A 68,548-nucleotide genomic window follows, 5' to 3' on the forward strand; every position below is an offset into this window, starting at 1 on the left:
CTGGTAACACAAAAGACATTTTTTGGGGGCTGCACATATGTATGCAAGAACAAGGGCAATATTACTGAGCCAGGCTTTCATTTTTAACATGAAAGTTTTTCATCACATACATATTTACTGTGGTATGACCTTTGCGGGGCCAGGGTTTAATGAAATCGGCCAGATTTCTAGAAATAAGAGCTGCTCCATCCAAAGTGGGATGGATGCCGTCTCTCCTAACAAGACCAGGTTTTCCCCACAAACTTTGCCAATTATCTATGAAGCCCACGTCATTTTTTTGGACACCACTCAGACAGCCAGCGATTCATGGAGAACATGCGGCCAGAGCCAATAATAACCAGAGGATGTTATGTAGTTTTTCCAGGTGATTTTGGTGCTGCCAGTTACCAGGTCAAGTTATACAACACACCACTGTGTGTTGTAATGGGAGAGAGCCAATCAAGTGAGAGCTCCACCAAGCCAAAAACATGCGTGGGCGTACGTTGAATGGTGATTCTAAAATTGACCGTAGGTGTGAATGGTTTTCTGTCTCCATATGTCAGCTTTGCAAAAGATTGCAGCTCTAAATTGGATAAGTGGATGGATAGATGAACCTTGCATCAAAAAGGAGAATTTTTTTTAACTAGATGTATCATTCTAAAGATGGCAGTATTACAGTTTAGTATTAGTATTACCAAAAAACAATGTAAACCTTCCCGTCTTTTTTAGTTGTAGAGGTAACACATTACAAAGCTTACACACAGTTCATGTAAACTCATACTGGTTGTACTGCTTCAGCTTCTCAGGCAGGGTGGGGCAGCATCAGGAGTGGTGGGGGAGGCAGGTGGGGTCAGCCGGAACAGAGACAGTTGACTCTGGCATGGGCCAATAGAAGACTTCCGGGCAACTGAGCTACAAAAGTGAAAATAGAAAGTCAGCTGGTATACAGATACTGAAAATTTCCACATTCATTTCTTCCATACGCCCGATTTCTAAATTTATTTTCTTATTTAGTTCAAAGATTTACTTTTTGTTGCATCTATGACTTAAAGTTTTTGCATAATGAAAAATTATAATATAAATTGTAATTCTGGAACTGGTTATTTGTGAGTTGGGTTGCGGTCGATTGCAGAGGCTCTGGTGGTCCAATTCCATCCATTTTCCTATGCTTGTCCGGGGCTGGGTCGCGGGGGCAGCAGCCTAAGCAGAGATGTCCAGACTTCTCTCTCCCCAGCCACCTCCACCAGCTCATCTGGAGATCCCAAGGCCTTCCCAGGCCAGCTGAGAGATATAATCTCTCCAGCATGTCCCGGGACTCCTCCCAGTAGGACATGTCCGGAACACCTCACACAAGAGGTGCCCAGGAGGCATCCTAGCCAGATGCCCGAACCACCTCAACTGGCTCCTTTCAATGTGGAGGAGCAGTGGCTCTACTTTGAGCCCCTCCCAAATGGCTGCACTCCTCACCCTTGTGGCTGTAGCTCAGGAAGTAGTAGTAGTAGGTAACCTACTAATCGGAAGGTTGGCGGTTCAATTCTTGGCTGTATGCTGTATGCTAAAGTAACCTTGGGCAAGATACTGAACCCCAAGTTGCTCTCCAACGCAGTGTGTGTGTGAATGTTAGACAATAAGCACTTAGCTTAGTTACATATGGAAGTCCTTGTATGAATGGGGTGCGAAAGCAAAGATGTATAAGCACCTTGAGTGCTCGGGCAATGTAGAAAAGTGCTATATAAGAACTAGTCCATTTACCATGTCTAAGGGAGAGGCCAGCCACCTTTCAGAGGAAGCTCATTTCTGCCGCTTGTATTCGTGATCTTATTCTTTCGGTCACTACCCAAAGCTTGTGACCATAGGTGAGGGCAGGAACATAGATTGACTGGTAAATTGACAGCTTAGCTTTAAGCTCAGCTCCCTCTTCACCACGACAGACCAGTGCAGCGTCCGCATCACTGCAGATGCAGCCCCGATCCATCTGTCGATCTCCCGTCACTTGTGAACAAGACCCCAAGATACTTGAACTCCTCCACCTGGGCAGCAACTCGTCCCTGAGCCGGAGTGGGCACTTTACCCTTTTCCAGCTTAGGACCATTGCCTCGGACTTAGAGGTGCTGATTCTCATGCCAGCCACTTCACACTCAGCTGTGAACTGTTCCACCGCGAGCTGGAGGCCACTACTTGATGAAGCCAACAGGACCGCATCATCCGCAAAGAGCAGAGATGAGATTCTGAGGCCACCAAGGTGGAAGCCTTCTGCCACATGGCTACGCCTAGAAATTCTGTCCATAAAAATTATGAACAGAATTGGTGACAAGGGCAGCCCTACCCCAAGGGTAACCACCTCAGTGTCCCCACCCCGAGTGATGGGCGAGTCATCCTCCTCACCCCCTGACTCTGCTTCCACTACAGAAGGTGTGTCAGTGGGCCTCCCTTTGTTACAATTCCGTTAATAATTTTTAGAGAGAGAATTGCTAGGTGTAACCAAGTGGCAAAAGGTCTCCATATTGGTGCTTGTCTATGCCTTTCGTAGATATGATTCTGGCGGCTTCAGTTGTGTCATAGTCCTGGCCCATCATACCCCCTGCTGCCTCAGAGCCAACTCTTCCACCCACATCTGCCAGTGCCGATCCTCAGTATGAACCAACCTTCCCCATGCCTAAACTTGATTCCTTGAGGCGACTGTTTGTTGTGATTTGGCATTATAATAAATAAAATTGAACTGAATTCTTTGTCGAGTGTTTTTCCCAAGTCTGCCAATGCTGAGTCTGGGTCATCTGTGTGTGGAATTTCAAAATCTGAGCTAATGAACCTTAAGACGGAATTTTCTGTGGCTTCCCAACCTGAAAGTGATCTTTGTGTTTATAGGCTATTTAGTTTGCCTGATAATTTTTGTGTTTTTGAGGCACCCGAGGAAACGACTTTTTTCTCCTTTTGAACTGGCTAACTTAAGGTTATAGGACAATTTGATTCTGAACTTGAGCCTGCTGGTGTGAAGTTTAAGTGTGTTTCTGAACTGGAAGAAACTAAGACTAGTTTTTTGAGCTGTCCATATCTGAAACAGCTTATGTCAGTATCTACTAACTGTGTTCAGGTTTTCCATTTCAGTAAGTTTGTAGCTTGTATTCTTCATTTTGTGTTTTATGTTTTGCCCTTTTGAACTCCGGTCATTCAGCCAACATATCCACGTATCTGAGAGTCTGCGTTTGGGTCCTCATCTCCGCAACATATGCTAACAAGTTAGTGATACAGCTCACACTGTGGTGGTTCATTGCCAAGTGTGAAGCGGCAGGGATGAGAATCAGCACTTCCTTTGGCCATTATTCTCAGACAGAAAAGGGTGGAGTGCCTTTTCCAGGTCAGGGGCAAGTTGCTGCCCCAAGTGGAGTAATTCAAGTATCTTGGGATCTGTTCACAAGTAAGGGAAGAGTGAAAACTGACAGACAGGTTGGTGTGGTGACAGCAGTGATGCAGACGCTGTACCAGGATGTTTGGGCTTCTCTGCTTAGACTGCTGCCCTCACAACTCAGACTCTGATAAGTTGGAGTGGATGGATGGATGGATGGATGGATGGACATTATGCTCCTTACCCCTCTTCCTTGTACTCCTGCTGCTCTCCAGCCACAGAGCTCTCTATGATGTGATCAACACTTCTGTTGTCATCCTCCTCTTCCTCCACACTGTTGCTCATTGGACGTCCCAAAGGCCAGCACAACTCCCCACTTTCCTGTTCACTGGGGTCTGTGGGCTCCACGACAATAGAGGGGAGACGCTCCCTCCTATAAACAAAGTCTTCAGGATAATCTGACTCCTCACTCACGTTGGCTTCTGGAAAGATCTGGATCAGGAAGGAGATTCATAATGCTCTTCAAAAATGTAAATTGATAATAAGTCATGTGCTGAATAAACAACACAAACATGAGGTTTTGAAATAAGTGTGGATGGGTATCAAATTAACAAATTAAAAAATAGATGAAAGGAAAACCAAAAAGAATTAAGATGCAATCCAGGCATGGTCTGCAGCACATATAAAAAATGCTGATCATTACAAGTTGATTTCGATATGTATCAAAATGAAGAGGGGAAACGCACTAAATGACTTTGAAAAGGGTTTCAATACAGAAAGCAGCAATGTCAGTGAGAGATTGCTCAACTTGTACTTCAGTGGGAACAGTGACTGCAGGGACATCTGGATTCAGATGCTCGAGCATTAGTGTGGTACAGTTGGGTCTAAGAAATTGGACAGTGATACAGTTTTTTTTTTTTTAATTCTACCTCTGTACAGAATCAAACAATCAAGATGGGACTGAACCACTGACTTTGAGCTTTAATTCTAGGCATTTAACAAAAATGATGCGTTAACTGTATAGGAATTACAGATATTTTTAAACAGTCTCCCATTTTCAGAGGCTCAAAAGTTATAGTTCAAGGTAAAAATGTTAAATATAAGGATTGTTTTTAATACTTGGACAAAAATCCTTTACAGTCAATGACTACCTGAAGTCCATGGACCCATGGACATCACCAAATGGTGTATTTCCTCCTCTGAGATGCTCTGCCAGGCTTTTACTGCAGCCACCTTCAGTTGCTGCTTGTTTGCAGGTCTCTCAGGCATCAAGATTGTTTTTCTTCAGTAAATGAAAAGCATGCACTGTTGGCTTGAGATCAAGTGACTAAATTGGCTACTTGTCCATTGAAGAATATAACATTTCTTTGCCCTGAAAAACTCTTGGGTTGCTTTCAGGTATATTATATTTAACAAAAACAAACGAAATAACAAAAACTGAAATTGAAAAAACATTTGTGTTAACTGAAATATATAAAACCTATAATTAAAAGGAAAAATGATAACTACCTAAAACTGAGTTTTAGTTTTGTAAACTCACAATAAACTGAAATTATACATAAAATGACCTTTGTTTTTTAGTTATCTTATTTAAAAGCATTGTGGATTGATATGAAATCATTTTTTTCCCACTCCACGAGTTTAAGCTGGGAGCGCCATCGGGCAACTGTGTGTGTGTGTGTGTGTGTGTGTGTGTGTGTGTGTGTGTGTGTGTGTGCGCGCGCGCGCTCACCGCGCGGATCTGCAAAATGAGGGCAGCGGTCTGCTGAGAAAGCAGCAGAGTCCCATACGGAGCTTCTCTGAGTACGACAGCACAGATAGAAGCGAGTGTGTTGTTGTGAATGATGAAAAATGTACGAAACACTTCTCAGTCAGGAAAAAACCACCAACATCAACGTCCACCTGACAAGCGCCCAACGGCTACAGTCACATCGCTGGAGAAATGTGACTACTCGTCAGGTCCACTCAACACAACGTTGTGATTAACCTGTTCAGTCCTTGTGCGTTTCCGGCTACTTTTCGCCAAGTAAATAACGATCAGGAATAATAATAAAAGCATCAATATAAGGACTCACAAATGTCAGAAAATTCCTGGAGGGAGACTGCTAAAACTGTCGGAATGGACGTGAAGGAATGAAAAAAGTGAAAAAACAGGGACAAATATGTTTGCAGCCAAAAAACTGAGCTCAAAGAGCGAGGACCAAAAAAGTCCCAGCCAGCACCACATAAACACCAGCACACGACCGTAAGGTAATGAACACACACAATCCAGCTACACAAACATAAATGGACACTTTGTAGGTTGTGTACAGAGGCCGCAAAGACCCTGCAAGTCTAATTAGAGCATCTAAGCAAGCTAGCTCCAAAACAGAAGCAGCTTCAACATCGGGATGCAGCTGGATTTGACCTTTGACTCCTTCAAAGAGTTTGTTTTTGTCAAACTCCACATGTAGGTGTTGTTAATCTGCTGCACTGACGCTGAACTTTATTAGGAGTTTATTGTAGAATTTATTGAGTTTTGGAGTTCATATTTTTCTTTGTTTCTCCCTGTTGATGTTCATGTGTGTCATTATTACACACATTTAGCACGTAATGCTGCTGTCTGTGAACACTTGGTTGTTGAATATATTTCTTTAAACTGTATCTTTTGTCAAGTTTTTATTACACAGTAGTCACTCTTGCACCTTGAATCTTGCACCTGACAAAGTATGAAAAACTAAAACTAATACTGAAACTAATCAAACTAAACTAAAACTAAGAAATAAACCAGAAATAAAAACTAATAAAAACGAGCAAAACCACTAAAACTAATGCTATTAGAGAAAAAAGTAAAAACGAACTAAAACTAAACTATAATATAAAATCCCAAACTATTATAACCCTGGTTGCTTTATGCTTTGGGTCATTAACCAAATCTGAAATCCGATCAATTTTACAGCATTTGGCTGAATTTGAGGGTATAATCCCATACACTTCAAAATACATCCTGCTATTTCTGTCAACAGACACTTCTTTATTAAACACTGGTAACCTGGTTCCATTAGTAGCCTTACATGCCATAACATCACCTCCACCATTTTTGTGGCATGCTTGGGATCATGAGCTGTTTCTCTCCTCCTCCATCTTGTTTGTCCAAAGATTTTTTTTTTCTTCCTGTTCATCATTTCAATTCAATTTTATTTATATAGCACAAAATCACAACAAGAGTCACCTCAAGGTGCTTTATGCTTTATATCATGAGGTAAAGACCCTACAATAATACAGAAAAACCCAACACCAATCAGAGGACCCCTATGAGCAGCACTTGGAGACAGTGGGAAGGAAAAACTCCCTTTAACAGGAAGAAACCTCCATCAGAACCAGGCTCAGGGAGGGGGGGTCATCTGCTGAGGGGAGAGACAGCGATTAATAATAACTAATGATTAAATGCAGAGTGACATATAAACAGAGTAAATAAAATAAATAAAAAGAAACACTCAGGCCGCTTTTCCACTGACGAGGTTCCAGTGCCAGTATTTGTACCGTTAAACAGTTTTTCCACCACTAGCTGGTCTGGAACCAAGAACATGTGACGAAAGCAGCAGAAGGGCGTGACTCTGCCGTCTCAACATCAAGTTTTCTACCATATTACATGTGTATTACATGAGGGAAGTGAAGCGATTTTCACGGCTGTGAATTAGGTTGGGCTCTAAGGCTGAACTTGCTGCTTTGTATCAGTTCATATCACAGATAAAAGGACACAAAGTGCGTACTTGTCGTCTTGCTCTAATCTCTGTCTGTGTTTCCCTCTGTGCTGCACACAGATGCTGCAGTAGTTTGGTTTGGACCCTAAAACGTATTTGCAGCACGAGGTAGGGGAGCGTGTTCTCCCACGTTTGTGCGCTTCGGCTTCGTGTCCAGACGAGGACCCGCCCACACTCATACGTAAAGGAGCAGTTCACAGAAACGCGGTGGGAACGCGGGCCTGTTCTTAAGCGTTTCACCGGTTCATTGAAACCTACACCTGAGCACCGGTACCTCGGCGGTGGAAACGTAGCATCAGTGCATCATTGGAACCTACCAGCAGCCTAGGTCTATAGTAGCATAAATATGGGAGGTTTCAGGGTCACCTGATCCAGCCCTAACTATAAGCTTGATCATAAAAAAAAGTTTTAAGCCTAATCTTAAAAAGTAGAATCCAATCCAAGCTGGGAGCTGGTTCCACAGAAGAGGGGCCTGAAAGCTGAAGGCTCTGCCTCCCATTCTACAACCCCAATTCCAATGAAGTTGGGACGTTGTGTAAAACATAAATAAAAACAGAATACGATGATTTGCAAATCCTATATTCAATTAAAAACACTACAAAGACAAGATACTTAATGTTCAAATGGATAAACTTTATTGTCTTTTTTGCAAATATTCACTCATTTTGAATTTGAGGCCTGCAACACACTCCAAAAGAGGGGCGACAAAAGACAGGGAAAGTTGAGGAATGCTCAAAAAAACCCTGTTTGGAACATTCCACAGGTGAACAGGTTAATTGGAAACAGGTGGGCGTCATGATTGGGAATAAAGGGAGCATCCCTGTAGGGCTCAGTCGTTCTCAAGCAAGGATGGGGTGAGGTTCACCACTTTGTGAACTGCATCAGTGCAAGTTCAAACTCTACCATGTAAAGCGAAAGCCATATATCAACAACACCCAGAAACGCCGCCGGCTTCTCTGAGTCCGAGCTCATCTGAGATAGACTGACGCTAAGTGGAAAAGTGTCCTGTGGTCTGATGAGTCCACATTTCAAATTGTTTGTATAAGCGCTTTGAGTGCTCTGATTGAGTAGAAAAGCGCTATATAAGAACTAGTCCATTTACCATTTACCATTTTTGGAAATCATGGAGGTCGTGTCCTCCGGGCCAAAGCGAAAAAGGACTATCCGGATTGTTATCACCGCAAAGTTCAAATGCCAGCATCTCTGATGGTATGGGGGTGTGTTAGTGCCCATGGTATGGGCAGGGCTGGACTGGTAATCGGGCGTACTGGGCATTTGCCCGGTGGGCCGACAGTCCTCAGGGGCCGATGCTGTTGGATTAATTTTTTTCTTCCCTGTATTTTTTTTTAAAGAGACCGGCCCATAATTTAGAGGGTGCGGCCCATTGGCCCATCTTTAATATAGACAGTGGATGGAACCAATCAGGATATAGGATGAAAGCGGCCCCACCCTTTCTCTGCGTGGTGCCCCCTGCTAGTAGTTTCAGTGTTGAATGCGTGTGTTAAAGGAGAGGCAAAAAGGGGGTGCGGAGATGTTACGTGCGAAGAAATTGAAGAGTGTCGCTGTAGATGCTGCAAAATGTGCAAAGATCACAGACATGTTCGCTGCTGTAACCTCCACGTCCTCTGTAACAGTAATGCTGCAGCAACAGCAGCTGTAGGCAGAGCCGGTCAGAGGCGACATATGCGGCTGCATAGGGCCCTCTGACCAGCAGGGGGCCCCCAAGTTCGCCCACATTTGTCATGAAATGTTTTTGGTTTGTTTTAATTTTTTACAAATGCCAATTTCCTAAAAGAAAGAAGAGACTATTCTAACTGTCCAGATTTGTACACTTGTAACAACACTACTTTAATGAGTAGGCTACACTCTAATATTTCTGTCTCAGACTGATGCTGGAAAGCTAATTCATGCATTTATTACTTCTAGGCTGGACTATTGTAATTCATTATTATCAGGCTGTCCTAAAAGCTCCCTGAAAAGCCTTCAGCTGATCCAAAATGCTGCAGCTAGAGTACTGACAGGGACTAGAAAGAGAGAGCAGATTTCTCCCATATTGGCTTCTCTTCATTGGCTCCCTGTTAAATCTAGAATAGAATTTAAAATCCTTCTCCTCACCTATTTGACTGATGCATGCTTACTCCAGATAAGGTTATGTCACCATTTGATTGCATTTATTAAAGTTATGTTTTGAGTCTCACTCAGTTGGGGTTGATTGCCTGGTCCAGTGTGCAGCCTGTGCAGGTACAGGTCATAATTTAAGAATTACCCAGGTTAGGGAAACTTAGGGACTTTCCATCAAGTAATTTTTCTACTCACAGTGTGTGTGTGTGTGTGTGTGTGTGTGTGTGTGTGTGGGGGGGGGGGGGGGGGGGGGGGGGGGGGTTGGGCACATAAGAGGGAAAAATACCAAGAAGTGCTGGATAAAGATAATAGGTCAAGCAAACCTGTCAATAGAGGTCAGGCCACTCTAGCATCATGTTCTATAAAGTCTTATAAAAAGGCTAAGAGTTTAAATCAAAGTAAGGAAACATATCCAAGAAATGTTATTATTCTTAGGAACCATTTGGGCCAAAATTGGGAAGCAAGAGGTGCTAAAAGTTAGAATAAAAAAACCAACTATGATAAAGATCAGAAGATATGACATAATGAAAAAGGAAGTGATTAGACCACACTTTGAGAGATAAATAGAGGCTCTCAGAAGCCCCGAGAGCTTTTTGTCTCTGCCCACAGTATTACCTGCTGACCTTCTTATGACTGCAACCTCCAGGAGAGTTTCACTTTCCCCTCTTTATCTTTTTTCTTGTGCTTTGCTGAACTCTTTGTTCAATAAACCAACAATTCTGCTCCGTTTTTATGTATCGTTCCCTCAAAGTGCTGATTCCAATTGGAACTAAGAAACCTGGGAAGACAGCTTATTGGCCCTAAAAGGGAGACTTTATCTATTTTTGACCCAACAAATGATTGCTGAACCACTGAAAATGGGGGACTGTAAGAAGATGATCATTGAAAAGTTTAATTTTCTTAAACCCCATTGAATTAAAGCTTGAATGTTTGATTTAAAATTAACTCTTGGTGTACAGAGTTGATTTCTAGACATAACTGTATGTGAGGGAAAACTGAACTTTTATTCAGGTGACTGAGTGTTCAAGGCATAATCAGACCTTTGTAGCAACAGTCTGTTGCACACAGTGGAGTATTACAGTGCAGTTGGAGGCTGGTGTAACTTCATCAGACATTATTTAAAACTGAAGATACACGAGATTATTTAAACAAGGGTACTCATAAAAAACAACAACTACCTGATAGGCTCTGCTTCCTCTTCTCTCAGCTGGACTCTCCTCCATCTGAGATTCAACTTGACTGAGAATGGTGTTCATACTGCACACACACACACACACACATACAGTTAGAGCCCTGATATGTATGGCAGGGGTGTGTTTTGCAGCACTAATACAAACACTCAGTTCCTGATTCCTGCTGGTCATTTTGTCCCTGCAGCACTGAAACCCTCTTTATTTTTACTTCTGTAGAGATACTGCTTTACACTTAAGTTTAGTCTCATCAGGTGTGAGATGTTCTATTAACTGTGTAATAATAATAATAATAATAATAATTAATAATAATAATAATATGCACTTTATTTGTCTTATATTTGGGAAACTACTGTTTATAAGAGGTGCTGATGAGAGTTTGTAGAACTGATGATTGCATATGGTCGAAATCTGCATGTGTGTCCCTTTTTCTATCAGTCTTTACAGTCTCAAGAAGAGTAATGTGAGTGAGGCTCAGGCTTCGTGAGTTTCCAGCTGAACTCCAGGCTGCAGGAAGCAGTGGAGTGAGGGATGTGCAGCTATGAGGAGGGAGACGATGAGAAGGAGTTAATCTGCAGCTAAGCACTTAATGACAAAACAGGCTGGATCAACAGCTGAAGCCCGTGGATGGGGGAAGGGTGAGAGGCTGTAGTCCTACAATATTTTATAAATATATATTATGTTACTATTAAAATATGTGCAACATATTACATATAACTGAACATGTGTTGTGTTTCTATACATGCATAATGCTGCATTATGTGGTTTCTCATCATCAATATTTAATATAGTCAGTGGGTACTTTAATATGGATTTGTCACACACATATTTCTATATTGCTGTCACCTCAGTAGTGTAAAATCTTAGTCTGTAATCTGTAATCTCAGTTCTGTATCTCCAGTCAGATTCCTTTAGTTTTAAGAATACCAAAATTCCAGAAATTCTTGTCTTCTCTCTTATTTGCATCTTTTTTACAACTGTACGGAGAAAATATGACAAAACTCAACTTCACACAGCTATAGGAGATGGGTAGGTGGAAGGTGCAGTATTTTAATCTTGTAACTTACCTGTGTGAGGCAGGAATGCAGCTCATTTCTTTTTTTCTAAGAGCCAAAGTCCAAATAAGAAGGTGAGAAAAATACTGACTGTTCCTGTTCCTGCTGCTACTACTCACTTTCTTTTCCTTCTTCCTGCTAATCACAGGTTCAGTTTCCTCCTCTGGTGCTTGTCTCCCCTCTCTTCATTTTCCCTTAGTGTTGTGTTTAGTGACGCACACAACACTTGGCATTCGCACTGACGTGCAAACCTTTCCAAGCTGACAGGCTTAGTGTCACCTTCAATTACTACCAAAACCTTGATTCAACATGTGCAGCAGCACAGGACCTGCTGCATGTAGATTAACAGGTGAGCTGTCCTGGCAGCACACATTCATCCACTTTTGGAGATTATTTTGCATCATAATTAATGCTAAAGGCTTTCCCCTAGATAGCTCCAACACCAGCAGAGCTGCTGACGGAGTCTGTAACAGGAGGTCAAAGTGAACGTGCCTTTTTTACCTTATTATGAGAGTTTAGAATTACAAGGTGTGTTTCATATAGTGTAAACTCATTCAGGATGACATCTTCATGTTCCTATAGATTAATTATGTGAAGTTATGTGTGCGGTTCCATGTTCACCATCACAGTCACAGCTGTCATTTTCACCCCACCACCAGCAGGTGGCGCCATCCCGTCTGTAGCAGTGTTGCTTGTTTAGTAATTTGCCTCTGAGCATTCTCATGGAACACACATACAGCATGTATATTAAATGGTGTGAGCCATTACCACTGAGCTGAACTGTTGACAGCGGGGACATAGTCATGGACAACAACTAACAAATACATGATTGTGCTGCCCACCCTGATACATCTGCTGTCATCAGCCCAAAGGAACAGACTAACAATAACTTCATGAACTTAGTCTGTCAACTGTATAACCACAGCTGCTTGATGGCTGACATGAGTTTGCTAAAGCCACACATAACACCATCAAAACATGATTCTATTGCCTACATGAATTTTAGGCTTTATACAAGCCCACAAAAATAAAAGACAAACACACAACGGAGAAAATGACACACATTCTTCCAATATTTACCCTGCTGTGCACCAGTAGATAGAAATATAGCAGCACCCAGAGACCAGCAGCAAATCACTCCCCTAAACACGCCCACTGTACATGCATCAAACTTCCATCCAGCTGTCACAGACAGACAGACACAGACAGACAGACAGTATGCTGTACTGTTGGGCAGGAGAAAGAAGAATTAAAGAGAGTACAGACAGAGCACTAAAGTCATTGCAAGGACAAAAGTGGAATGGAAACAGTTGGATGAACAAACAAAAGATTTTTTTAAAAGCAGTGAGCTGGATTAGAGGAAACAACCTCTACTGCATTCCTGAGAAAAAGTGAGTGAAGAGCACTGGGAAGGGTGGCAGAGAGGAGAAGAGGGTGAGACGGGAGGGAAAAAAGAAAAAAAATCCAGAGAACTAAAAAAAGATTTTGGACAGTTGACAAAATAAGAGATTTACACTCTTCAAAACAAAAGCAAAATCTAGAAGTGATTCAGCTCAGCAGTTCCTGTTTGCTCTGAACAAGAGGAAGGAGAAGAAATAAAGCAAACAAGGGCTGCAAACAAAAAGCTATCAATACACATAAAAAGAAAAGAGGAATTATTTCACAACTGTTCTGCACTTCTCTATTAACTTTCACTGCTGTAGAAGGAACTTTGGATTACTTTGAACAGGGGCAGCTGGGAGAGAGGGAGAGGGAGACGACGCACCAAAAAAGGTCTTGAGTCAGAGCTGGAGAAAGTGCAGGCTTGACAGATGCACAGCCATGAGGAGAGGAGAAAAAGGAGACACAGACAGACATTCGGGCATCTAACAGAAATACAAGCAAGACAGAAAGTGACAGTAAACTGAGGGAAGAATGGGGAACAGGAATTGTTAAGAGGATGTGTCTGTTGCTTCTATACTGTGATCAAGCTAGAGCAGTGAGACAGGTGAGGCGGTGAGGAGGGGTTTGGAGCAGGGCTAGGTCGTGATTTGGAGCCATCCAAAGATTGTTTATTGATAAAGCAAAAAAAAAAAAAAGTGAGGGGTGACTGTTGACTAAAACCAGTGCAACAGCAAACTGAGAAGCTCGAAATCGTCCTGCTGTCAATTCTGTGAATGCTGTAAATTATGGACTTCAGGGCTTCATCAAAACCCTAAAACCAAACAAACAGAGCTGCCACTCATTGGCAAAATGTCGACAGGCCCTGGCCTTGGCGCACCTGACCTGGCAGAGGGCCCCCAGACCACAGGACCTGTTGGACTCCAGACTTTGCTGGATCTACTGGTTGGTGTCTATCAGGAATTCTACTCCTCTCCCTTTGCAAGGGAGAAGTATGTCTCTGGTTTCCTGCAGTGGGGTGAGTTCATGTTTTCTTTTGCATACAAAGCACTTATTAGTGCTTGACTCACTCGCATTTGAGTGAATTCCTCACAACTGCATCTTTATCAAACATGTGCTACTTGGCTCTCAGTCAACATTTTGCATTACCCTGAACTAACCACACACAATGCCATTTGGAACTAAACAGCCACTTTCTGCTGTTCAAGAGCAGAAAATCGTGACTTATTATTCATTAACTGATGATGTTTCTATGACACAATCCATTAGTTCAAATATGTGTGTGAATTAGAATCCACGTTCTTCCTCTCCTATACAGATAAGCTTCATTTAAAAAGAACTAACTGATCGTGTGAGCTCTAGTTTAGATGTAGTAGCAGCCGGGGAGTCAGAATATATTGAAGTTTCCTTTCATGTTTGAAGGTTCTCCATCCACGACCCCTGTTTGCAAATGCGTATATCCTTTGCTAGTAACACTCATTGGCAATGCAGAAAGTAATCTATACCTTTGGACATCTTACAATATATCATAGGGATGATATTATCCATTTAAATGAGTATACTCCTGTATTAAAGTTTGACTTTTTTTTATCCATCAAAGTTTAAACAGACGCTGATACAAATGAACGATGCTATCACAACTGAAAAACTAATGCAATCATATTAACATGCTATTGTCAAAGTCCACAATCAAGATGCTGCTTCATGAATGCAACACTCTCTGCTCAGATGCAGTCAAATGCTGCAAACTGATTGGATGGTGCCTCAAATGCTGCAATTGGATAATGGTCCAAAACATACTGCAACAGTTTCTCAAGATAAAGAAATACAATATTCTTCAATGGCCAAGCCAGTCACCTGATCTCAGCCCAGGAGAGAATGCTTTTCAGTTACTGAAGACAAAACAGAAGGCAGAGAGACCCACAAAAAAGCAGCAACTGACAGTGGCTGGAGTAAGGGCCTGGCCAGACACCTCCAAGGAGGGAAAAACAGCATTTGATGATGTCCTTGGTTCTTCAGGCAGTCATTGACTGCAAAGGATTTGCATCCAAGGATTAAATTTACTCCTTATATTTAAAACTGTTACCTTGTCCAGTTATTTCTGAGTCTCTGAAGTAACTGAAAACTGTATTTCAAAATAGTGAGTCAATCTTACATTAAAGCTAGTGATTTTAAATCCACTGTGGTGATCCACAGACGAAAACTTCGGTGTGTGTGTGTGTGTGTGTGTGTGTCTGTCTAACTGTATGTGATTTAACTAACCAGACTAAAACCAGGCAAAGGTTTTTGTCACTATTACCTGTTGGGTTTGTTGTTGAATGATCTTGCTGTCTATCTTCATGTAAAACTCTCCACATATTCCTCGCTGAACGATACGTGAAGGTTCAGTTCCAGTCTGTGTGCAGTATGGGTTTTTGGTTTTTATAGCACAGTTCTGGAAGTTACTGACTTATTTACAAACTTTGGACATTGTTGGGGGGGGGGGGGGGGGGGGGGGGGGGGGGGGGGCTGTAGCTCAGGAGGTAGGGCAGCTCACCTTACTAATCAGAAGGTTGGTGGTTTGACCCCTGGTACAGTCTGCATGCCAGAGTGTCCTTGGGCAAGATACTGAACCCCAAGTTGCTCTCTGGTGTGTTCACTGGAGTGTGAAAGTTAGATAGAAAGCACTTAGACATAGAAGAAAGTGCTTGTATGTGTGAATGAGGCATGCTGTGTAAGAAGGGGGTTATGACACCCTAGTTACAAGCAAGCACAGACCACTACAAGGTCATGAAAGACAACACTCCTCTGCTGAATACTGCCAGTCCTTTATCCATACATGTGACTGTAACTATGTGTACACCAATTGTATTTTCCAGTAGGGTGGAGAAGCCATCATGTGCCTCTAGTGATGGGACGTTCCAAATTTAACACAGCATATGCTCAAGAATGAGGATCTGGTTTCAGGAAGCCAGCTGAACAGCGATCAAGCAGATTTCTGTGGTTTGCTGGACTTTAGAGGGTCAACTTCACAATAAATAATCTGTTTCATACATCTAGAAAGAGTCATGAGTATCACAGCTAGGGGGAAATTAGTCTATGCTCAGAAATAGTGGAATTGGTTATTATATAGTGTTTTTTTACTCTGATAAACAGGATTCAGTGTCTTGCCCAAAGACACTCTGGCACAGTGACGTGCGGTAAGGGTCGTGACTGGTGAGGCACTGACGTCATCACATCAGATTTACAAACATATAGCTTATTCACCATTTGATTGGCAACAGTTGTTTTGTTTAACATTAACATAGTCTGAAGCAAACCTTTTAGCTCCGGTGTTGGTCTTCCTTTAATTATTATCTTCTGCTTCGATTGAAAGTCCAGTTTAGAAAATTCTTTCAGTTGAGTTATGTAATCTTCCATGTTGAACATAAGGCCAAGCAACAGGAAAAACTAACTGGCCTTGCTAACTGTTTATGGTAGCTTGCCGCCGAGGAGTCGTAGAGTCCCTGGGATCACCAGCGCCCCCTACCATGAGGCACGAGAACTGCGTGCCTCACCTAGTGTCTCTTCGCAGCAGTTTCATGATCGCTCAACACAAGAATGCATTACACACACATACAGTTGTTAATGAAAAAAAAAAAAAAAAAAACTGTGCATTATATACACCAGCTAAATATGGAAATTTAGTTCATATAGTAAAAGTGTTAGAACATTTTAATAGCCACATGCAAAGGGAAAGTAATCCGGTCTCACTGCATAGCATGCCAGCACAGTTAGTAGTCATTGGCAATGACTATACTGAGCCGCACCACGGATTGCGCAATCCGTGGTGCGGCTCGCCGGGCTGGTGCCTCACCGTTCGTCTCTTAGTATTGACCGGCAAATGCGAAAATTCAGCGATTTTGAAAAAACTAATCTAAAAATGGTGTAGTTAAATGGAAAAGAACTTTAAAATACAAATCACTGAATGAATATAACCATTTAATTTATTTTTTAATTTTATATTTCCACGATGACAGGTGAGGCCGTGCCTCACCTGCCTCCCCTGACTGCACGTCACTGCTCTGGCATGCAGAGTGGAACTGCCAGGGATCAAACCACCAGCCTTCCGATTATTTCAGTTCAATTCAGTTTTATTTATATAGCATCAAATCACAACAAACAGTCACCTCTCGGTGATGGCAGCAGGCCGCAGACACCCATCTCCCTGTTTGTCTGGTTGTTCGTCTTTTGATGGGTGTTCTGGAACTTCTTCACGTTACGTTTCATGTAATGACAATAAATTGATTCTGATTCTGATCTGATTGTTATATTATGAGGTAAAGACCCTACAATAATTACAGAGAAAACCCAAAACGACCCCCTATGAGCAGCACTTGGTGACAGTGGGAAGGAAAAACTCCCTTTAACAGGAAGAAACCTGCAGCAGAACCAGGCTCAGGGAGGGGGGGGTCATCTGCTGTGACCGGTTGTAGCCGATTATGTCATGGTCCCGGGCCTGTTGCCCAGGATATTGTGTTTTTGTTTTTGTTGTTGCTGTTGTTTTACTTCTGGGTATGTTTTTGATCTTCATTTGTTGTAGTCATGGTCGTCTCTTCCTGTTTCCCTTCGCCCTCTTTGTCCTTCTTGTTCTTGTTACCGGATAAAAACGAGAGAGAAAAACTGCTTTAATGTTTCTACTCTGATCTGAGATCAGCTTCACTGATAGATGATGGCTCTCTGACAGCCACAGCAGAGATGTTCCACTGAGTTACTGTTAAAGGTCAGAGGTCAGTCACAGGTTCATGTTCTCAGAAATGTCTCAGCTTTATATGTTTTAAATATTTCAGTGCAGTTTGGGAGGATGAGACATTTTAATTAAAGAATGCCGATCGTGTCGGGAACATGAATCCATTATGAACAGATCCAGACTGGATGAGCTGGGAAATGACTGGAGCCTGAACTGGATCTGGACCTGATCCAGTCTGCATCCCTGATCCTGACCCGTTTGGATCCTCCTGCTGTGCAGGTGGACTCGGACACGGTTTGCTGATCCGTTATAGAGCCGATGATCAATGATTTAGGTGATTTTCAGTGAAAATATGTGGAGATTCATACTCTGAATTTCAGACAGCAGAACTTTCAAAATGTTGATTTCAGTCACTTTAAATCCATTTAGTTCAGTTTTCAGGTCTTCAGATATTTCAGCCTCATCTTCACTCAAACATTCCCATCATCTCCAGGATCAGACATTTTTCCATCAGTGAGCTTTTCCAACACAACCAATGATCGATCAGTGATCATTGATCAGTGTGTTCTGTGTCAGCAGCTTCATCCAGATTAGTGTGATGTAACAGTGATGCTGCAGTAACTACAGTAAATATTTCAGAGAACTGACTGACAGTCTGACAGCTGCAGCTGCCTCATTATAAATCCGTGACATCATCGCTGTCTCCGTCCTTACAGCCTGTTGACGAGTGAACGACTGTAAAAGCTTCATGTTACAAAAATAACAAACTAACGTCTAACTGGGATTTCAGTGCTTGTAGAAACATAAACGTCTGCAGATGAATTCCCTCCTCTGACGCTCTGACAGCCACTTTATGAAGGAGGAAATGAATGGGAGTGTCAGACAGGTGGTTCAGGTGCAGCAGGAGGGGCGGAGTCAGAGAGACACTCAGAGGTTGTTGGATAAAAGCTGCCAGATTAGGGTTATAGTCTAATACCATGGTAACTGACTCAGAGTTGGAGTTAGCTCTTCCTGGAACAGTTTCCTCATTTTAGGGTTACAAACCCAGAGTTTTTAGCTACACCTGCTTCCTGGAATAGTGCCCAGGAAGCAACTGAACATGGAAACAGGAATGCAGACTTGACATGGAGAACACTGGAAAACAAGGAATTAAATACAAAAACTAAAAACAAGAACAGACCTCAGATAACTAACTTAGATGTTCTGGGGAAATAAATAAAGAAACCAACCAGTAACACTGTAAAAAGATACAAAACTCAAACTGCAACAACACAATAAACCAAGAATCAGACAGACATTAAATAAGACAATATGAAAGTCCCAAAACAGAAAATGCTGGATCACACCCCAGGATCATGATGAAGATGCATATGGAAGGGCAGTATAAAACACAGTTTGACTCAGGAGGTAGAGCAGGTCAGCTACTAATTGCACAGTTGGTGGTTTGATTCCTGGCTGCTCCAGTCTGCATGCCAAAGTATCCTTGGGTAAGATACTGAACCCCAAGTTGCTCTGCGATACAACTGTTGGAGTGTGTGTGTGTGTGTGTGTGTGTGTGTGTGTGAGAGAGAGAGAGAGAGAGAGAGAGAGAGAGAGAGAATGGTAAATGCAAACATGTTAAATAAAGTGTGTTGCATGCTCAGCTAGAGTAGAAACGTTCTATATAAGAACTAGAAACCATTCAGCAACCGCTGGACATGTGGGAAAAATGTGTATTCCCCAGGTGGTAGTTGCTGGAGGTTGCTGACTAACAGCAACCTCCTAACCTAACAGCAGTGTGCTGCTGTTAGGTTAGGGTGTGCAGTGTGCTGTGTGCAGTGTGCCGCATCAACAACCTCCTTGTGACTGCTTTGGTCCCTAGCAGATTGCCAGGATTATTATGAAAGATGCAAACAGTTGCCATTTTACTCTGTGAGCTGTAGTGAAACTTGAAAAAGTGAGATGCAAACCAGAAACAAAGACCTTTTGCCTTCAAAGTAAAAGTTGTGCCTTACTGCTGCAACTAACACATTTCAAAAGTTTAAAACAAACAAACAAAACATCAAACTTGTCTAATCAAATCCTACAAAAGGCAGTTGTGTTTTCATGGTGCTCTTGTCCCAGCTCTCTCTGTGTCTGATTTGCTTGTGATGTATTCATTCCCTACATGGCTACCTAAACAGGAGATGTCAGTGATGGGTGCCAAGCCAGTGTCAACATTTACAGGAACTAGCAACAGCTCCATTACTGTTTCTTTTTCTTTCCTTTCTGTGGCATGCTCTTAAAAAATCATTCTTAGCAGCACTGGCCGACAGAAGTGGCATCTTTTCAATCAGCCACTTCAGATGAAACCAGCTTGCAAGCAAATGCAAATTACAACTAACCTAACATATTTGGACTGTGTGAGGAAGCCAGAAATACCTGCAGGAAAGCCAGTAATGCCATGCAAACACACAGAAAGAACCCAGCTGACCAGGATTTTTGAGCCAGGAAACTTCTTGATGTGAAATGATGAAACTCTAATGCACCATCATACTGCTAATTTCTGTCCTCTTGCCCTGGCCAAGACCAGCCAGCCAAGCCTAAAGCAGGCAAGCAGTCCCTCTTAGAAGACTGCCTTAGCAACAGTGCTTCCCTGTCTACTCTTCTAGCTGCTTTGTGGCTGTGAAACTATGATGATACCAATTTGGCTGGACCCAAAGAGCAGACTTACACAACTGATTGTAAAGAAAAATGTTTATTTACAAAGAGTGAGAGATATGGTGACACTGAACTGGGCCTGGGTAAAAGGAAGGAGAGGGAGAGTTTGTATGGGCAAAATTGGACCAGCAAAGCATAAACTAGAAAGTGTGAATGGAGACCTTAATTGAAGTCTGAGGAGCTAATGGCTAGAGGACGTTAGTCAGACGGCTGGCCGGGGCTCTGACTTTGACATGTAGGAGCAGTGGAGAGTGGACCGGCAGGTTAGTGTCTGAGAGCTGCTGGGAACACGTGGTGAGGTTGATGGATGGGGAATCTTGGCTGTGAGCAGAGTAATTCCTAAGGCAAAGCTGAAGGGATTCACAGGTGAGTAACAGAGATTTACAGGGGCAGAGGGGAATCCTTTGTCACAAAGCTGAGAGAAAAATGAGAGTTGAGGATTACTTTCAGGTAAGTATGAGAAACAAGGAACAACAATTTACCACTGAGTAAGATAGGACAATCTGGCGGAGAACTACAGCCACAACCAAGCCTAAATACACAGCCCTAAGATGAGGCCCCCGGGTGTGCAAATGTGAGGAAGGCACAGCTCTGCCCGAGAGATAGAGAGGAAGCTCAGCTTGCCCACCTGAAAGAGACAGAGAACCAAACACAGCCAGACTGCAGCCTGACAGAAACTTCTGCGATTCCAGGCTCTGGACATTAACTATAGAATTTGGCCATTGTCAAGGACCAATCTGGAAAGTTGTCATGCTGCCTGGGTCTTGGACTCAGGGTTTGAGTTTTGTGGAGTTATGGAAGCATGGTTCCTAATGGTGGCCAGCCACAGTCCACCAACACAGTATGACCTGTTCAGCCTCAGATCATTCCTGCCGCTTAGCCCGTGTGTGCCAGCACATGGGCCATCAGAAAGGTCCTGTTCTGTGAGTAAAAATTCTTTTGCTCCCTGGAGCTATTCCTCTGCCTGTACCGGCCACCTCAAAGACTGAATGTTTTGTTTCAAAGTCAGCTAATGATAGGACTGTTTTCTCTGTCTCTGAGTGGCCTCAGCTTCTTTAGTCTCTTCTTTAGTGTGGCTAATGTTAAAATCTCATGTTGTGTCTCTGGCCAGGCAAGTCAAACTCTGTCTCTGGGTTCTGTGCTAGCAAAATTAAGCTACATGTTTCCCGTTCATGCTTTTTTAAGCACTTTTTAATGTGAGCCAGCCACCCTAAAGTCTACTTGTGTGCCTTGGACAGCAGATTTAAAGACTGTTTCAGATGCTGAGCCACTCCCTCCTGAGACTGTTAATGTTTCCCACCCAGGTCTTTCTGAAACTGTGTGTATTGCTGTGCCTACTCTTCCAAATACTCTTGGTTAAGTAGCTCAATCTGGGGCTTCCCCTGAGACTGTAATGTGTGTTTCTTTGTCAGAAACTCTTTGTTGTGTTCCTCCTGGGGCCACCTCAGAGACTGTTTTTGTTTTAGAGCCTGCACCCCCAGAGGCTGTTTCTCGTGCACGTGCCAGTTCCTCCAAAGACAACTGCTCCACTTGGGGCCTACCTGGAGACTGAGCCTGTTCCTGCACCCATCCTGGTTTCCAGGCTGAGGGTGGCCAAGCCTCTGCATCAGCCCCTGTCATCAGAGTCAATTGTGCATCCTGTGCCTGAGCTGCCACACCTCCAGTTGTCAGAGGATGGAGGCTGTGAGCCCTGCCCATCCTGATAATTCTGTTGGTCCTGATGATCCAGAGCAACCTGCATCAGAGCTGCAGTGTCTCAAGAGTCCTGTGCACTCAGGTGCAGCATTTCACTCCACCTGAGTGTCCAGAGCCGAAGCCAGTGGGTCTGAGTCAGAGGCACCCCGTCACGCCCATCTACGTAGGTCTCCTGAGGGCTCTGGCATTGGTCTGTCTTTCCTGTACTTCCTATGACCTTTATAACTCTTGTGCTCCCTTAGGTTCCTCGTGCTCTGTTTTCCCCTTTTGTACCCCCATTCTGTTTTTTTTTTTTTTTTTTTGTTTTTTTTTTATTTAGCCTGTCATGTCTGGCATCTTTCACAATCGGAATGATGATCCGAATGCACTGATGTACCAAACATATTTGCTTTGACAAGAACAGCTCTATATGTTTCCTATAGGCTCTTCTTGTTAATGTTTGCAATTTTATTTTTATTTATTTATCTTTTTATTTAGTTATTCATGCCAAGTCTGACAGGCAACAAGGAAGGGGCAAGAACAAGAGGTGGGGGGGGGGGAGAAAAGGGGGGGGGGGGGGAAGAAAGGAGATAGAGAGAAAAAAAATAAATAAATAAATAAAAGGGGTTGATATACTCACACACACACACACACACACATCCATACACACACCCATATGCACCTACATATACACACATACACACACACAAGTTTATTGTTTGTAGTAATGTGTGTGTATGCGCCTTTGTCATGCAATGTATTCGATAATGAGGGCGAGAAACTGCAACCATGCCCCCCGCGATCCAGAGGCAGATAGGGAAGGACCCAGGGGACCCAGGCCATCCACAGCACAGGAGCTCAGAAGACTTGGGGCCACACATCCCAATGGCAACCGCGTACACTCCCCAGAAGAGGAAGGAGGGAGGCTACAGACGGAACCCCCACAATCCAGGGGCTAGAGTCCAGAGAGCCAGAGGCGACGGGCAGCCCACCCCCCCCGGCAGGCCGGCACCCCCAGCACGAGCCAGGCATGCGGCCCCCGAGGCCCCAAGCGCCCGAGAGCAGCCCGACACCCGGCAGAGCCCCCCCACGCGCCAAAGAGGCCCAAGCCACCCCCAGGCCACGGCCGCCAAGGGAGCAGGCCAAAGACCATGCCGAGACATCCGGCCACACACCCCGGGACCCACGGGCACCCACACCCCAGGGGCGGCAGTGACGACCAGTGGGGAGCAGCGTGGAGCGGTAGGGAGGGGTAACTCCCACCCTCCGTGTCCCACAGGTGCCAAGGCTTGGCAAGCCACCAACCCAGGCCCAGCTGTCCACACACACACACTCTCACAAGCACGCACGTACACACACACACACACGTACCAGTCATTCCCTCATGTACACACACGCACATACACACGCACGCACATTCGCATGCACCAGTCACACACTCATGTATACACACTCACACTCACACGCACATACACACACACACACGTACCAGTCGTTCCCTCATGTACACACACGCACATACCCACGCACGCACATTCGCATGCACCAGTCACACACTCATGCCCCATTCTGTTCCCTCAGTCTCCATGTTTATCTTTTGTCTCTGTCAAGTTCAAATGTTGAATCTGTGTCTCAGTGTATTGTCACTTGCTGTCTTATTTTGATAGTCTCTGGTCTCTTATTTTGTATCTAGTTCTACTTCCTTTATCTAATTTTCTATGATTAATCCCAGCTGTGTGCCCACCTGTTCTCTCTCCTCATTACCTCATGTGCCTATTGTCTGAGTTTCCCTCTGTTCACGTCCTCCCACACACTGTGTGCTCTGTATTTTCCTAGCTAATGTATCTCTGGCTACAGTCTAGCCCAGTCTGTATTTAATATATTTTCCCTGTGTGTACCAGCAATAAAGCTGTATCTAGGTTCAGTCCATGTCTCCTGACAAAACTTTTTGAGCTACCATGTGTTTGCGTGTATGATATTCTATACCAAACAGCATGTTATGCTGTGGAACATGTGTACACATATGTTATTTATATTACTATTTATAATACTTTTGGGTGATATCCTAGATTATAAGAACCATTATGTTGCACCCACCCCTGTATGTGATGTTTTATATAAAAATAAATAAATAAATCAGTGCAGGTTCGAGTGCCGGCCTGTTGCCAGTTTGCCCGCACGCCTTTCCCCCATTTCCTGTCTCTCTCTACTATGGGTAAAAGCTGCTGTGGCCAAAAATGGGGGAAAAAACTGTACAATCATCTTTTGAACATATTTTTTCTGTGTTGTTGTCATTTTATGTGAAAGATAGATATATTAGTACAGACAAATATTTTAGATGCCTTGATGAGACAAGATTATCTATGAGGTCATCTGTAGTTACTGTACAAGGATCAGTGATCTGGACAACATTAAAAGAATGCTACATATTTAAGAACCTCTTTATGTACAGTAAAGCATCCCAAAAAACCGCAGTCTACTGACCCAGAAAACATGTTTAAAGTAGAAGAGGACAACCTTTTACAGGAGTGCCTGGTTGCTTTTGGGAGCTTTTCATTTTTTCATCTAAAAAGTTTACACTATGCCTTTGTCTCATTCACATTCCTTTCTAGACATGAGAATGAAACACAAGTAATAGACTGCAAAACATGTCTCTATTCATAAACAATAGCTGCTATTTTTAGCTGTAAAGATTGACTCCAAATCAGACAGTTGCTATGTTGAAGAGGAACTCCATTTATGGAAAACAGAACAATCTTCTGTTTAACAGGGAGGACAAAGAACAGTGAGCCACATGCCTGCTCACAGTTTACTAGTTTATTATTTGGGAACCAACTGGGCACATTTGAGAAAGAAGAAATCAAAACATTTCCCATTTGTGGACATCTAGATGCAAAAATAATAATTGAAATGTTTAAAAACACTTAACTTGGGTCCAACTGGAATGCAGTGGAATGGACTGTCGTTTATATAGCAATTCTCTAGTCTTACTGATGACTCCAAAGCACTTTACAAGCAAACATTTGCATCATAGTATGCAAGGTGTGCACCATGCATACACCATGTGTACCATACATGCTAAAAAAAACATTTAACCCAAGATGCACATACTCTGCATGTTCTCCTTGTGAGAACATGTAGAGTACCATGCCATGATATGATGGCCCTAACCAATGAACCAAACTGCCTCTATGCCACCAGTAATTAAATTGTATTTTATTTATATAGCACCAAATCACAACAGTCATCTCAAGGCACTTAATATTGTCAAGACCCTATAATAATACTGAGAAAAGCAAGCACTTGGCGATAGTGGGAAGGAAAAACCTGTAGTATTGGATGTCCTGATGTAAAGTTACACACATATAGATTGTGTATCTCCAGATGGGTGAGTACAACAGACATGGGACCAAGACTAGAATGTTCAGCACCTCAAAATAAAATAGGAGGGGGGAGACATTAGTTTGAAGTCTAAGGAACACTTTGAAGTTGGAATCTGACTTTATCAGGCCAAACAGCATGGTGAAGCAATGAGCTCCAGTCAAAATCATAGTACATGCACCTGTGTGACCTCCAGAACACTTTTTGTGCACACTGAGGTCGTGTCACCATCTTTGAATTTTGTTAATCTGTGAAATTCCAGATTCACCCCTAAGATGTGGTAGCTGCGCTTGCCTTGACCTGCGCACCTCCGGTGCCTCGGGGAGTGGCGCAGAGAGCGGTAGAAGTTCAAAGGTCAAAAGTAATTGATTTATGTGACATTTGGGAGCATTCTACATTGCCAGCTGTATGGATATTAATTCATTAAAAAATCACCTTAATTAAAAAGCTTATAAAGGACTTCAGGAATCCGTCCCCAAACCCACAGAACTCAGTCCCATTTTGACATCACCGGTGGAGTCTAGCTTAGGCGATGACGATCAAAAATAAGATTAAAATAATATTATAATTTTGATATAAAACATATTTAACATGCACTTACTGGGGTTAGGTTCATTGGCTACACTAAATTGCCCATAGGTGTGAATGACAGCGTGAATGTGTGTGTGAAAGGTTGTTTGTCTCTGTGTTGGCCCTGCAACAGGCTGGCGACCTGTTCAGGGTGTACCCCGCCTCTCGCCCTGTGACAGCTGGGATAGGCTCCAGCCCCCCCGCGACCCTGAACAGGATGAGCGGAAGCGAATGGATGGATGGATGGACATATTTAACATAATTCCTTCAAATCCCCTTTGACTACGTATTGTGGACTTTGTTTGTTAAAAAAGTGAATTTTCCCATTTACAGTAAATGCATATTTTAATTAACCCCCATTCAAAATCATTTGTGAAGTTATACTGCCCCCTAAAGACGTTCTAAAATTCCCAATTCCAAATTTCCAACCCCCAGTCTAATAGATTAATTTCATTTATTCAGGGATGTCAACCAAGGCAGCCCTACAACATCCAGATCATTCAGGAACTGGGGGTGAATCTCATCCACCCCAGGGGCCCTATCACCAAAGAGTTCTTTGACCACCTCAGGGGCCTCACCCCCAGTGATAGGCAAGTCATCCTACTCATCTCCAGACTTTGCTTCTATTACACAAATAGTGTCAGTGGGATTGAGGAGGTCCTCGAGGTATTCCTTCCACTGCCTCACTATTGCCTCAGTTGATGTCAGCAGTGTCCCACCAGCACTATAGACCGTCTCAGTAGAGAACTGCTTTCCCCACCTGAGTCGCCTGACAGTTTGCCAGAATTGCTTCGAGACTGTCCAAAAGTCTTTTTCTATGGCCTCGCCAAACTCCAGGTGTTCCCAGCACACCCTCACAATACGTTTAGGTGCCCACCACCTGATCCAACTCATCACCAGGTGGTGATCAGTTGAAAGCTCAGTTCCTCTCTTCACCCGAGTGTCCAGAACATACAGCCGTAGATCTGATGATACAATTACAAAGTCGATCATTGCCCTGTGACCTAGAGTGTCCTGGTGCCGTGTGCACTTATGGATATCCTTGTGTAAGAAAATGGTGTTCGATATGGACAAACTGTGGTTTGCACAGAAGTCCAATAACAAAACGCCGTTCAGGTTCAGATCAGGCAGGCCGTTCCTCCCAGTCACATCCATCTGTACTAGTAATTAATGTAGACTGTTTGTAGCTTTGGAGGCCAGGCTTAGTGAATTGGAGACTCGGCTCTGCACTCTGGAAAATCCAGTAGCTAGCCAGGCCCCTATAATCGGTGTGTACCAAGGTAGCTTTGCCGCTGTTAGCTCCTTCCCCAGCAGAACCCAAGCAGCAACGAAACCAGGATGGCTGGGTCCCTGTGAGGAGGAAGCGTAGTCCTAAGCAGAATCCCCGGGTACACCACCAACCTGTGCATGTCTCTTACCATTTTTCCCCACTCAGTGACACACCCGTCAAGGAACAAACTCTGGTTATTGGCGACTCTGTTTTGATAAACATGAAGCTAGCAACATCAGCAACCATAGTCAAATGTCTTCCGGGGACCACAGCTGGCGACATTCAACGAAATCTGAAACTGCTGAAATTGGGTAAGCTCATAATTCATGTTGGCAGTAATGACACCCGGTTACGCCAATTGGAGGTCACTAAAATTAATATTGAATTGGTGTGTAAACAATGTCGGACTCTGTAGTTTTCTCTGGGCCCCACCCCACTCAGACCAGGAGCGACATGTTTAGCCGCATGTTCTCCTTGAATCGCTGGCTGTCTGAGTGGTGTCCAAAAAACGATGTGGGCTTCATAGATAATTGGCAGAGTTTCTGGGGAAAACCTGGTCTTGTTAGGAGAGACGGCATCCATCCCACTTTGGATGGAGCAGCTCTCATTTCTAGAAATCTGGCCAAATTTATTAACCCTCCTAAAACCTGACTACCCAGGGTTGAGACCAGGAAGCAGAGCTGCAGTCTTACACGCCTCTCTGCAGCTTCTCTCCTCCTGCCATCCCCCCAAAACCCCATCCCCACAGAGTCGGTGCCTGCTCCCAGACCACCAAAAAACAAAGCTAAAATCAACAAAAAACTATTTAAGCATAAAAATTCAAAAACAATAAATAATACAGCTTCATCAACTGCACCAAAAAATAAAACAATTAAATGTGGATTGTTAAACATTAGGTCTCTCTCTTCCAAGTCCCTATTAGTAAATGATTTAATAATTGATCAACGTATTGATTTATTCTGCCTTACAGAAACCTGGTTACAGCAGGATGAATATGTTAGTTTAAATGAATCAACACCCCCGAGTCACAGTAACTGTCAGAATGCTCGAAGCACAGGTCGAGGAGGAGGAGTAGCAGCAATCTTCAATTCCAGCTTATTAATTAATCACAGACCCAGAGAAAGTTTTAATTCTTTTGAAAGCCTGACTCTTAGTCTTGTCCATCCTAACTGGGAAACTCAAAAACCTGATTTATTTATTATTATCTATCGTCCACCTGGTCCTTACTCAGAGTTTCTGTCTGATTTCTCAGACTTTTTATCTGATTTACGTAGTGCTAAGTTCAGATAAAATAATTATAGTGGGTGATTTTAACATCCATGTAGATGCTGAGAATGACAGCCTCAACACTGCATTTAATCTATTGTTAGATTCAATTGGCTTCTCTCAAAATGTAAAGGAGCCCACCCACCACTTTAATCATACTCTGGATCTTGTCCTGACATATGGCATAGAAACTGCAGACTTAACAGTATTCCCTGAAAGCCCCCTCCTGTCTGATCATTTCTTAGTAACATTTACATTTACTTTAATGGATTACACAGCAGTGGGGAATAAGTTTTATTATAGTAGAAGTCTTTGTGAAAGTGCTGTAACTAAGTTTAAGGATCTAATTCCTTCATTATTGTGCTCTTCAGTGCCATGTGCCAACACAGTGCAGAGCAGCTACCTAAACTCTGCTCCCGGTGAGGTTGATTATCTCGTCAATAGTTTTACATCCTCACTGCGTACGACTTTGGATACTGTGGCTCCTCTGAAAAGGAAAAACTCAAATCAGAAGTGCCTGACTCTGTGGTATGATGACACAAACACACACCCCGGGGACCAGGGCCCCCGACCCCCGCAGAGGAGACTGGCCATCTGGCCCGGGGCCAGTACCACCACCACGGGCATCCCAGCCTGACACCCCAAGACCATAATAGCATCCATCCAAGCCCCCACCATCCACAACCAGGGCCCGCACACAAAAACCACAGAACAGCAGTCACCGTCTCCAGTCCAAGAGCCATCAGACACCCGAATCCCCAAGCCCACACCCAGCCACCTGTCGGGCATAAGAAGAGACCACAGCCAATCACCCCCACTAAGTAATGGGGTTGATCAGTGGGGACCAGAGAGATTCAAATTTGTCCAATTGTTTTTTTGAGGTGGCAGACATTCTTTCCAGAGTAATGTGGTCTAAAAGTTAATTTCTAAAATGAGTAATACATAAATCATTTTTTGATTTCCAGTTCAAAGAGGATAGTTTTCTTAGCAATGCATAAGGCAGTAAGAACTATTTGTGATATATTTGCTTCCATGTTTAATTCACTTGCATCACCTAAAATGTACAGTTTTGGTGATGCTGGGTTATCCCTGTTAAAACATGTGGATAAGTCTTCACATATCCTCTGCCAGTACCTCTGAACAGGTGTACAAGACCAAATAGCATGCTTATAGTTCTCAGCATGGTTACCTGAACAGTGGGTGCATATATTTGTATCTCTGAGGCCCATTTGGAACATCCTGTGTCCTGTATAGTGTATTCTATGGAGAGTTTTGTATTGTATGAGTTGTAAATTTGGACATTTAGTCATTTTGAAAGCGTTTAAACGTTTGTTTCCAGAAGTTTTCATCTGGGTTGATGGAAAGATCTCACTCCCATTTTGCAGCTGGAATCATTAATTTTTAATAATAACATATATTTTTGATAACAATTTCAGAGTATAAAGATTTAGAAATTCTGTTACCAGTACAGAGATTTCTAATTTTAGATTCTTTAAATTGAACTTTGCCCGTATAATGGACCTCAATTGCTGATATTCAAGAAATTTGCTGTTGCTAATTCCATATTTTGAAACAGGTTCTTCAAATGAAATAAATGTTGCATCTTGAATAACATGTTCTAGATTCTTTATTCCTTTCTCTTGCCATGCTGAAAAATTTAGTACTTTAATTTTCTGACATATATCTGGATTGTTCCAAATGGGTGTCAGTTTACATGGGATACGGGAAGACTTGGCTATCTTTAAAAATTCCCACCAGGCTGTCAGAGAGGTGTTTATGTTTAGGCTTTTAAAGCAGTTATGATGTTTAATACTGGAGCTAATGAAAGGTAAGTCAGAGATTTTCACTTTTCCACAGAGTGTTTGTTCTAAATCCAGCCACAGGCTGTCTAACGGGCTCGATTTGATCCACCTTGAAACATACTGCAATCTATTGGCTAAAAAATAGTGATAAAAGTTTGGAAGTTCTAGACCACCACTGCATTTTGTCTTTTGTAAAGTCTTATTCTTGAGGTTTTATTTTTCCATAAAAATTTTGAAATGTTTGAGTTTAGTGACTTAAACCAGGCAACAGAAGGTTTGTTAGGAATCGGTGAGAACAAATAATTGATTTTAGGAAGAATAATCATTTTTACTGTTGCAACTCTCCCCATGAGAGATATAGATAGAGTTCCAACGTGTGAGATCATCCTTTATTGTTTTTAATAGAGGAGTATGATTTAACTGTACCAGGTCTGACAGCCTGGGGGAAAAATTTATACCTAAATATCTAATGTCACCCAACTGTAGTGAGGTAGTGATGGTGTTCAGAAAGTTACAATTCAGAGGCAAAACTGTTGATTTACTCCAGCTGATGGAGTAATCTGATATAGATGAGAATTTATCTATAAGTGTGATTGTTTTCAGAAGAGAGGTTTGTGAGTTCCCAAGGAAAAGTAATACATCATCAGCATAAAGGCTTATCTTATGGTCTGTGTTTTCTGTTTGAATTCCTTTAATATCTACATTTTGTCAGATTGCTGTTGCTAGTGGCTCGATGAAAATGACAAAAAATGTGAGGGAGAGTGGGCAGCCCTGCCTGGTGCCTCTCTGCATACTGAAGCTTTGGGAAATTAGATCAATTGTTCTAACACGTGCATTTGGAGAGCTGTACAGTGTTCTGATCCAGTTTATGAAGGATGAATCAAATCCAAATTTGTGTAGAACTGCTAACAGAAATTTCCAATTTAACCAACTGAATGCTTTCTCTGCATCTAAAGAGACAACTGTGGTTTCTAATTTGTTAATGAAACAGTAATCTATTACATTAACCAGTCGGCGTGTATTATTGTTGGCTGAGTGCCGACCCTTGATAAAACCTGTTTGGTCCGGATGTATTATAGATGGAACAATTCAAATGGTTTCTGAAAGCTGCGAAATTGTGCTTTGCCTCCAACATAGGGTTATTACAGTAATTTTTACGGGAAGCCCACAAAGGCCGGAACTTTTGAAGTATGATCTGTAGGACCGCTTTTTTGCATTTCTGCAATATTTCTAAAATTAGAAACATCCTTTCTCAGAGTGTAGCTGAAAAGCTCATTCATGCAGTTATTACTTCTAGGCTGGACTATTGTAATTCATTATTATCAGGCTGTCCTAAAAGCTCCCCGAAAAGCCTTCAGCTGATCTAAAATGCTGCAGCAAGAGTACTGACTGGGACTAGAAAGAGAGAGCAGATTTCTCCCATATTGGCTTCTCTTCATTGGCTCCCTGTTAAATCTAGAATAGAATTTAAAATCCTTCTCCTCACCTACAAGGTCTTGAATAATCAGGCACCATCTTATCTCAAAGACCTCATAGTACCTTATTATCCTAACAGAGCACTTCGCTCTCAGACTGCTGGCTTACTTGTGGTTCCTAGGATACTTAAGAGTAGAATGGGAGGCAGAGCCTTCAGCTTTCAGGCCCCTCTTCTGTGGAACCAGCTTCCAGCTTGGATTCAGGAGACAGACACCCTCTCTATTTTTAAGATTAGGCTTAAGATTTTCCTTTATGATCAAGCCTATAGTTAGGGCTGGATCAGGTGTGTTTCTTCTTCATTCACCTCTTTTGACTCTGTTTATGCTCCACTCTGCATTTAATCATTAGTTATTATTAATCTCTGTCTCTCCCCCCTCAGCCCCAACCTGTCTCAGCAGATGACCCCCCCTCCCTGAGCCTGGTTCTGTTGGAGGTTTCTTCCTGTTAAAAGGGAGTTTTTCCTTCCCACTGTCACCAAGTGCTGCTCATAGGGGTCATCTAATTGTTGGGTTTTCTCTGTATTATTTTAGAGACTTTACAATTTAAAGCACAATGAGGTGACTGATGTTGTATTTTGGTATTATATAAATAGAACTGGACTGAATTGGATTCACATCTATTCAATCTAACTTTACGTGCAGGCTGATCATTTAATCTCAAACTGCTGCTTCCATAGTAATTCATTTATATTTTAAAGACATATCTCTCTATATATCTATTCTATATATAATACAGGAATGATTAACAACACACAAAACATTTAAAATAAAAAATTATTTTTGCAAAAAATTTTTACCAGTGCTTGCCGTGGGGTTCATGCAGTCAAAAATGTCTTTAGCTATACACTAAAGAATTGTCATCTGTTTTGCTGTATGTCTGTGATATTTATAGACTTCATTTCTAATTTTTCATTTCATATTTAGTGGCGAGTAGTACAAAAATCCATCGTGGATACAAATTTTCCACTAATTTATGTGGTTACGTGCGTTGAATGTGAGACATGAAACAGCAGCAAATAGAGAATGTAATATTACATTTGCAGGGGGATGATGAAATCAACATAATACATTTATGTTTTATGTGAAGCTCATGATGCTGACTGATTTATGATTTCTTACATAATTTCATAATTACATAATTCATAATTACATAATTTAAAATAAAAAATGTCTCAATTTAAAATGTTTCGTAATGCACGGTAAATTCTTTTTGCAGTCTGTTTCTCTTTGTTACGGAAATTTAAGATGTAATGTAACATGTCATAACGAGAACTAACTAACTAATGACTGCTGTGGAGTTAGTGAGAGAATGGGAGGTTACTCACCTCCCATGGACTGCAGGAGAGTGAAGATTTCCCAAGTGACTGCTGTAAAGTATTCAAGGACCAAAGTATCATTGTGTGAAGCCAAAACTGATTGAGTCAAAGGTTAAAGACCTCTTTTCATGACAAGTGGCCAACGAGGTATTTTATTGTTTGGTTATTTTGTACTTTTATTTCGTTACAAATACAGTTCTCATGGCATCACTAAGCTAGCAGTGAGAGGCTCAAGCAAAAAAAAAAAAGCCCGTGGAGAGAGCTACAAATGCAAAAGTCAAAATTGGGGTTTATAATTTTTTATAAAATATATAGATGTTATTAAGTGCTGTATGTGTGATGATGTTCATGCAAAGTTTTGTTCAGATTGGTCATCAGAGGAGATAGGATACATACTGACATAAATACATACATATGCTACAATTGTATTCAGATTATTATTATTAAGTCCATATTCCTTGATTTGCTGTACCTGCATCTAAGTATGTGTACAAACTAGTATTTTGTAAGTACTGTTAGACACAACAAAATGTCCCTAATAAATTCAGACAAACTACACATTACACAGGAATTATACAGGACCATCCCAACAAAACTTTTGCAAAATTATATCAACAAGTTATAAGTTACAGGATGTAGTGTTTAGATGAATATCTACAATAATGATTTTTTTTCCCAAGCAAATTACTGTAAATCTGTAAAGTTGTGACAAAAGGGTGTTACATAAATTATAGCTTCTTCTCTCCTTAAATCTCAGCTGAGCCTCTGGTAAGGGAGGTTAAGAAAACCCGCATCAAAAGAGAAGACTTTCACATCTTGAAGGTGATCGGCCGAGGCACGTTCAGTGAGGTGAGCAGGAATTGCACTTAGAGACATCATTCTCAAAATTCTAAGTACTGACTAAAATTCTACCTTTAAGAATTGGACTGAACTATTGAGCTCCCTTTTTATGTGCAGTGGAGTGTGGGGGTTTGCTGATAGGCTGTGGAGCGGCCTGCACTGACATTTCGGCTACAGGACTGTTGTTTTTGTTGGTTTGATTGTTTATTATGTACATTTAGATTAATCGTCTGTGTAGATTCTCAGTCATCCAGGTCATAGTAGTCTCTGGAGCTTGAAAAAGGCGACTGGACTTCTTTTTGTTTCTTGAAGACGTTTCACCTCTCATCCGAAAGGCTTCTTCAGTTCTCAACCAAATGGTGGAGAGACCCAGGTATTTAAACCCCTGTGGGCGTAGTCCCCTGGAGGTGGTTATGACCCTCTATTGATCATGTGCGTGAACACATGTGCCCAGGTGTGAAGGGGGCGTGGGTCATATTTAATCAGTGGTTTCAGTTGAAACCAATTTAGGACTCCGCTCCATTGTTTCCTGTGGCCTATTGAGGTCACTGGAACAAAGGTGTGAATGGGGGTTGAGACGTCTGGGAAGGGAGCTCAGGACAGCACTGTAAGCGGGGGAAAGTTGGTGACGTAATCCACCTCCTCTGTTCAATGATGGTTGTTCACAGTGGACATAGATGGCTTCTTTCACTCCTCTTTCAAACCATCTGTTTTCCCTGTCCAAAATGTGAACATTGGCATCCTCAAAAGAGTGCCCTTTTTCCTTCAGATGCAGATATGTACTGCTGAATCTTGTCCTGTCGAGGTGGCTCTTCTATGTTGTGCCATTCGTTTGTGAAGAGGCTGTTTGGTTTCACCAATGTAGAGGTCCGAGCACTCTTCACTGCACTGAACAGCATACACTACAAACACTACACTACGTAAATTTCAAACTCTGCAAACCAAGGCATACCATTCATCTGTTAACAAACAGGACGACACGATAAGCAATGGAAACCAAGGAAAGTGGGTGAAGAACCTATCAGACAGGGTCCTCACCAAACCAGAAGAAAATGTGCTAGCCAAAGGACTCAACTTTGCCATAGCCCCACAACAGCTTCCTATAGTAGACCTCATCACAGCGACAGAAACCGCTATAAGAAATAACAAACTTTCTCATCCTGTAGCAGAACAGATCAGGATGAAAGTTTCAGCCACTCTCTCCAGTGCAAGACTTCCTCCATCCAACCTCACCATTCAGGAGAAGAAGGCCATCACAGCCCTAAGCAAGGATCAAAACATCACCATACTGCCAGCCGACAAGGGGAGGTGCACGGTTGTGCTGAATTCATCGGATTACCACAACAAAATTACTACACTCCTCAGTGACAACAATACTTATGAGGTCTTGAGACGTGATCCCACAAGCAACTACAAGAAAAAAGTTGTTTGCTGCCTGCAACAACTTGAAAAGGAAAAAGCCATTGACCGCCCCACTTACTACCGCCTGTACCCTGGAGAAGCCACTCCATGCATTTATGGACTCCCAAAGATCCACAAAGAAGGAGTCCCACTTCGACCCATTATCAGCAGTATAAACTCGGTCACCTACAACATTTCCAAACACCTCACCACCATCTTATCACCGCTTGTTGGCATCACACCCCACCACATTGAAAACTCTACAGATTTTACTAACAAGGTCCAGAATCTTGTACTGGATCCAGATGAAACCATGGTGTCCTTTGATGTGGTTTCACTTTTCACTTGCATACCTACAACTGAGGCAGTGGAGACCGTCAGAAGACGACTACAGGAAGACGATTCCTTACTGAACAGAACCAGCCTCACCCCAGATCAGATTTGTGCACTTTTAGATCTCTGCCTTACCACAACATATTTTAAATACAATGATGGATTCTACAGACAGAAGCATGGATGTGCCATGGGCTCCCCAGTGTCTCCCATTGTAGCCAACCTTTACATGGAGGAAGTGGAAAGTAAAGCTCTTGGTTCTTTCAAAGGGATGGCACCTAGCCACTGGTACAGATATGTAGATGACACCTGGGTCAAAATCAAAACCCATGAAGTAGAAGCCTTCACTCGTCACATCAACTCAGTGGATAAATACATACGTTTTACCAGGGAGGACACCAGAGATAACAAGTTACCATTCCTGGACTGTGCGGTGCTTATCGAGGAAGATGGAAGCCTCAACATTGAAGTTTACCGGAAGCCCACACACACAGACCAGTATCTCCTCTTTGACTCCCACCACCCTCTGGAACACAAACTTGGGGTGATCAGGACCCTACAACACCGTGCGGAAAGTGTTCCCTCTAAGGCAGAAGGGAAGCATAAGGAACACACACACATTAAGAAAGCCCTCAAAACATGCGGTTACCCCAACTGGGCCTTCATCAAATCAGCTAAGATGCACAGGAATGAAGGCCAAACACAAACTACAGAGAATAGGAAGGACAAGAGGAACAACATTGTCATCCCATATGTGTCGGGCTTGTCAGAGAAACTCAGAAGAATTTTCTCCAAGCATGACATCTCAGTATACTTCAAACCAAGTCACACCCTAAGACAAAAACTGGTTCATCCCAAGGACAAACCCGCCAAACACAAGATCAGCGATGTAGTGTATGCTGTTCAGTGCAGTGAAGAGTGCTCGGACCTCTACATTGGTGAAACCAAACAGCCTCTTCACAAACGAATGGCACAACATAGAAGAGCCACCTCGACAGGACAAGATTCAGCAGTACATCTGCATCTGAAGGAAAAAGGGCACTCTTTTGAGGATGCCAATGTTCACATTTTGGACAGGGAAAACAGATGGTTTGAAAGAGGAGTGAAAGAAGCCATCTATGTCCACTGTGAACAACCATCATTGAACAGAGGAGGTGGATTACGTCACCAACTTTCCCCCGCTTACAGTGCTGTCCTGAGCTCCCTTCCCAGACGTCTCAACCCCCATTCACACCTTTGTTCCAGTGACCTCAATAGGCCACAGGAAACAATGGAGCGGAGTCCTAAATTGGTTTCAACTGAAACCACTGATTAAATATGACCCACGCCCCCTTCACACCTGGGCACATGTGTTCACGCACATGATCAATAGAGGGTCATAACCACCTCCAGGGGACTACGCCCACAGGGGTTTAAATACCTGGGTCTCTCCACCATTTGGTTGAGAACTGAAGAAGCCTTTCGGATGAGAGGTGAAACGTCTTCAAGAAACAAAAAGAAGTCCAGTCGCCTTTTTCAAGCTCCAGAGATTTAGATTAATCATGGTCTCATCTGAAATAATCAAGATTTGTCTTCAATCCTTTCTAGATACACATGCAGAGGTTTTTAGGTTCCGTGTTTTGTTTTTCTTTGAATTGCCAAATGCACAGATGTACAGTGTAATGCCACCCACTGCATAGTACCTGCAACAACACCTACCTGTTAAAGGTTACTTTTAATTTTTGTTCATACTGTGTCAGAGACATGCTGTTATTCTCAGTGGTATTTCTAGGGTTGTCCCCAGCAATTGATTATGGTTATTTCAAATATGATAAACCATCAATACAGCAGGTTTGTCAAGTTCAGTGAAACTTACCAAAGAAGAATAATCAATTAACTAAGAAGCTGGGGTGTGAAGTGCTGGTGAGCCAGGAACCTTGAACAGAGAGCCCAGAAGGCTGGAGAATGGGAGGGCAGGAAACAGGCAGGACAGCTCACTGATGGGTCAGGATAACAGAAGCACTCCCTTGGGCTGTCCAAAGAGACACAAAGGAGGTGATGTTAGGAAAAAACAAAACAAAAACAAAAAAACAACTAAAAGAACAACCCCCAAATCATTGTTTGGAGCTACACTATACTGCCAAAGGTATCCACTCACCCTCCCAGATAACTGAGTTCAGGTGTTCCAGTCACTTCCACAGGTGTATAAACCAGCACCTAGACATGCAGACTGCTGCTACAAACATCAGTGAAAGAATGGGTCGCTCTCAGGAGCTCAGTGAACTCCAGCGTGGTACCGTGATAGGATGATACCTGTGCAACAAGTCCAGTCACTGCTAAATATTCCACAGTCAGCTGTTAGTGGGATTATAACAAAGTGGAAGCGATTGGGAACGACAGCAACTCAGCCATGAAGTGGTAGGCCACGTAAAATCACAGAGTGGGGTCAGAGGATGCTGAGGGTCATAGTGCACAGAGGTCACCAACTTCCTACAGAGTCAATCACTACAGACCTCCAACCTTCATGTGACCTTCAGATCAGCTCAAGAACAGTGAGAGCTTCATGAATGGGTTTCCATGGCAGCTGCATCCAAGCCTTCCATCACCAAGCTCAATGCAGAGTGTTGATGCAGTGGTGTAAAGTGTTGATGCAGTGGTGTAAAGTGTTGATGCAGTGGTGTAAAGTGTTGATGCAGTGGTGTAAAGTGTTGATGCAGTGGTGTAAAGTGTTGATGCAGTGGTGTAAAGCGTTGATGCAGTGGTGTAAAGCACGCCACCACTGGACTCTAGAGCAGTGGAGACGTGTTCTCTGGAGGGATCAATCACACTTCTCCATCTGCCAATCTGAGGGAGGAGTCTGGGTTTGGTGGTTGCCAGGGGAACGGTACCTGTCTGACTGCATTGTGTAAAGCTTGGTGGAGGGGGGGTTATGGTGTGGGGGTGTTTTTCAGGAGTTGGGCTCGGCCCCTTAGTTCCAGTGAAAGGAACTCTTAATGCTTCAGCAGACCAAGACATTTGGGACAATTTGATGCTCCAACTTTGTGGGAGCAGTTTGGGGATGGCCCCTTCCTGCTCCACCATGACTGCACACCAGTGCACAAAGCAGCTCCATAAAGACATGGATGAGCCAGTTTGGTGTGGAAGAACTTGACTGGCCTGTACAGAGTCCTGACCTCAGCCTGATAGAACACCTTTGGGATGGATTAGAGCAGTGGGAAGGAAAATCTCCCTTTTAATGGCAGAACCAGGCTCAGGGAGGGGCAGTCACCTTTTTTTTTTTTTTTATCCTGTCATGTCTGGAAGTTTTTGCTATTTGATTGATGATCCAAATGCACTGTGGTACCAAACATATTTGCTTTTACAAGAAAAGCTCTGTAAGATTTCTATAATCTACTCCTGTTAATGTTTTTTTAATTTAAATGTTTATTGAATTTGAAAAACAAACAAACAACACAAACAACATAAAATACAGATAATGGCACAGACTAAACCAAGTGGCACATACCCACCATACTTTCAACAGAATATAAATAATTGTAACCTCCACAATCATCATCTCCTGTGACCAGTAGGGGTTGAAAGGAGAGAGACAGGACAAAAGACACACTGTGGAAGAGCCAGAGATTAATAATAACTAATGATTAAATGCAGAGTGGAGTATAAACAGAGTCAAAAGAGGTGAATGAAGAAGAAACACACCTGATCCAGCCCTAACTATAGGCTTGATCATAAAGGAAAGTTTTAAGCCTAATCTTAAAAATAGAGAGGGTGTCTGTCTCCTGAATCCAAGCTGGGAGCTGGTTCCACAGAAGAGGCGCCTGAAAGCTGAAGGCTCTGCCTCCCATTCTACTCTTAAGTATCCTAGGAACCACAAGTAAGCCAGCAGTCTGACAGCGAAGTGCACTGTTGGGGTGATATGGTACTATGAGGTCTTTGAGATAAGATGGTGCCTGATTATTCAAGACCTTGTATGTGAGGAGAAGGATTTTAAATTCTATCCTAGATTTAACAGGGAGCCAATGAGGAGAAGCCAATATGGGAGAAATCTGCTCTCTCTTTCTAGTCCCTGTCAGTACTCTAGCTGCAGCATTTTGGATCAGCTGAAGGCGTTTCAGGGAGCTTTTAGGACAGCCTGATAATAATGAATTTTAATAGTGTTTATTGTTCATTTCCTGCCCTTGTGTCATGTTCATGTGTCCTAGTCCTGGTCTTTGTGTTTGATTATTTACTATTTTATTTTGGTATCTTTTGGTCCTTGTGCTTTGGGTTTAGTTTTGCTTCCTGTGCTTCCCGCGCTGCTGTCTCCCATTTGGGCATTACCTGCTGTGTATATATATTGTCTGTTTTTCACTTTGTCGCGACGTCATCATTGATATTCCCCGCTGTCTGCCTCTCTAACTGAGCCCTGTTAAGTGTGTTTTCCAGGTTATTCTGCTGGCCCTGTCCAGTTCTGTTTTACTTGTGTTTTTTGAGTTTAGTCTGTCTCTGGGGTCTTTGCTTTGGGGTCCTCAATCCTGCCTGCCACAGCGGTACATGACAAGTTCTTGTGTAAAATAATATTCTTAAGGGGTGACACTCTGTGTGGTCCACAAAATATATATTCCTGAGAGTCACAGTTGATAAGAATCTAAAGTTCCCATGAAATTATATACAAAATGAATGCAGCTCATGGCTGACCCACCTGCAAAAGCTTGTAGTAATAGAAAAACTAAAATTTTGTAAAATGCAGAAAATAAAAGTAAAAAATGTAAATAGCTTGATATCAATAACATGTTTTTGGAGGAATACCTGGAATATGAACGCAAAACAATTTTTCACTGCAGAGATATTGCGATAAAACAACCTCATCGGGTCATTTTTGACCCACTAGTGCATCTAAGGGTTAAGAAAATCACTGAAGCTCATATGCGTGTGAAAGGAGATGAGCGTACGCCTTTGGCAATATAGTGTATATAACTGATATTGAGCACATGCTGTATGTGAATGGGTATTACTCAAAACATTAAAATGTCCCAGTGAGGCATTTTGCATTTGTACAGTAGTTTTTATAGTCAGAATCTTTTACATCATTGTGTGCATGCTTTTTTTAAAGTGGTTATTGTGCTTCCTTTGGTCTTGTCACTGCCGCAGGTTGCTGTGGCAAAGATGCAAAGCACACAACAAGTGTATGCTATGAAGATTATGAATAAGTGGGACATGCTGAGGCGAGGAGAGGTACACACACACAAACGCACCCTCACACTCACAGCACAAAGAATAGAATTAGGAAAACAAGGATGGAAAGTCAAACTGCAAATCTAGATGTCTTTTACTTGTTTTATTTACATTTTTCTGCCTGCTGCTTTTCATTTGTCTGTCATCTGGTTCTCTTCATGTCTTTCACAGACAGCATGTTACCAGGAAGAGAGGGAGGTTTTGTTAAGGGGTGACAGACGTTGGATCACAGAGTTGCACTATGCCTTTCAGGATGATAACTATCTGGTATGTTTATATATGGTCAGTCAATTAAATGTGTTTTAAATGTATTTTACAAATGTGTTGTCTGCATTTTAACATGCTGTATGCAAGTTAAATCCCATTACTAATTTTCAAAACATTTCCAACCCCTCAGTACCTGGTGATGGATTATTATGTAGGTGGAGACCTGCTGACTCTCCTCAGTAAATTCGGGGATCGAATCCCTGAGGACATGGCTCAGTTCTACCTGGCAGAGATGGTTATGGCCATTGACTCTGTCCATAGGCTGGGTTATGTGCACAGGTAGGCTGCTCTGTTCTTGAAAGTCCTTCTTATATTGTTCAGTTTTACATATTTGTTTTGTTTTTAGGACTACAGCCACAAAGTTTGCACAGAAGCCTAAAATTTTATATGTATGAACATACGTGTTTAAAATATTATTTTTTCTGGGTAATAACATGTGCTGTCTCCTAAAAGTGTGACATAAAGATGCTACAAACATCTTACCAGCTGACATATTGTTTTTGTTGATGTAAAGCTGACATTTAGAGGTGACGTGGCCCATTCAGCCGTTCTCTTCCACAGGGACATCAAACCTGACAACATCCTGTTGACAGCTGATGGTCATATTAGACTGGGAGACTTTGGTTCATGTCTGAGGCTGCTAGAGGATGGGATGGTGAGAATTCATTGTAACAAAGAGCAAGACTGGAATTAGTTTTCATGAAAAAAGATATAATCTAAAAGCAACTAAACATGACTAAAAGTGATGTTCTCATACAGCTGCGTGCTCAGTTGGTGTTTCTCCTAAATCACAGCCTAAGCTTAAAGTAAAGTTCACAATAGGATGGAATGGCTGAGGAGAGGGGGGTGTGCATGTGCTCACACAGCCCCTCAGCCTGGATTAAGATTACTTTAAGGGAAAAAAGGACTCTGACACTATTACCTGCATCTATGAGGCTTCCCCTCCATTTTGTTGATGTGACATTAGGAAAACTAGAAAATAAATCAAAAGTTTTCTTTATGATCAAAGTTCAGTTTTCTTTGGAAACACTTCTGTGATATGACACAAACATTACCTCACAACAGTTTGTTTAGAATGCAGTTTAGTTGAAGCAGAGCTTTCATTTTATTTGCTGCAGTCTAGTATTTCCATGAAGGAGTGAACAAAGAAGCGTCAGTTTCACACCACAACACTAATACTGGAAAAGTGCATCATGGCTTTTAGTTACTCCTGTTTCTTTTGAAGATCCACCAGTCTGTTGTTTTCTTTACAGGTTCACTCGTCTTTAGCGGTCGGGACCCCTGATTATTTGTCTCCAGAGATTTTAAGAGCAGTTGAGGGAGGTGGAGGTTATGGTCCTGAGTGTGACTGGTGGGCTTTGGGTATCTGTGCCTACGAGATGTTGCTGGGGACCACACCCTTCTATGCAGAGTCCATCTCTGAAACATATGCCAAGATCATTCACTTTCAGGTGCATAAATACACATAAAGTTCCCACGAATGACTGATTAAAATGACGGTGTTGAACATCATATAATTTCAGAATGTCTTTTAATAGAGATTATAGATTTCCATACACTTCTGTAATCCTTAATTATCTGTCTGTGTGCTGGTAAATCAACAAAACACAAGATGTAGTTTGGCACATAATTAAACGATTATTCCAAACGGCCTTCAATCAGCGGTGTAAGACTTGATAACAGCCGGGCCATAAAGGTGAGCTATATCAATGAGACACAGTATCATCTGTCTTACATGTGTGAGTCAATTTCAGTAGCAAACTGGCAGAAATGTACTGTCTATGACGCAGTGTGACAGAGCCAAGGTCATCTGGATTGTCTGGTTTTTGTGTGTTTTGGGGTTTTTGATAAGTCAGCAGAGAAAACTTTAAAAAGTGCGTATTGTGGGTTATGTTACCACAAGGGATGGTGGTTGTCAAAACAAATCATAGCTTTTATGTGAATCTACTCAAACCCTGGCTTGAGTTATTGCTTTCATAATGACCTTGGCCAACCCTGAGTCTTGATGTTAGGGTCATTTATGTCTGATAAGGACAGGCCCAGGTTGTTCTGGGCTTTATAAACACAAATATTGACAACATATAATGTTAAATACATATAAACTTACTGACCACCTTATTCTGTGCATGCAGTGCTTTGTCAAACATACTATTACATTAGTGCACATTGACAAATGTTTGGAATTGAACACAATTTGCTTTTAAAATGAAAACTAAAACAATAAAATGTACAAACTGATGTAACAATTTAACAACTTCTTCCTTACATGTTTTTTTTAATAATCCTTAGGAGTATTTTGGGTTTCCTTCTTCGGGCCCAGAGATTTCAGAGAAAGCTCGTTCCTTCGTCAGTGAACTGATCTGTGACAGGGAAGTCCGTCTCGGAAAGAAAGGCTCCGGTGACTTCAGGAATCATCAGTTTTTCAGTGGACTGGACTGGGGTTCCCTGCATAAACTTCCTGCCCCTTTCCTGCCTGAAGTCTCTAATCCAGCTGACACATCAAACTTTGATATCCTGGATGACTGTCTTAGTGAAATGGTACCTCAAAAGAGTTTTTATTAAGTATTTCATATAGCTGTGTGCACTACACAAGTACAGGTCTGATATAAACACAGTTTTGTTAACTTTAGTAACAATCATATAACAAAATAAATCATCCTTTCAAACTTCATAAAGCTGCCTGTAGTGCTTCATTGGGCAGCTTCTGCTAAGATAAGAAATAAGAGCAGCTGTTGGTTTGTTTGAAGAAACTGAAATGTGTTGTGTTTTGCAGGAGACACTGTCTGATGTAATGGACAGAGCTCCAATAGGAGTACACTTGGCTTTTGTTGGATACTCTTACACTGCTACCAGGTGAACTTTAATTCAAGCTTCACTCTTCATGTAGTTCAACATCTTACTGTATCTAGCCTTCACATCAAGGTTTTATATTTACAGCGGACAAAAGAAGCGCACACATCCAGGTTTTTGTGACATTTAAATCTGAGACCACAATAAATCATTTCAAAACTTTCCCCACTTTTTTTTTACATCCACTGCATCTATAAACACTGATCGGGCATCACACTGTGACCACTGACAGGTGACGTGAGTAACACTGATTGTCTCTTCATCTTGGCACCTGTTATTGGGTGGGATCTGTCAGGGAGCAAGCGAACATTTTGTCCTCGAGCTGCTGTTGGAAGCAGGAAAAACTGGGAAGTGTGAGGATTTAAGTGAGTTTGACAAGGGACAAATTATGATGGCTAGATGACTGGGAAGGAGCATCTCCAAAACTGGGGCTCCTGTTGGGTGCTCCCTGTCTGCAGTGGTCAGTATCTATCAGAAGTGGTCCAAGGAGGGAACAGTGGTGAACCAAGGGCAACCAAGGCTCATTGATGCACATGTGGAGCGAAGGCTGGCCCTTGTGGTCTGATCCAAAAGAAAAGGTACTGTAGCTCAATAGAGTTAATGCTGGTTTTGATAGAAAGGCTTCAGAATACACAGTGCATTGCAGATTGTTGCAAATGGGGCTGTATAACTGCAGACCAGTCAGGGTGCCCAATCTGACCCCTGTTCACTGCCGAAAGTGCCAACAATGGCACGTGTGCATCAGAACTAGACCACAGAGCAATGGAAGCATGGAAACAGTGTCCCCCAATGGCTTTGGCCTCTTTCAGCAGGATAATGCTGCCTGCCACAAAGCAAAGATGGTTCAGGAATAGTTTGAGGAGCACAACAATGAGTTTGAGGGGTTGGCTTGGCCTCCAAATTCCCCAGATCTCAATCTAATCAAGCATCTGTGGGATGTTTTGGACAAGCAATTCCAATCCATGGAGGCACCATCTCACAGTTTCCAGTACTTAAAGGATCTGTTGCTAACATCTAGGTGCAGATGCTACAGCACACCTTTAAGAGTGCCTCAGAGGGTGGGTCAGGGCTTAGCTGCGAAAGTGGGTCCAACACAATATTAGGCAGATTGTCATCATTTTATACCTGACTTGTGTGTGTGTGTGTCTGTCCATAGTCAGACAGGTGCCATTGACCGCAGTCAAGATATCATGATGCAGATTGACCACACACAGCTTAGGGACAGTGAGAATCTGTATGGACGACAAAAATCGGTAAGACCTTGACAACCTAAAAGCTGGAAACACATCAGAGCCTCCATTCGTAGACAGCTATATTCATGTATGATTGATTATATTGGTCAGTGTATTTTCCTCTCTATGCCATTGATGATCTACATGTGGTTTGAAATCAGAGTCAGCTGTGGAAAGTTACAGATTCTCTACCAGACAATCTGCCTGCACTGCTGGAGCTTCCACTTACTCTGGACCAAGATCCTACTCGGTCTCCCCACACCACTACGGAGGACGAGGAGATATCAGGACTTGATGAAGACTTGCAGAGGTATCAGCTTATATAATCTCATCTGCAACCAATCTGCAGAATGATACTGCTACAACAAATGTTACAACAAGCTTATTATTTATTGAAGTTTTTTGCATGTTGAATAAAGTCTGAAGTTTTGGGTAGTTCTTTCAAGGAAATAATTTGATCTGACAAAAACTGCATTTCCTTTTTGCTGTCATAAGGACATTAACATCATGGACATCTGCTTGCTCAATGTTACTTATATATTTTACTGAACATTAATCCATGTCTATAGATATACAGACAATTCCTCTGACTCATTTTTAGAATTAGGGGGCAAATGATAGGTGTGAGGTGTGGTCAGAGTTAAAAAAAAAAACATACCCAACTTAAAACTGCAACACTCCCCATTTCAAGGGCATTTCCTTATGCACCACTGGACTGCTTCCAGTCCTCCTGCTATTTTTAGAATGCCCCCTGGAGGCTGTGTTCTGATTTATATAGTGACTGTGATGTGTAAACACCTCAAAACTTTATTCCCACATTAGATGTTAAATGACTTGTATGAACTGTAAGGCAGGTCAACCACATTTACTCTGGCAACTGACTTATGATCTGAAAAAAAAAAAAAACTCAAACCCTATAAATAAGAGAAGGTTAGACAATAACAAAGGGCTAAAAAAAAAGCAGCTCGGAGAAAATAATATTTGAAAACCTGAGAAAAACATCCGACCTCATCAGAAAGGCAACGCAAAACCTTCAGACAGTCAGGTAAATATATATAAGATAAAGATGAACATTTACCCTTTACATTATTGAAAGTAAACAGGAAATAGAAGCAGAGAATCAGGAGGGTTCAGTCAAATTTAGTTTTATTGTTAAAGGCTAATTTAAAACAACTGCTGTTTCATATTTGATAAAGAGTTTCTGTAATTTAAGAGAGAAAAACAATGTTTCTCTGTGAGCAGCACATAGCAGAGACATCAAAATGTAAGCTGAAGGTTTTGGAATGACTGCTGACCTGAAAAAGAGCTGCTGGTTGATCTGAAACGTGCTGAACCGTAAAGAGGTCAGTCGGTGCCAAAACTTTAGGTCATCTCATTTTAATGTCTTCACTTCAAAATTAACAAAACATGTCATTGGCCTAAAATAGTTCATAGCTGTATTTATCATTCTCATGAAGGGACACATTTTAAAGCTCACTTAAATCGGATGAAGTAGGATTCCCAAAGCCGGACTTGAGGGATTTTTGACTGCAGATCACCTCTGAAACTTTAACTTTGACATAAATGCAGCATTTTTTGAATAAGACAATGAAAATATTACTGAAAATAATAGTGTTAGTTTGGAAGTACAATCATATACAGTGCAGGAGAGAAAAGAGAAAACTGAGCTATTTAACACATTAAATCTCTGTGTCAGAGAAATGACTCACTAAATGAAATAATCTACAACTGGAGAAAACACAGCTGAGTTATCTTCAGAAGCAGATTCTTTTTTTTGTTTTTTTAATTTGTACAGCGTCAAATCACAATAAACAGTCACCTCAAGGCGCTTTATTGTAGATAAAGACCCTACAATAATACAGAGAAAACCCAACAGTCAGAATGACCCCCGATGAGCAGCACTTGGTGACAGTGGGAAGGAAAAACTTCCTTTAACAGGAAGAAACCTCCATCAGAACCAGGCTCAGGGAGGGGGGGTCATCTGCTGAGGGGGGAGAGAGACAGGACAAAAGACATGCTGTGGAAGAGAGACAGAGATTAATAATAACTAATGATTAAATGCAGAGTGAAGTATAAACAGAGTGAAAAGAGGTGAATATAAAGAAACATGGTTATGGGAACCCCCCCAGCAGACTAGGCCTATAGCAGCATAACTAAGGGAGGGTTCAGGGTCACCTGATCCAGCCCTAACTATAAGCTTGATCAAAAAGGAAAGTTTTAATCTTAAAAATAGAGAGGGTGTCTGTCTCCTGAATCCAAGCTGGGAGCTGGTTCCACGGAAGAGGGGCCTGAAAGCTGAAGGCTCTGCCTCCCATTCTCAGGTTAAAATGAAACATCCAGAAAGCCTTGGTGAGCTCAGCTGACGAAATAAAACAGGAGTAACATGGTATACTATAACTCACAAGCTTTGCTTTATCCACCAGACGCTTACATGAAGCAGAGAGGCGATATTGTGAGCTGGAGAAGGAAATGGACAGATTAAGGGAGGAAATGCAGGATTGGAGATTTCCCAAGGAGATAGGCAAGTAAACAGCACTCCTGCTTCACCACACCATCATCTTCATTACCATCATCATCAGTCCAAACTTTCTGCCTCTGCGTAAGTCGAGCCCATATCATTCTGACGCAATGAAGACCGCAGTCAACAGATATCTATGGAACCATTTATGAAAGCAGGGGACGCTGCAGAAGTTCAGAGTATATCGACATATTTGAAATTGAACCCAGTTAATGCAGGTATTTCTGTAAGGTCTGAGTGCACAGATACAGCAGGACCAGTCAAAAGTCTGGGCACACCTTCTCATTCAATGTTTTTATTTTTTTCTTACATTTTAAATTAATATTGAAGTCATCCAGACTATGAAGGAACACACAAGGAATCATGTCATAAACTTAAAAGTGTCAAACAAACCAAAATATGTTTTAGGTCTTAGATTCTTCAAATTAGCACCTTTTGCGTTGATCACAGCTTTGCTCACTCTGGGTGCTCTCTCAGTCAGCTTCATGAGGTCATCACCTGAAATGGTTCTCCAACAGTCCTGAAGGAGTTCCAAGATGTGCTGAGCACTTGTTGGCTGCTTTGCCTTCACTCTGCGGTCCAACTCATCCCAAACCATCTCAGCTGGGTTCAGATCAGGTGATTGTGGAGGCCAGGTCACCTGACGCAGCACTCCATCACCCTCTTTCTCAGTCAAATAGCCCTTACAGAGCCTGGAGGTGTGTTTGGGGTCATTGTCCTGTAAAAAACAAATGATGGTCCCACTAAGCACGAACCAGATGGGATGGCCTGTCGCTGCAGAATGCTGTGGTAGCCGTGCTGGTTAAGTGTGTCTTGGATTTGGAATAAATTGCCAACAGTGTCACCAGCACAGCACCCCCTGTTCAGCTCTCACTGTTCGTCCTGATTACAGCTTCACTATGTAACCATGCCACCATTGTAAACATCATTAACTGTGACTTCTTAAACAGTTCTAAACCAAAAATAATAATAATACTGCATGAAGATGTGCTAAACAGCAATATTACTTACAGACAATACTTTCCATAAAACAACGAAGATGAATGGATAATGTTAAAGTGTAACTGTCATGTTAGCTGTTACTTCATATATTCAGGCAGTCAAATATATATTCAGCCCCACTACACTATGTTAAATAATTTCATTGAAACTAACACTTTGTGCGGACTCATCAACTCTGTAGCAGACTAAGTGTATGATTCTATAAGTCTATGAGTCGTTCTTGCCATAATCTGGATTAGAACATTACTCAAACAGAGCTATTCACTGTATACCAACTCTACCTCTTCACAACACAGCTGATGGTCTCAAACACATTAAGAGGGCGAGAAATTCAAGAAATTAACTCCTGATGAGGCACAGCTGTTACCTGAAAGCCGTTCCAGGTGACTGCCTCATGAAGCTGGAGGTGCCTGATTTGAAGAATCTCAAATATAAAACACATTCTGGTTTGTTTAACACTTTTTTGTTTACTAAATAATTCCATATGTATTTCTTCATAGTTTGGATGACTTTAGTATTAATCTACACACTTTTTAAATAATGAAAACCCACTGAATTAGAAGGTGTGTCCAAACGTTTGACTGGTACAGTATATATAACCATTTCCCAGTCCTGAACAACATAAATGTGAGGTGGAATGAGTTTGAGACAACATGAATAAACAAAGTGCTGCATAATCCCAGCTGCATCTGCTTATATTGGAGGCCTCAGGCAGACCATGGTGATAAATACTCATTCTAATAATAGCCTCGGTTTGTAAAAGCTTGGATGCATGTTTCCATAATTTAACACAGGGGCATGAGCTTTTTAAAGATCAGTGATACTGCTGGACTGATGGATGAATTTGGTGCAAAGTATGTGGACAAAAAGCATGTATCTTGCTTCATTTGTGGCTATTTAGAAGAAAAAGTGAGTAGTTCACATCTATCACCGCTTTCACCCACCTACTTTCTCCCTTTGCATGCACTGTTGTTCTAATTATGTCATATAAATACTGTTTCTTTTTTGTTATTCTGTTCTGTTTATTTGTGTTACTTTAAACCTGGCTGTCAAACGGTGCACACAAAAAGCCAAAGCGGCCACACATCAAGAGCGCTGACATTCCTCTTTCTCATCCAGTGACAGAGTTGAGTAGCTGCCCAGCATCACTTGCTCTGCCTGCCCACTGTGTGGATGCAACAAGGGATGTAAGCCTATATTTAATCCACTTTCATATTGTCTTTCTCTGCTTGACATGCAAAAAAAAAGTTTAAAAAAAAAAGCATGTAATCTGTTTGATTCTCTAATTTATTTGATGAACCTTTCCTGTGGTTGTCTGAGTTACCCAAACCTGACTTGGTACTAATGAGCAAACTGAGAGTTTCTGTGTACGTTGACTACTCAAACTTGCATTTGTTACAGAGGGAGAGAGCACCCCCAGCCTGCCATTACCCACTGGTGATTCCTCTCCACCGCCATCTGCTCCTGTTCCACAGGGTACAAACATAATGGACAAAGCATTGTATCAGTTACAGTGTATGATGTGGTCCAAGTAAAAGAGGGAAGATCTATTAAATCAGTTTAATCCCTCCTATTTATCTCATTGAAATAATACTGGGACAGACTCTTTATATCCCATTCAGCCTGCTATTATTTTGTAGTACTCCAATACATGTGTCAATTTAACCACTTTTCCAGTAAAATATTTTTCTAAAATATTTCATTTAATATATATGACACCATAGAGAGTATGATTTGTTCTACCAAGAGGGGTAGATGTATCTTGAAGTTTTTGGAGGATTTCAAATGTACCATTTCTGATTACTGACAAGAACTTGACCTCTGCTCTCAAACAGCTTCATTTCTTGGTGTAATGGATTCCAAAAAATAATACTTTGAAATTCTGCCCATTTAAAAAAGTTGTCAGGTCATATCATTGCTACAGATTTGTCACTGATGTCACTGAACCTGTTATGTTCATGAAACCTGTTTGGGATGCCTCCTGCTTTGTGACAGGATGCAGTATAATGTTAGAAACAGTCGTTAAAAAATCAAACACTGGCTGTGAAGCAATGCACATGGTCAGCAGTAATGCTCAGACAGGCTGTGAAATAGTCTTGTTTTGAAGTGTTAAAGTGGCATAAGAATTAGTCACTGTAATCTGGATCTTTTTTAGCACTGGAAGCAATAAAACAGAGGAAAGAAACACAGGTGATACCAATCTATAACAAATTTAACAACTATTTTATTACAGCATACTAAGATTTGTGGTGATAAATATGAGTTAGCTGGAACATCTGTTTTCAATATAACAACTTCAATTAAACTTATGGGAGATGGTTTGATCCAGTCTCCATATCAAGTGTCCTTGGGCATGATACCCTGGTACATCCATCTTCAGTCTGCAAGCATAAAGTGCATGAAATAAAAATATAAAGTGCACAATCATGCCTGTTTATGTAGACAAATGTAGTTAGCGCCATCCATACATCCAGCCTAAGCAGAGAAACCCAGACTTCCCGCTCCCTAACCACCTCCTCCAGTTTATCCGAGGAACACATAGGCATTTCCAGGCTAATGTCCTACTGGTCCTCCTCCCAGTAGGACATTCCTGGAAATGCCTCACCCAAGAGGCACCCAGGAGGGATCTTATTCAGATGCCTGAACCACCTCAAATGGCTGCTTTGAATGTGAGGGAGTAGCGGCTCTACTCTGAGCTCCTTCTGGATGCCTGCACTCCTTACCGGATCTCTAAGGGAGAGGCCAGCCACCCATCAGAGGAAGCTCATTTACACCGCTTGTATAGCATAGTTCAACCTTTACTTTTATGCTCAGCTCAGTTCAGTTTAGTTTTATTTATATAGCACCAAATCACAACAAACAGTCACCTCATAAGTCACCTGGCTTTATAATGTAAGGTTAAAGACCCTACAATAATTACAGAGAAAACCCAACAGTCAAAATGACCCCCTATGACCAAGCACTGGGTGACAGTACTATGGACAGTCTTGTGTTCAAACGTGGTGTTCATTATGGATACCCTGTGGTTTGCACAGAAGTCCAATAACAGAACATGGCTCGGGTCCAGATCAGGCAGGCTGTTTCTTCCAATCACTCCCCTCCAGGTCTCGCTGTCATTACCTACATGAGCACTGAAGTCGCCCACTTCAGTGGAGTCACCTGATGGAACATCCTCAAACACTAAGACACTAAGAAGGCTCGGTACTCTGAACTGTCATTTGGCACATAAGTGCAAACAATGATCAGGACCCGTTCCCTGGCCCAAAAGTGGTAAATGGACCGGTTCTTATGTAGCACTTTTCTACTTTGGCTCACCACTCAAAGCACTGTGCACAGCACGTTTGTGTAACCTGTGTGTGTGTTACACCTGTTGAAACCTGTGTTGTGTTCTGGTGTGAAATGAGACAGAACTAACAACTATTTACTTCCTGTTCCTGTTTCGGAGCACAGTGTTTTGCTGTCTGTTAGCTGTTATATCTGTATAACTCGATTTATCTGGATAATAGCATATTTTAGTGTAATCTTCACCTACTTTAAATAGCATACTCTTTGCTGAATCACCTGTATTCACATTACTCACTTTATTTGTTTTTAGAAATTCGCTAGCTTAGCTCAGCTAGTAGCTTAGCCCTTAGCCGACTCACTACCAGCATGGCTTCTTCTCCTGTCTCTCCTGCACTTTCCTACTCTGGGTGTCACATGTTTAGTTACTCCTCGGCCTCCTTTAGCAGTAACGGTACTTGTAATAAATGTAGTCTGTTTGTAGCTCTGGAGGCCAGGCTTTCTGAACTGGAGACTCGGCTCCGCACCCTGGAAAATCCTACATCTAGCCAGGCCCCTGTAGCGGGTGCGGACCATGGTACCTTAGCCGCCGTTAGCGCTCCCCCAGCAGATCCCGAGCAGCAGGGAAAACAGGCCAGCTGGGTGACGGTGAGGAGGAAGCGTAGTCCTAAGCAGAAGCCCCGGGTACACCACCAACCTGTTCACGTCTCTAACCGTTTTTCTCCACTCGGCGACACACCCGCCGAGGAACAAACTCTGGTTATTGGTGACTCTGTTTTGAGAACCGTGAAGCTAGAGACACTGGCGACCATAGTCAAATGTCTTCCAGGGGCCAGAGCAGGCGACATTCATGGAAATTTGAAACTGCTGGCTAAGGCTAATCGTAGATTTGGTAAGATCGTTATTCACGTCGGCAGTAATGACACCCGGTTACGCCAACCGGAGGTCACTAAAATTAATATTGACTCGGTGTGTAACTTTGCAAAAACGATGTCGGACTCTGTAGTTTTCTCTGGGCCCCTCCCCAATCAGACCAGGAGCCACATGTTTAGCCGCATGTTCTCCTTGAATCGCTGGCTGTCTGAGTGGTGTCCAAAAAATGACGTGGGCTTCATAGATAATTGGCAAGGTTTCTGGGGAAAACCTGGTCTTGTTAGGAGAGACGGCATCCATCCCACTTTGGATGGAGCAGCTCTCATTTCTAGAAATCTGGCCAAATTTATTAACCCTCCTAAAAACTGACTACCCAGGGTTGAGACCAGGAAGCAGAGTTGCAGTCTTACACGCCTCTCTGCAGCTTCTCTCCTCCTGCCATCCCCCCAAAACCCCATCCCCATAGAGTCGGTGCCTGCTCCCAGACCACCAAAAACCAAAGCTAAAATCAGCAAAAAACTATTTAAGCATAAAAATTCAAAAACAATAAATAATACAGCTTCATCAACTGCACCAAAGAATAAAACAATTAAATGTGGATTGTTAAACATTAGGTCTCTCTCTTCCAAGTCCCTATTAGTAAATGATTTAATAATTGATCAACGTATTGATTTATTCTGCCTTACAGAAACCTGGTTACAGCAGGATGAATATGTTAGTTTAAATGAATCAACACCCCCGAGTCACAGTAACTGTCAGAATGCTCGAAGCACAGGTCGAGGAGGAGGAGTAGCTGCAATCTTCAATTCCAGCTTATTAATTAATCAAAGACCCAGACAAAGTTTTCATTCTTTTGAAAGCCTGACTCTTAGTCTTGTCCATCCTAATTGGGAAAATCAAAAACCTGTTTTATTTATTATTATCTATCGTCCACCTGGTCCCTACTCAGAGTTTCTGTCTGATTTCTCAGACTTTTTATCTGATTTAGTGCTCAGTTCAGATAAAATAATTATAGTGGGTGATTTTAACATCCATGTAGATGCTGAGAATGACAGCCTCAACACTGCATTTAATCTATTGTTAGATTCAATTGGCTTCTCTCAAAATGTAAAGGAGCCCACTCACCACTTTAATCATACTCTAGATCTTGTCCTGACATATGGCATAGAAACTGAAGACCTAACAGTATTCCCTGAAAGCCCCCTCCTGTCTGATCATTTCTTAGTAACATTTACATTTACTTTAATGGATTACACAGCAGTGGGGAATAAGTTTTATTACAGTAGAAGTCTTTCTGAAAGTGCTGTAACTAAGTTTAAGGATCTAATTCCTTCATTGTTATGCTCTTCAGTGCCATGTGCCAACACAGTACAGAGCAGCTACCTAAACTCTGCTCCCAGTGAGGTCGATTATCTCGTCAATAGTTTTACATCCTCACTGCGTACGACTTTGGATACTGTGGCTCCTCTGAAAGGGAAAGCTTCAAATCAGAAGTGCCTGACTCTGTGGTATAATTCACAAACGCACAGCTTAAAGCAGATAACCCGAAAGCTGGAGAGGGAATGGCGTCTCACTAAATTAGAAGATGCTCATTTAGCCTGGAAAAAGAGTTTGTTGCTCTATAAAAAAGCCCTCCGTAAAGCTAGGACATCTTACTACTCATCATTAATTGAAGAAAAGAAGAACAACCCCAGGTTTGTTTTCAGCACTGTAGCCAGGCTGACAAAGAGTCAGAGCTCTGTAGAGCCGAGTATTCCTTTCACGTTAACTAGTAGTGACTTCATGGATTTCTTTACAAATAAAATTTTAGACATTAGAGAAAAAATTATTCATAACCATCTCAAAGATTATTCTTCATGTTCGGCTGCTTTCAGCACTGCTGGTATTTGTTTTGACTCTTTTGCTCCAGTTGATCTTTCAGAGTTAACTTCAATAGTTACTTCCTCCAAACCAGCAACATGTTTGTTAGATCCCATTCCTACTAGACTGTTCAAACAAGTCTTTCCAATTATTGATGCTTCAATCTTAAAAATGATCAATCTGTCTTTATTAGTTGGCTATGTACCACAGACCTTCAAGGTGGCTGTAATTAAACCTCTGCTTAAAAAGCCATCAGTGACCCAGCTGTCTTAGCTAATTATAGGCCAATCTCCAACCTTCCTTTTCTCTCAAAGATTCTTGAAAGAGTAGTTGTAAAACAGCTAACTGATCATCTGCAGAGGAACGGTTTATTTGAAGAGTTTCAGTCAGGTTTCAGAATTCATCACAGTACAGAAACAGCATTAGTGAAGGTTACAAATGATCTTCTTAGAGCCTCTGACAGTGGACTCATCTCTGTTCTTGTCCTGTTGGACCTCAGTGCAGCTTTTGATACTGTTGACCATAACATTTTATTACAGAGATTAGAGCTTGCTATAGGTATTAAAGGTACTGCACTGCAGTGGTTTGAATCATATTTATCTCATAGACTCCAATTTGTTCATGTAAATGGGGAGTCTTCTTCACACACTAAGGTTAATTATGGAGTTCCACAGGGTTCTGTGCTAGGACCAATTTTATTTACATTATACATGCTTCCCTTAGGCAGTATTATTAGAAAGCACTGCATCAATTTTCATTGTTATGCAGATGATACTCAGCTTTACCTATCAATGAAGCCACATGACACACATCAATGAGTTAAGCTGCAGGAATGTCTTAAAGACATTAAGGCCTGGATGACCTCTAATTTCCTGCTTCTAAATTCAGATCAAACTGAAATTCTTGTTCTCGGCCCCACAAATCTTAGAAACATGGTGTCTAACCAGATACTTACTCTGGATGGCATTACTTTGGCCTCCAGTAACACTGTGAGAAATCTAGGAGTCATTTTTGACCAGGATATGTCCTTCAATGCACATATTAAACAAATATGTAGGACTGATTTTTTTTTACATTTGTGCAATATTTCTAAAATTAGAAACATCCTTTCTCAGGGTGATGCTGAAAAGCTCATTCATGCATTTATTACTTCTAGGGTGGACTATTGTAATTCATTATTATCAGGCTGTCCTAAAAGCTTCCTGAAAAGCCTTCAGCTGATCCAAAATGCTGCAGCTAGAGTACTGACAGGGACTAGAAAGAGAGAGCAGATTTCTCCCATATTGGCTTCTCTTCATTGGCTCCCTGTTAAATCTAGGATAGAATTTAAAATCCTTCTCCTCACGTACAAGGTCTTGAATAATCAGGCACCATCTTATCTCAAAGACCTCATAGTACCATATCACCCCAACAGAGCACTTCGCTCTCAGACTGCTGGCTTACTTGTGGTTCCTAGGATACTTAAGAGTAGAATGGGAGGCAGAGCCTTCAGCTTTCAGGCGCCTCTTCTGTGGAACCAGCTCCCAGCTTGGATTCAGGAGACAGACACCCTCTCTATTTTTAAGATTAGGCTTAAAACTTTCCTTTATGATCAAGCTTATAGTTAGGGCTGGATCAGGTGACCCTGAACCATCCCTTAGTTATGCTGCTATAGGCCTAGTCTGCTGGGGGGTTCACATAATGCACTGTTTCTCATTCACCTTATTTACTTTGTTTATACTCCACTCTGCATTTAATCATTAATTGATATTAATCTCTGGCTCTCTTCCACAGCATGTCTTTCTCTCCCCTCAGCCCAACCGGTCGCGGCAGATGACCCCCCCTCCCTGAGCCTGGTTCTGCTGGAGGTTTCTTCCTGTTAAAGGGAGTTTTTCCTTTCCACTGTCGCCAAGTGCTGCTCATAGGGGGTCGTTTTGACTGTTGGGTTTTCTCTGTATTATTGTAGGGTCTTTACCCACAATACAAAGTGCCTTGAGGGGACAGTTTGTTGTGATTTGGCGCTATATAAATAAAATTGAATTGAATTGAATTGAATTGAATTGAATTGAATTGAACTAGATCTCTGGTTCGTTTAGTGACGGCCAGCTGGAATACAGAAATCCATGAGCTGTGTGTGTCGTGTCTGCTAGGCCTGGCTCTCCTGATGAAAGAGAATGTGCACCGTTAAAATACAGCTGAGATTTCCTTCGCTCGGGCCTCGCGACCAAGCTAACTTAGCATGCTAGCATTAGCCTTATACCCCCAAGAAGACACTTATTATAAACTTCAAATAGTGAACTAAAACCTCTGTGAAACTCACACAGGATGAGTCAGACACCAAATAGAACAAAATAAAAATAAGCATTTAACAGAAAACAGGTGTTTTGGTGAAATTCATAAGTTTATAACATAACTGCGACATTTACATTCAAGCACTGTTTTGTCAAGTCAAGTCAAGATTCTTTATTTGTCTCCCTTGGGAGAAATTTATCTTGGTTTAAAAAGAAGAAGAAGAAGAGGGTACCCCTGCACAATAAAACAGAACAAGACCACCACTCAATTCAATAAATACATAAAAAAAAACAACAAAAAAAACAGAATAATTTACAGAGAAAAAATAGAACTGTAAATATAAAACCAATATACAATTTAAGAACCTATAAAACTTGCCATATGTACTTCTTCATCATGTTAGCTCATTGATTGCCTTGATTGATAGGGGTATAAATGAATGTTTGTACCTGTTGTACTTACATAGAGGAACCCTGTACCTCCCTCCTGAATTCAGCAGCACCTACTCCGTGTGCAGAACATGGCAGCTGTCCGTCAAGATGCTATTTGCAATAATTGCTCGGTCAAAGAGTTCCTGAAGGTTGGAGGGAGTGTGACCCAGAATTTTGCCCATTGTTCTTATTAGATTATGGATTTGCCTTTTGGATTTAACTGTTAGATTTCCAAACCAGCTAGTTAGACCGTACCGGAGTATTGACTCTATTATTGCTCTATAGAAAATTACCATTATATTTTTACAAACTCCAAATAAATGGAGTCTGTGCAGAAAATGAAGACGCAAATGTATTTCAAAGTGCTTTCTATCTAACATTCACACACATTCATACTCCCACATTTGCATCGGAGAACAGCTTGGGGTTCAGTATCTTGCCCAAGGATACTTTGGCATGCAGACTGGAGCAGCCAGGAATCGAACTGGCAACCTCCCCATCAGTAAATGACCTGCTCTACCTCTTGAGCCACAGTCATAGAAATGACCCTCTTGTCCACTTGTGAAAACCTCAACGTACAGGCAGCAAGCCAGGGGACTGGTTCCAGAACCCAGGCCGTGTGTCGGGTTGAGCCCGACTATATCCAGCTGGTATCCCCCCCTCCCTGGTTCTGGTTCTGATGGAGGTTTCTTCCTGTTAAAGGGAGTTTTTCCTTCCCACTGTCACCAAGTGCTGCTTATAGGGGGTCGTTTTGACTGTTGGGTTTTCTCTGTATTATTGTAGGGTCTTTATCTACAATACAAAGCGCCTTGAGGCGACTGTTTGTTGTGATTTGGTGCTATATAAATAAAATTGAATTGTCGTGCTGTTGGTGCTGCATAAACAGAATTGAATCAGGGCAATTTGGGGTCTTGCCGAAGCATACATACATAATTTACTTTAATCATGTATTAAGTCCTGTTTCTTTGTTCTTCAGATTCGTTTGCCACAAGTGAAGAGTGAATCATACCTTCTGGTGTGTGCAGAAAGGGGGGAGCTCCAAATATGGAGGAGACACTTGCACCAAGCTCTCTGAAGGTGGCACCACTAGAACAGAAGGACTGAGCCTCTGCTTTTGGCTCACTCCCTGCCACACATCTCAGCTTCCCAAACTTCAACCTGAAAAGAAAAAGCAGGGCAAAAACACTACTAATATCAACTGTTGTGAATGTGTGAGAAGATTCAGATGATGTGAGAGAACAGCAGTTCAAACTGCTGGAAGCTAGTGAGGAAGAAATGAAGGCATCTTCTAACCTGCCTTGTCTGCTTAACAGCCTGAGAAGATACACTAACTTCAGAACACACTGACTCTACTTACATTACTGTGTAATGATGTGTGCTGAGTGAAATGGAGAAGGGCCGGAGACATTACTCCCTAGCATACTACCTTTAGACATTTCAGACCATATTGATACATTTAGTTGGGGATATGTTTTTTGTTTTTGTATCATGTATCCACACAGTTTGCACTTGTGTTCCACAACACTAGGCATGTTTTGCTGTGTGGTTGTGTGATTGAAAGTGTTACAAGTAGTTGACTACAATATCTGTTGGCTTTTCCATGACAGACTCTTACAGTGTGAACAGTGTGCTACTAAAAAGCAAATATAGTTCAGTCAGCCATGTGAGATTATTAAATACATGATCAGATATCCTGTATGCATTCTGTATGCAACAAAAATCCTGGTATTACAAGTATGTAGGGCAGTGGCGTTGAGCTGGGCTGTCTGAAGTAGTTCAAAGCTGTTCTTTGCTTTTAGTCAACCAGCTCAGGTAGAACATCTTATTTTGCAAAAGTAAAATCTATACTGAGTTCATGGTTGGGGTCTACGCTCAGATGTCTTTACTTCCCACTAGAACACAAACTTACAGGGAACAGGAAGAAGACTACTAAAGTGTCTGAACAGCAGCCAGAATGAGAAATCAACTATGAAAGATATTAAGCCAATACTAGCAGCATAAATCACAGTTACACTTGTCACTCTATCCAAATAATGCCTTTAATCATGTACCAGTTTTGTTGCCCCAAAATGTTTGTGTCCTAGTGCTGAATGGACAAATCCTGTTTATTCCTTAAAACTACTGAACCATAATAAACAGACTCATAACAGAGTTCCTTTCAAGGTGCGTCGATATTGAAATGCTGTATGTAAACTGGCAACAAGCAGCAGCAGCATTGTTTCCAGACTGAACCAGGCTTTGTTCATATTCACAATTACAGGGCACGATGTGTAGCATAGATTTGAAGCATAGAAAACACTAAAGTCATGTTTGTGTAGGGATCTGTGTAAGTCAAGGCCTGCCATCGAAGACCACGGGGAAAAAACGTGTGTTGAGATTAGTTAACATTATGTGACAGCCAGCATTTGCAGGCTAAGGTAAGACGTTTGCCTATCACATGTTAGATGTTCCACATGGTTCAACAAACTACTGGTTTTACATTCCATGTGTCATCATTGTGTACACTTATTATTAGTTTGCTAATATTATCGTTTTGGTTTTGATCCAGAACATTAGACTTTGTTGCTTTCATGTTCTTCCAAAAATAAAGGAACTACCCAAATTCACATGTAGATGGAAATCAGCACATATGATGTGTTAGTTTGGGGGTAACATCTGCACTCTGCCTCATAACTAATCAGCTCCCTTTTCTGTATTTTTTTCTCTCAATAAAACTCTTATAACTGCCAAAAAAGTAAACTGTACTATTTATTCGAGTGGTGCAAATATGGGTCAGAGGGGCCTTTTGCAACTACTAGTAGGTCAGAGGATGAGTAACAGAATCAATGTAATCTATAGCTGACCACCCACAGGAATACCTCCTCTTGATCCACTCCGAGAGTAATGCAGTCCACATATAGTGGATAACATTCGAATAGTAGTATCTATGTATCAGTAGTATCTAGTTCACATAGTATTTTTAGCTACATTTACTCAATTTGTGTAGTATTTCTGCTTATGTAGTTCATTCAGATGTAATTGAAAAGACCACTTACATTTATTTATTACTCCTGTTTTGTTATAACCAATTTGAGGGCATCCAATTAAACTCAATATTTTTAAGTGTAAAAATGTTACACTAATTAAATTAAGTAATATGCAGTATTACTTTTTATAGTGAGGGGTTTTCAGGGCCCCTCTGATTTAGCATGCTTACCTCAGCTGTTAATTCGAGCGGTATAGGCTGTTTCATCCCCAACAGAGGTCTAGGGGTGAGGGGGGGTGACACAAGGCTGGATGAAAGAACGTGAGGAGGCCTTTTAGGGTGGTTTAAAGTTTTATTGCCCAGATAACATTAGGGAAGCAAGAATATGACTTCAAGGAGAGCCAAGGCCAACATAAACAAAACAACCCTAAACTACAAAAAGAAAACCCCACCAACTGTCTAACTAAACGGGAAACAAGTACAAACCTGCACCTCAGCTCCCTGTGTCTCAAACAATGCAAAGATGCTTCAGGGGCCTTTTCCAGGAAGCAGGTTTTGCTGACAACTCTGAGTTTGTTTACTCAGAAATGAGGAAACTCAGGTTTTCAGTTCCACAAAGAGCTATCTCCAACTCTGAGTCAGTTACCGGGGTAACAGACTCTGTGACCCTAACCTGGCAGGTTTTAACAACAAACTCTGAGTGTCTCTCTGACTCCTCCCCTCCTGCTGCACCTGAACCACCTGTCTGACACTCCCATTCATTTCCTCCTTCATAAAGACGCTGCAAAGCGATCAGAGAAGCGAATTCATGGATTTATAATGAGGCAGCTGCAGCTGTCAGACTGTCAGTTCCTCTGAAACATTTACTGTAGTTACTGTAGCATCACTGTTACATCACACTGATCTGGATGAAGCTTTAGATGCAGAACACACTGTGGATGGAAAAATGTCTGGATCAGAAGATGAAGTGAATGTTTGAGTGAAGATGAGGCTTGAAAACTGAACTAAATGGATTTAAAGTGACTTAAATGATGTCAAAACTTTAAAAGTTGTGGTGTCTGAAATTCAGAGTGTGAATCTCAACATATTTTCCACTGAGAATCACCTAAATCGGAGATCATCGGCTCTATAACGGATCAGCAAACCGTGTCTGAGTCCACCTTCACAGCAGGAGAATCCAAATGGATCGGGATCATGGATTCAGACCAGATAAGGCCCAGATCAGCGACCAATCAGCTTGTAACGCCAAGATGACCCTGAGCGGCAAGGCTTTAAATCATGGGAGGCAGACTTTGTTTTTATTCCCCGTTTTCCATTTTATTTCTCAAGCTCAATTTAGACAATAAAACTCCATTGCCCTGTGACGCAGGTGTGACCTTTAAGGCAACCCAACCAAGTACAAAAGAGAGAAGAGCCCCAACCACCAAAAGACAAAACTCCTTTATACCCAGCTGCTGATGAGCCACACCTTGCTCCACAACTTGCAGGAGTACCACACATTTTAACAACAACAATAAAATACACAAACTGTCAAACAACAACATTTACATTTAAAACCATCACCCCGACATCTCATAACCCACTATCTACAATAAAACCAAATACCCCTACAAAACACCTAAAAATATACCTAAAAACATCCCAAACACTCCCCCACCCAATTTCCTCCTTGGTCTCTCCCCAAACCTTTAAATAGTGTTCAGGCCCCCGGGGACACATTTGCCTGAACACACCCTGGAAGGACAAAGAAGAAACAGGTGAGTGATTGCTACACCACAAACTACTGATGACAAAAGGAAGCTTTTGTGAAGCACTGAACCACTTGAATCAATTGTTTCGAAAATAGGTTCATTACTCGAAGCTTCAATTACAGCTCGCTGTCCTGGAAAAGTGCAATGCTTTCAATTGCACACCTGCATACACACACTCACACACCTCGATGATCTGAAGCATCTTTGCATTGTTTGAGGCAGACATGTTATGACCAAATATCATGGTATCAGGTTCTATTTACAAATAAAGATGGATGAATGTGTGTGTTGTGTTATTGAGCAGAGTGCTGGGAAAACATGGCAAACATGGTGCCTGACTCCGTGGTATAATTCACAAACGCACAGCTTAAAGCAGATAACCCGAAAGCTGGAGAGGGAATGGTGTCTCACTAAATTAGAAGATGCTCATTTAGCCTGGAAAAAGAGTTTGTTGCTCTATAAAAAAGCCCTCCGTAAAGCTAGGACATCTTACTATTCATCATTAATTGAAGAAAATAAGAACAACCCCAGGTTTGTTTTCAGCACTGTAGCCAGGCTGACAAAGAGTCAGAGCTCTGTAGAGCCGAGTATTCCTTTCACTTTAACTAGTAGTGACTTCATGGATTTCTTTACAAATAAAATTTTAGACATTAGAGAAAAAATTATTCATAACCATCTCAAATCTTGATCTTCATGTTCGGCTGCTTTCAGCACTGCTGGTATTTGTTTTGACTCTTTGGCTCCAGTTGATCTTTCAGAGTTAACTTCAATATTTACTTCCTCCAAACCAGAAACATGTTTGTTAGATCCCATTCCTACTAGACTGTTCAAACAAGTCTTTCCATTTATTGATGCTTCAATCTTAAAAATGATCAATCAGTCTTTATTAGTTGGCTATGTACCACAGACCTTCAAGGTGGCTGTAATTAAACCTCTACTTAAAAAGCCATCAGTGACCCAGCTGTCTTAGCTAATTATAGGCCAATCTCCAACCTTCCGTGTCTCTCAAAGACTCTTGAAAGAGTAGTTGTAAAACAGCTCACTGATCATCTGCAGAGGAACGGTTTATTTGAAGAGTTTCAGTCAGGTTTCAGAATTCATCACAGTACAGAAACAGCATTAGTGAAGGTTACCAATGATCTTCTTAGAGCCTCTGACAGTGGACTCATCTCTGTGCTTGTCCTGTTGGACCTCAGTGCAGCTTTTGATACTGTTGACCATAACATTTTATTACAGAGATTAGAGCATACAATAGGTATTAAAGGTACTGCACTGCAGTGGTTTGAATCATATTTATCTCATAGACTCCAATTTGTTCATGTAAATGGGGAGTCTTCTTCACACACTAAGGTTAATTATGGAGTTCCACAGGGTTCTGTGCTAGGACCAATTTTATTTACATTATACACACTTCCCTTAGGCAGTATTATTAGAAAGCATTGCATCAATTTTCATTGTTATGCAGATGATACTCAGCTTTACCTATCAATGAAGCCAGATGACACACATCAATGAGTTAAGCTGCAGGAATGTCTTAAAGACATAAAGGACTGGATGACCTCTAATTTCCTCCTTCTAAATTCAGATCAAACTGAAATTCTTGTGCTCGGCCCTACAAATCTTAGAAACATGGTGTCAAACCAGATACTTACTCTGGATGGCATTACTTTGGCCTCCAGTAACACTGTGAGAAATCTTTGAGTCATTTTTGACCAGGATATGTCCTTCAATGCACATATTAAACAAATATGTAGGACTGATTTTTTTTTTACATTTGTGCAATATTTCTAAAATTAGAAACATCCTTTCTCAGAGTGATGCTGAAAAGCTAATTCATGCATTTATTACTTCTAGGGTGGACTATTGTAATTCATTATTATAGAAGTATTTGGTCATTGCACCGTTTTTACATTTGCCAGTATGTTGTAGTCCACTCTTTACAGTCGGTGTCTCATTCGTCTTATTTTCTAGTTTTATCTGGTGTTTAAGTGTTAGGTGACGGGCTTGTAGCATTTGTTGTCAGTGCACTAAGAGATAAACAGTTGTGATTTTCTGCCACATCAGCAGAGTTTGAGGGGAGATTCAAACGGTCCAGCGCGCTGTTTGCCGCCCTTTGAATTTGGTAGTGACACTTACCGACAGTGCACGCACACGCTCGGTTTATCAAGGCCTCTGTAGCTACGTAGCTGCGTGTTATATTGTGAGAGTTGTACTGCAGTCTCATAATATAACACGCCGTTTCCCTGCGACCTACAAAGGCAAACAAACATCAGAACCTTATATTTTGATTACAGTTATGTACAACATATTTGCAGACCCTCGCTCTCTGTCCGATGGTGGGAGTGTCCTTACAAGTGTGCGTACACTCGTATGTGTACTTACGTTTGAGTGACACGTGACCTTGTAGAAACACAAATGACACACTGTACTAAGATAAGTAACAAGGCGATTTTTTGGGGGGGATTATTATTATTATTAAATAAACCGACATGGGCTTAATTTGCCTCGTTGTTTAATGTTGACCAAGAAGATGTCTTGGTAAAGATATACATTATTGTCATTATTTGTGGACTACTGTGGTTGGCAAGACAGCTGTGGTGCAGCTGTGTCTGAGAGAATGAGCCAGTTTACTGTCACTGACTAAATGAAACTCTTTTTGTCTTTGTTTTTTTTGGTCTGATTTATGAGCACATGTAAACCTAAAGGGCACCAGGGTCATCGTCTTATTGGTGAGACGCATTAGCACTTGAAAGGTAGCCCTAATAAATGTTGACTGTTAATTGTGTACTTGGCTAGTTTAATATTCCTTGTTTAATCTGTTCCCACAGGATCAAATCATTGCAGACAACACTGACTTCTCTACTGGAATTTAAGCAGTATTTCAAACTGGACAATCCACAAGTAAGAACACAATCTTTGTTTGAAAGTAATTAGTCTGTAGTTTAAGTTTGTTTTAATTGTTTCATATGCACACACAAATTTGGCATCTAGGCTAACTAAATTCCTGTCTTTAATGTCTGTGCAATTCAGGCAGAAGAAGCACGAGGCACCCTAACAAAGCACATCCCCGCTTCAAAATCCAAAGAGCCGGACGAGCTGAAGTGAACTTTCTTCCCAACTTTCCCCAAGAATAAAACCAGAGCAGTGTGGAAGAAATGAGACTGCAGATGAAACATGAAGTTCAAAAGAGTGACTGAAACCTGAAGTTAATAGAAAACTTCATGCAGATGACCTTTGCCCTCCATCACCAGATCATTCAGGCACATCCATTGGTGAAAGACTTCCTGCAGCCGGGCCTTCAGATCCAATCACAGGTGAAACATACACTCAACTTTTTTTGTTCCTCTTTACCCATGTTTTCTATTTCCCTTGTCTCTACTGACTCGATCTTTTAATATTTATATATTTATTTCCAATAATAATGCAGTTGCCCTTATGGACTGTTCAGGATCAGTATTTAGGCGGTCTGTAGTGTTTCTCTTTGGTTTCATCCAGCCTCCCTCGCTTTTTTTTTTTTTTTTAATGAACAATAATGCCTCTTAATCAGATGATTGTTCCACTGTTGTCCTTTTGCCTTGTGTGTCTCTGGCTTTGTTTAGGTTTGTGCTGAAGTCCACGGTATCCCAAATGTCAGCCTGTGTAACCAGTGTTATGCTGATTATGACAAACGCACACCTAGACTGTCGGCTTTGTAGCGGTACAGAAAAAAGGCAGCACGCACGGGAAAGATATCGGGCACACTGCGTGATGAGATCCAGGTGAGATATCAGATGACTTTATTCTAATGAAGCTCCTAAGGACAGCTGTGTCTAAATGTGTCAGCGTCATCATCAAAATAAATATTGTGTACAATATAATCTCCCAAAACATGCTGACTTGCTTTAAGTCACATTCAGTTATAGACACAGAACAACAATTTACTGTCATTGATGTCTTTTAGAAAATGTTGAGCTCATTTTCCTGTGACATACATGTGGTTTTGGCTTAGGCTCTTTTTTTTGCTCCACTAGCAAAATAAGGCTTCAGCGCGGCACAGCCACGTCAGTCACTGTGTCCAAAAGCATGAAAGCTTTTCCTCATTTTACTTTTTGCCTTTCTTTCCAGCAGTTTCCAGATGTTTGCGTGAAATGTTTGGCGGTCCTTCGTGCCCACCCTGTGTACCTGTGTGAAGGGGACCCACACTTCCTGAAGACATAGAATGTAAGTATCTACAGTTTTGCAGAAAAATGAGTATTTCCAACAATCTACTGAACCCTGTGTGTAGGGAGTGTAGGTAGGTGTACATGGAATTAGAGTATTTGCCTGTAGGTGTGTATGAGTACGCATACACACCACACAACATACATTCAGTATGAGTTAGATGCCAACCTGGGTGTTTTTTTTGTATTATTATTGAGTTAACATTTGTCCCTCTAGTTTTTTTGTTTCTTTGTACAAACTTAGGGGAAGTAGTTTGAAATGCAGGGAAGGAAATGATGGGGAAGGTGTGCTTCAGGGGGCAGCACGGTGGCGTAGTGGTTAGCACTGCTGCCTCACAGATAGAATACCATCTGGAAGGCCTGGGTTCGATTCCACCTTGGCCCAGGCCTCTCCCTCTCTCTGTGTGGAGTTTGCATGTTCTCCCCGTGCTTGCGTGGGTTTCCTCCGGGTACTCCGGTTTCCTCCCACATTCCAAAGACATGCACTTACTGAATGTTAGGTTAATTGGCTAATCTAAATTGCCCATAGGTGTGAATGTGAGTGTGAAAGGTTGTTCGTCTTTCTGTGTTGGCCCTGTGACAGGCCGGCAACCTGTTCAGGGTGTACCCTGCCTCTCGCCCTATGACAGCTGGGATAGGCTCCAGCCCCCCCGCGACCCTGACCAGGATAAGCGGAAGCGAATGGATGGATGGATGGTGTGCTTCAGGTTACGTTGTATCCATCCATCCATCCATTTTCTTCCGCTTATCCGGGGCCGGGTCGCGGGGGCAGAAGCCTAAGCAGAGAAGCCCAAGCTTCCCTCTCCCCAGCCACCTCCTCCAGCCCATCCGGAGGGACCCCACACAATCTCTCCAGCGTGTCCAGCGGGTCTACCACGGGGCCTCCTCCCGGTGGGACATGCCCGGAACACCTCACCCAGGAGGCGGCCAGGAGGCATCCTAATCAGATGCCCGAGCCACCTCAACTGGCTCCTTTCGATGTGGAGGAGCAGCGGCTCTACTCCGAGCCCCTCCCGGATGGCCGCACTCCTCACCTTATCTCTAAGGGAGAGGCCAGCCACCCTTCGAAGGAAACTCATTTCTGCCGCTTGTATTCGCGATCTTATTATTTCGGTCACTACCCAAAGCTCCTCCGTGAATCGCCACCTTATCGTGGTGGAGGGGTTTGTGTGTCCCAGTGATCCCAGGAGCTATGTTGTCTGGGGGCTTGTCCCCCTGGCAGGGTCTCCCATGGCAAACTGGTCCTGGGTGAGGGTCCAGACAAAGAGCGGTTCAGAAGACCCTTATGAGGGAAAAAACAAGGGAACAGTTTACCCTGCCCGGGATAGGGTTACCGGGGCCCCACCCTGGAGCCAGGCCTGGGGAGGGAGCTCGAGGGAGAGCGTCTGGTGGCCAGGCATTAGCCCGTGGTGCTTGGCCGGGCGCAGCCCGAAGAGGTTACATGGGCCCGCCCTCCTGCAGGCCCACCACCCGCAGGAGGTGTCGTAGGGGTCGGGTGCAATGTATGTCGGGCGGTGGCCGAGGGCGGAGGCCCTGGCGGACCGATCCCCGGCTATCGAAACTGGCTGTTAGGTTACGTTGTAGAACTTCAAAAATAACTAACAATATTAGACCTAAAAAAAATATCAGGCAAAGAGTAACAGAGTTATGACATTTTTCTGTAATGATGTCAGGACTGCAGCTCAATCTGGTGACAGATGGCTGCGTGACATTTAGGACAAACATTTAAGGCACCGAGTATCAGTTCAAATCTACGTCTGGTACAGACTAGTGACGATGCCCACCATTTACTTTATCTGTCAATATGCTGTAGTTACAGGTTTGAATTACCTGTGAAATGCTCATATGTAATATCTGCGTCCAGGGCAAACTTACAGTTGGACCCTCTCCTTTGTGCCTTTTTCAGCCGGAGAAGACAGATGCTCATCAACACTCCTGTTGTGCTTGTAACAGCGGTGAACGTGTGTTGTACAAGTCCAGTTAACATCACTCCTGCAAGCACTGCAACGGTGGTGGAAGATGATCATGTAAAAAGTGAAATCCCCATGTGGACCGATGCATTTACATTGTTGTTTGGATTGACACGTTGCATTTGGACTGCCCGAGGGAACCTGTTCACACTTTGACCTTCATTCAGAAGATCCTGATGGGTCTGGATGGCAAAGAACTGAAACCGTGACTTCTCAGTCTAAATAATGAACTGTTTCTAACAGAGTAAGTAATGTTTCGTGCAACTGTTCTGTTTGTTGTTTGCATGCATGTACACCTGCAAATATGTTTGTGGTTTCAAGTTCCATGACTTGACATTATGCTGAATGCATCATTGGA

General features: G+C 42.1%; 1 protein-coding gene and 1 long non-coding RNA gene across 4 annotated transcripts; both read left to right on the top strand.

Annotated features, from left to right (window-relative positions):
* Window positions 1-13,234: 13,234 nt before the first annotated feature.
* On the top strand, window positions 13,235-60,039 carry dmpk (DM1 protein kinase). The gene is made up of 15 exons (XM_030746789.1): window positions 13,235-13,829; window positions 33,710-33,801; window positions 40,636-40,719; window positions 40,891-40,986; window positions 41,117-41,265; window positions 41,548-41,641; window positions 42,240-42,437; window positions 43,276-43,524; window positions 43,760-43,839; window positions 44,993-45,089; window positions 45,230-45,378; window positions 47,492-47,589; window positions 49,714-49,775; window positions 49,990-50,064; window positions 58,282-60,039. Exons 1-15 carry the CDS (start codon window positions 13,664-13,666, stop codon window positions 58,378-58,380), a joined length of 1,788 nt encoding a protein of 595 aa, XP_030602649.1. The 5' UTR covers window positions 13,235-13,663; the 3' UTR covers window positions 58,381-60,039.
* A 3,959-nt stretch (window positions 60,040-63,998) lies between these two features.
* LOC115792334 (uncharacterized) lies at window positions 63,999-68,539 on the top strand. 3 transcript variants are annotated; one of them, XR_004021021.1, is made up of 6 exons: window positions 63,999-64,774; window positions 64,850-64,922; window positions 65,052-65,335; window positions 65,621-65,779; window positions 66,126-66,221; window positions 68,127-68,539. It is a non-coding gene; the product is annotated as an uncharacterized LOC115792334 (long non-coding RNA). The 3 variants fall into 3 exon arrangements; XR_004021019.1 differs by having other exon boundaries at window positions 63,999-64,750; XR_004021020.1 differs by having other exon boundaries at window positions 64,000-64,750; window positions 66,129-66,221.
* The last annotated feature ends 9 nt before the right edge of the window (window positions 68,540-68,548 follow it).

Source organism: Archocentrus centrarchus, chromosome 14 (genome assembly GCF_007364275.1).
Source record: "Archocentrus centrarchus isolate MPI-CPG fArcCen1 chromosome 14, fArcCen1, whole genome shotgun sequence".
Classification (NCBI taxonomy): Eukaryota; Metazoa; Chordata; class Actinopteri; order Cichliformes; family Cichlidae; genus Archocentrus; species Archocentrus centrarchus.

Coding starts and splice junctions, on each gene's coding strand:
- dmpk (XM_030746789.1), top strand. CDS start 13,664: ATGTCGACAGGCCCTGGCCTTGGCGCACCTGACCTGGCAGAGGGCCCC. Junction 33,802..40,635: donor GCCGAGGCACGTTCAGTGAG/GTGAGCAGGAAT, acceptor TCACTGCCGCAG/GTTGCTGTGGCAAAGATGCA. Junction 43,840..44,992: donor TACTCTTACACTGCTACCAG/GTGAACTTTAAT, acceptor GTCTGTCCATAG/TCAGACAGGTGCCATTGACC.